Source organism: Triticum aestivum, chromosome 2D, assembly GCF_018294505.1.
Source record: "Triticum aestivum cultivar Chinese Spring chromosome 2D, IWGSC CS RefSeq v2.1, whole genome shotgun sequence".
NCBI lineage: Eukaryota > Viridiplantae > Streptophyta > Magnoliopsida > Poales > Poaceae > Triticum > Triticum aestivum.
This window is the reverse complement of record NC_057799.1, coordinates 571,079,680-571,150,608: the sequence shown is the minus strand read 5'-3', so window position 1 is coordinate 571,150,608 and position 70,929 is coordinate 571,079,680. Positions and strand designations below refer to the sequence as shown.

At 49.1% G+C, this 70,929-nt stretch overlaps 3 protein-coding genes, 1 long non-coding RNA gene and 1 pseudogene across 5 annotated transcripts; 3 read left to right on the top strand and 2 right to left on the bottom strand.

Moving 5' to 3' along the window:
- The first annotated feature begins 31,223 nt into the window (after window positions 1-31,223).
- Window positions 31,224-35,331, top strand: LOC123054582 (LRR receptor-like serine/threonine-protein kinase FLS2). The gene is made up of 2 exons (XM_044478383.1): window positions 31,224-34,623; window positions 34,709-35,331. The coding sequence occupies exons 1-2, from the start codon at window positions 31,335-31,337 to the stop codon at window positions 35,053-35,055; spliced, it is 3,636 nt and encodes a 1,211-aa protein (XP_044334318.1). The 5' UTR covers window positions 31,224-31,334; the 3' UTR covers window positions 35,056-35,331.
- Window positions 35,332-35,991: 660 nt separating this feature from the next.
- LOC123055940 (uncharacterized) lies at window positions 35,992-36,941 on the top strand (annotated as a pseudogene).
- A 2,366-nt stretch (window positions 36,942-39,307) lies between these two features.
- LOC123050051 (uncharacterized) lies at window positions 39,308-42,049 on the top strand. Its single transcript, XR_006423698.1, has 2 exons — window positions 39,308-39,561; window positions 40,512-42,049. It is a non-coding gene; the product is annotated as an uncharacterized lncRNA (long non-coding RNA).
- Window positions 42,050-54,293: 12,244 nt separating this feature from the next.
- Window positions 54,294-55,592, bottom strand: LOC123055939 (transcription factor PIF1-like). Its single transcript, XM_044479741.1, has 5 exons — window positions 55,389-55,592; window positions 55,186-55,298; window positions 55,011-55,076; window positions 54,835-54,900; window positions 54,294-54,551 (listed from the first exon to the last, which is right to left on the bottom strand). Exons 2-5 carry the CDS (start codon window positions 55,267-55,269, stop codon window positions 54,294-54,296), a joined length of 474 nt encoding a protein of 157 aa, XP_044335676.1. The 5' UTR covers window positions 55,270-55,298; window positions 55,389-55,592.
- A 13,010-nt stretch (window positions 55,593-68,602) lies between these two features.
- On the bottom strand, window positions 68,603-70,399 carry LOC123050050 (transcription factor PIF1). Of its 2 annotated transcripts, none has more exons than XM_044472895.1 (6): window positions 70,157-70,399; window positions 69,954-70,066; window positions 69,773-69,844; window positions 69,603-69,668; window positions 69,062-69,319; window positions 68,603-68,887 (listed from the first exon to the last, which is right to left on the bottom strand). In XM_044472895.1, exons 2-6 carry the CDS (start codon window positions 70,035-70,037, stop codon window positions 68,801-68,803), a joined length of 567 nt encoding a protein of 188 aa, XP_044328830.1. In that variant the 5' UTR covers window positions 70,038-70,066; window positions 70,157-70,399; the 3' UTR covers window positions 68,603-68,800. The 2 variants fall into 2 exon arrangements, with proteins under 2 accessions (XP_044328830.1, XP_044328831.1); XM_044472896.1 differs by having other exon boundaries at window positions 69,779-69,844; window positions 70,157-70,398.
- Between the last annotated feature and the right edge of the window lie 530 nt (window positions 70,400-70,929).

The window sequence follows — 70,929 nt, the reverse complement described above, 5'->3', positions numbered from 1 at the left end:
TATAGTAGATATGATCAACATAGTGATGTTCACCATTGAAAACTACTCCATCTCACGTGATGATCGGACATGGTTTAGTTGATTTGGATCACGTGATCACTTAGATGATTAGAGGGATATCTGTCTAAGTGGGAGTTCTTAAGTAATATGATTAATTGAACTTTAATTTATCATGAACTTAGTCCTGGTAGTATTAGCATATCTATGTTGTAGATCTATAGCTCGCGATGTAGCTCCCTGTTTATTTTTATATGTTCCTAGAGAAATATAAGTTGAAAGATGATAGTAGCGATGATGCGGACTTGGTCCGTGATCTGAGGATTTTCCTCATTGCTTCACAGAAGAATTATGTCTTGATGCACCACTAGGTGACAGACCTATTGCAGGAGCAGATGCAGACGTTATGAATGTTTTTGACAAAAGCTCGGTATGATGACTACTTGATAGTTTAGTGCACCATGCTTTACGGCTTAGAACCGGGACTTCAAAAATGTTTTGAACGCCACGGAGCATATAATATGTTCCATGAGTTGAAACTGGTATTTCATACTCATGCCCGTGTCAAGAGGTATGAGACCTCTGACAGTACTTTACCTACAAGATGGAGGAGACCAGCTCAACCAGTGAGCATGTGCTCAGATTGTCTGGGTACTACAATTGCTTGAATCAAGTGGGAATTAATCTTCCAGATAAGATAGTAATTAACAAAGTTCTCTAGTCACTATCACCAAGTTACTAGAACTTCGTGATGAACTATAATATGCAAGGGATGACGAAAATGATTCCCGAGTTCTTCGTGATACTAAAATCGGCGAAGCTAGAAATCAAGAAAAGCATCAAGTGTTGATGGTTGACAAGACCACTAGTTTCAAGTAAAGGGCAAAGGAAAAGAAAGGGAACTTCAAGAATAATGGCAAGCAAGTTGCCACTCCCATGAAGAAACCCAAAGCTAGACCCAAGCCTGAAACTGAGTGCTTCTACTACAAAGGGTAATGGTCGCTGGAAGTGGAACTACCCTAGATACTTGGTGGATAAGAAGGATGACAAAGTGAACAAAGCTATATTTGATATACATGTTATTGATGTGTACTTTACTAGTGTTCATAGCAACCCCTCGGTATTTGATACTGGTTCAGTTGCTAAGAGTAGTAACTCGAAACGGGAGTTGCAGAATGAACAGGGACTAGTTAAGGGTGAAGTGACGATGTGTGTTGGAAGTGGTTCCAAGATTGATATGATCATCATCGTACACTCCCTATACTTTCGGGATTAGTGTTGAACCTAAACAAATGTTATTTGGTGTTTGCGTTGAGCATGAATATGATTTGATCATGTTTATTGCAATTTGGTTATTCATTTAAGTTAGAGAATAATTGCTGTTCTGTATACATGAATAAAACCTTCTATGGCCATACACCCAATGAAAATAGTTAGTTGGATCTCGATCGTAGTGATACACATATTCATAATATTGAAGCCAAAAGATGCAAAGTTAATAATGATAGTGCAACTTATTTGTGGCACTGCCATTTAGGTCATATTGGTGTAAAGCGCATGAAGAAACTCCATGCTGATGGGCTTTCAGAATCACTTGATTATGAATCACTTGATGCTTGCGAACCATGCCTCATGGGCAAGATGACTAAGACTTCGTTCTCCGGAACAATGGAGCAAGCAACAGATTTGTTGGAAAATAATACATACTGATGTATGCGGTCCGATGAGTGTTGATGCTCGCGGCGGGTATCATTATTTTCTGACCTTCACAAATGATTTGAGCAGATATGGGTATATCTACTTGATGAAACATATGTCTGGAACATTTGAAAAGTTCAAAACATTTCAGAGTGAAGTGGAAAATCATCGTAACAAGAAAATAAAGTTTCTATGATCTGATCATGGAGGAGAATATTTGAATTACGAGTTTGGTCTTCATTTGAAACAATGCGGAATAGTTTCGCAACTCACGCCACCTAGAACACCACAGCGTAATGGTGTGTCCGAACGTCGTAACCGCACTTTATTAGATATGGTGCGATCTTTGATGTCTCTTACCGATTTACCACTATAGTTTTGGGGTTATGCATTAGAGACAGCTGCATTCACGTTAAATAGGGCACCATCTAAATCCATTGAGACGACGCCATATGAACTGTGGTTTGGCAAGAAACCAAAGTTGTCGTTTCTTAAAGTTTGGGGCTGCGATGCTTATGTGAAAAAGCTTCAACCCGATAAGCTCGAACCCAAATTGGAGAAATGTGTCTTCATAGGATACCCAAAAGAAACTGTTGGGTACACATTCTATCACAGATCCAAAGGCAAGACATTTGTTGCTAAGGATGGATCCTTTCTAGAGAAGGAGTTTCTCTCGAATGAAGTGAGTAGGAGAAAAGTAGAACTTGATGAGGTAATTGTACATTCTCCCGAATTGAAAAGTAGTTCATCACAGAAATCAGTTCCAAGTGATGCCTACACCAATTAGTGAGGAAGTTAATGATGATGATCATGAAACTCCAGATCAAGTTACTACCGAACCTCGTAGGTCAACCAGAGTACGTTCCGCACCAGAGTGGTACGGTAATCCTGTTCTGGAAGTCATGTTATTAGACCATGACGAACCTACGAACTATGAGGAAGCGATGATGAGCCCAGATTCCGCGAAATGGCTTGAGGCCATGAAATCTGAGATGGGATCCATGTATGAGAACAAAGTATGGACTTTGGTTGACTTGCCCGATGATCGGCAAAGCAATAGAGAATAAATGGATCTTCAAGAGGAAGACGGACGCTGATAGTAGTGTTACTATCTACAAAGCTCGAATTGTCGCAAAACTGTTTTCGACAAGTTCAAGGTGTTGACTACGATGAGATTTTCTCACTCGTAGCGATGCTTAAGTCTATCCGAATCATGTTAGCAATTGCCGCATTTTATGAAATCTGATGAAATCTGGCAAATGGGTAACAAAACCGCATTCTTTAATGGATTTATTAAAGAAGAGTTGTATACGATGCAACCAGAAGGTTTTGTCAAATCCTAAAGGTGCTAACAAAATGTGCAAGCTCCAGCGATCCATCTATGGACTGGTGCAAGCATCTCGGAGTTGGAATATACGCTTTGATAAGTTGATTAAAGCATATAGTTTTATACAGACTTGCGGTGAAGCCTGTATTTACAAGAAAGTGAGTGGGAGCACTACAGCCTTTCTGATAAGTATATGTGTGTGACATATTGTTGATCAGAAATGATGTAGAATTTTCTGGAAAGCATAAAGGAGTGTTTGAAATGAACTTTTTTCAAAGAAAGACCTCGGTGAAGCTGCTTACATATTGAGCATCAAGATATATAGAGATAGATCAAGAAGCTTGATAAGTTTTTTCAATGAGTACATACCTTGACAAGATTTTGAAGTAGTTCAAAAATGGAATAGTCAAAGAAGGAGTTCTTGCCTGTGTTGCTAGGTGTGAAGTTGAGTAAGACTCAAAGCCCGACCACAGTAAAAGATAGAGAGAGAATGAAAGTCATTCCCTATTCCTCAGCCATAGGTTCTATAAAGTATGCCATGCTATGTACCAGACCTATTGTATACCCTGCCCTGAGTTTGGCAAAGGGAGTACAATAGTGATCTAGGAGTAGATCACTGGACATTGGTCAAAATTATCCTTGGAGGACTAAGGAAATATTTCTCGGTTATGGAGGTGATAATGAGTTCGTCGTAAAGAGTTACGTCAATGCAAGCTTTGACACCGATCTAGATGACTCTGAGTCTCGGTCTGGATACATATTGAAAGTGGGAGCATTTGGCTAGAGTAGCTCCGTGCAGAGCATTGTAGACATAGAAATTTGAAAAATACATAAGGCTCTGAATGTGATAGACCCATTGACTAAGCTTCTCTCACAAGGAAAACATGATCACACCTTAGTACTCTTTGGGTGTTAATCATATAGCGATGTAAACTAGATTATTGACTCTAGTAAAACCCTTTGGGTATTAGTCACATGGTGATGTGAACTATTGGTGTTAAATCACATGGTGATGTGAACTAGATTATTGACTCTAGTGCAAGTGGGAGACTGAAGGAAATATGCCCTAGAGGCAATAATAAAGTTGTTGAGGATATAACCATTAGAGTCACCCGCCCAGGAGGAGCCGGGTTATGTTATAATGATCATCACGTGAAGCCCAGCACCAAGCTTGCAGAAGGCGGGTCAATAATGGGCTTAAGACCCGGAGGCGGCTCAAGGCCCGTAGTGATGAACCGCCGTTATGGCAAGACTTGTAGTGTAAGGCAAGAATAGCTAAGAGTCCGAGCCGGACACTGTTATAAGCCGGCCGGAACTCTGAGAGCCGCTGGGGCGTCAACCTCTCTATATAAAGGGACGACCCGACGGCGGTTCAGGACGGGAGACAACAGATCGATAGCCAGGCATAGCGATTAAGCTCCCTGGTCATCGAAACCTTAAGTAATACCACCTCAACTGGACGTAGGCTTTTACCTTCACCGTAAGGGGCCGAACCAGTATAATTCTCGTGTCCCTTGTCCCGTTTAACCCCTTTAAGCTTCCTAGCTGCGATGGCTCCACGACTAAGTCCTTGCACGAGGACATCTGCCGTGACAATTCCACGACAGTTGGCGCCCACCGTGGGGCCAGCGCACGGTGGATTTGAGTTCTTGAAGGGCAGCTTCGAAGGGCTCAAGGGATACGCTGTGGGCCGGATGACCAAGAGTCGTCGCGGCAAGCTCTACATCGACGATGCAAACTGGGGCCCCGACGCCGGCTCAATCGAGTACGGGTACCGGGTCCCCTTCGGCGGAATCCATGTCTTCATTGGCAAGATTGGTGAGCCGGGCCCTGAGCCGGACCTCTGCGCCGATCTCATCGAGACGGCTCAGCGTGCACGACCCGCCCGGACTCTGCCTGCCTTGAAGCGTGCTTTCGTGGGATGCGTCCATGGAGGACTCTCTGAAGGATCTGGATCTGGCGATGAGACGGCCGCTCGCTCTGACGGCGAGTCGTCCACGGATGAGACCGACTCGTTATACCAGCTTCAAGATGGCAGGCTCAGGGGTTGTTCCGATGGCGACAGTATTCCGGACCCCTTTGAGCCGCCGAGCCGGGTTGGAATCTTCATGGCCGGCGCACAACCTGTTCAAAACTCCGCCACTGGGGCAGGAGGCCCTGTGCACTCGCCGGCTCAGGTGCTGATGGATCTCACAGACAAGATGACGGCCCTGTTAACTGCTACGGTCGCCCCAGCGGATCAAGGCTCAACATGATGCGGAGATGGCACAGTTAAAGCTGGATCATAGCAAGAGCCAAGGAAGACCTGGCAGCGGAAGGGATCAGGATGGCTGCGGAACGGGCGGCTCTCGACGCCCAGACTCAGCTGATTCAGGCGCAGTCTTTCCGGCTCACGATGGATCAGAACGCGTCCAATGAGATCATGAGAAGGAGGCATCAAAAGGGTCAATCTCGACTCCCTCCGGTTTACGATCCTCGAAACCTCTTCAACACACCTGGTGCAGGGCCCAGTAACCCGCCAGAGATCACGGCGCTCGGGGCTGGAACGCCAATTCAGCCCCAAGTGATGGGACCTCCCCGGGTGAGCACTACCCCGCCTCAGTACGTGTCGATACCGTCGGGTCATTATGCCAACCCATTGGAAAACATGGTCGCTGCGACGGCGCGACTGGCGGCTCTCCCAATCGAGGGCGACTCTCCAACGGCGGTCGAAACCCGCCAGGTCAGAGAACTCCTTCAGACGGCTCTGGCGCAACAGGAGGCATATTCTTATAGCCGGGACAAGATTCATTCAACCCCTCGTCTAGGCCGGAGCCCGAGTTATAGCAGACACATGGTCTCAGCGACCGGCTCAAGCAATGTCCGACGCCGTGACTTGCCTCCTGGCCACGGCCCGGCTCATAATGGAGCCTTTCATGCGGTAGACCAAGACAGAGCATGGCAAGAGGCAGAGCAGGCGCCTCAGTTGACGGCTTACCAGCCACCCCCGGCTTATCCGACGGCTTCTATCGATGCGGGTATACCTACGAGGACTGGAGGTGTTCCTTGTCTGGTGCCGGCTCTCCGTAATGAACGTTTGCCCAAGGATTTCAAAGGGCCTAGGAAGGTGCCTAATTACACGGCTGATTTACAACCCGGAGCTTGGATCGAGAGTTAAGAGATGGCTATGGAGTTGCTGGAGGTTAGTGAAGCGGCAATGGCCAAGTACTTCACCATGATGTTAGATGGGACTGCCCGCACTTGGTTGAAAGGACTGTCGCCTAACTCTATCGGGTCTTGGGCTGAGCTAAAAGCCCGGTTCATCCAAAACTTCAAAGATACATGTAGGCAATCTATGTCAATTGTGGATTTGACTAACTGCAAGCAGCAGGAGGGCGAGTCTACAACCCATTGGGTTCGCCGGGTCAAAGAGATAATACATTCATCTGATAAGATGGATGCCAGCTCTGCAGTCTTAATGTTGGAGCAGAACTGTCGTTTTGCGCCCCTGAAGATGAAGCTCGGGCGGCTCAAGCGCGATTGCAATGATATGGGTACGCTGATGGCGGCTCTGGTCAAGTACGCCGACTCTGATAGTACCAAGGATCCCGCGTCGGATGATGAAAGGACAGGGAAGGGAAAACGGAATGGCAATGGCAAGGGCCCCCAGCATAACCCGGCGAACCAGGGAGGTAACAAGCGTAAGGCTGATGGCAGTATGGAGTTTGTGGCCAACGCCAATTCACAGGGTAACAACCACCGACGTAAGGGGAGACCACCTCCCCGAGCCGGCGGGTCAGGCCCGACGCTTGAGCAGTTGTTGAATGAGCCTTGTCCAAGGCATGGCTCTAGGGAAAAGCCGGCCACTCATCTATGGAAGGACTGCGCAATCATGAAGGCCTTTAAAAATTCCAATGCTTTCAATGGCAACAATGGCCCGGGCGGCGGCTCAGGCGCCGGCGGCTTTCATGGCCCGGGCGGCGGTTCAAATTCCAATTCTCAGAATGTTCAAGGGGGCTTTAATCAGCAGTCCGGCCAGGGTCATCAGCAGCAGCAGCAGGGGGGATACCAGACCAATCCAAAGCAGCTCAATGGCGGGCAGTATCATGTGTTTACTACCAGTCTGTGCAAGCGAGAGCAGAAGCAACATAAAAGGGTTGTGCATGCTATTGAGCCGGCGGTTCCACGCTATTTAAGATGGTCTGAGCAGCCTATTGTGTGGAGTAGGGAAGATCATCCTCCCCGGGTTGATAATCCGGGTCACCTGGCCTTGGTGGTGGCTCCTCAGGTTGGGGGGTATAAATTCACTAAGGTGCTCATGGACGGAGGCAGCAGCATCAACATCCTCTATTATGAGACCTTCCGTCGTATGGGTTTAACTGATAAAAACCTCAGCCAGTCCAATACTGATTTCCATGGCGTGCTGCCCGGCAAGTCGGCATATCCAGTCGGTAAGATCGAGCTGGAAGTGGCCTTTGGAGATGAGTACAACTACAGGGCGGAAAAACTAACCTTTGAGGTGGTTAAGATAAGAAGTCCGTACCATGCTTTATTTGGGCGGCCGGCTTACGCCAAGTTCATGGCACGGCCGTGTTACGTGTATTTGCAGCTCAAGATGCCGGGTCACAATGGGACCATTACGGTTCATGGCAGCCGGAAGATAGCCTTGGAGTGTGAGGAAGGTGATGCGGCTTACGCTGAATCTGTTTATGCAACAGAGGAGTTGAAGTTTTACAAGGACAATGTTGACCCGGCAGATATGACGTCTTTGAAAATGCCAACCACGGAGCATGAGCCGGTAATGAAATTTAAGTCAGCTGATGAGACTAAACTTGTTGACTTTGTTCCAGGTGACTCATCTCAGCAGTTCAGCATCAGTGCCAATCTGGATCCGAAATAGGAAGGCGCGCTCATCGAGTTCATCCGTGAGAACAGGGACATCTTTGCATGGAAACCTTCTGACATGCCGGGTGTACCTAGAGAACTCGCTGAGCACACTCTCAATATTGATCCGAAATTTAAGCCGGTCAGGCAATTCCTCCGGCGGTTTAATGAGGAGAGGCGGAAAGCCATTGGTGAGGAGGTAGCCCGGCTCTTGGCGGCCGGGTTTATTGTTGAAGTTTTTCATCCAGAATGGTTAGCTAACCCGGTGCTCGTGCTCAAGAAGAACGGCACCTGGCGGATGTGTGTGGACTACACGGATTTAAACAAAGCTTGTCCGGCTGATCCTTTTGCTCTCCCCCGTATTGATCAAATTATTGATGCTACGGCGGGTTGTGAGCGCTTAAGCTTTTTGGATGCTTATTCTGGATACCATCAGATTAAAATGGCAGTTAAGGACCAGGAGAAGACGGCGTTCATCACTCCCTTTGGAGCCTTCTGTTATGTGTCTATGCCTTTTGGGCTCAAGAGTGCACATGCGACTTACCAGCGTTGCGTGCAGAATTGTCTTCATAACCAGATTGGGCGCAATGTTCATGCCTATGTGGATGATATCGTGGTTAAATCCAGGGAGAAGGAGACCTTGATAGATGATCTGAGAGAGACCTTTGATAATCTCCGGGTCTACAAGATGATGCTTAACCCGGCCAAGTGTGTTTTTGGTGTTCCTGCAGGCAAGCTCTTGGGTTTTCTGGTTTCTCACAGAGGCATTGAAGCTAACCCGGAAAAGATCAAGGCAATCACCTCTCTGGCTAAGCCGGCGTGCATAAACGATGTCCAGCGTCTGGCGGGTCGCATCGCTGCTTTGAGCCGGTTTATAAGCCGGTTGGGCGAAAAGGCCATGCCACTGTACCAGATGATGAAGAAAACAGATGACTTTATCTGGAATGATGCTGCTAATACTACTTTTGAGGATTTGAAAAGACAGCTAGCTGAGCCACCAGTCCTTGCTGCTCCCGTTGACAAGGAGCCTTTATTGCTGTATGTAGCCGCTAACACACGAGCCGTCAGTGTGGCTGTGGTGGTGGAGCGTAAGGAAGCGGGTAAGGAGTATCCGGTTCAGCGGCCGGTTTACTACGTCAGCGAAGTACTCATTGAGTCCAAACATCGGTATCCACATTGGCAGAAGCTTGTTTATGGGTGTATTCATGGCAAGCCGGAAGCTTAAGCATTATTTCCAGGGTCACCCTATCACTGTGGTTAGTTCTGCTCCCTTAGGAGATATCATCCAAAACAGAGAAGCCACAGGAAGAGTTGCTAAGTGGGCTATCGAACTTGGGCCTCATGGTCTAAAATACGTGCCGCGCACTGCTATCAAATCTCAAGCATTGGTGGATTTCATCAACGATTGGACAGAGCTGCAGGTGCCTGAAGAGAAACCGGATAATACATACTGGACTATTCACTTCGACGGGTCCAGGCAATTGGAGGGCTCGGGGGCTGGAGTTGTATTAGCTTCCCCTCGAGGTGACAAGTTTTGCTATGTGCTACGGTTGATGTTTCCCTGTACTAACAATGCAGCTGAGTACGAGGCCTTGCTCCATGGTCTTCGGATGGCTAAGGAGATGAGCTTAAGCCGGGTAAGGTGCTTTGGCGACTCAGATTTAGTGGCCCAACAAGTGTCAGGCAAGTGGGATTCCAAGGACCCCCTCATGGCGGCTTATCGCCGCGAAGTTGATGCCATTGCTGGACATTTTCAGGGTTACCAAGTAGAGCACATCGATCGCAGGAAGAACGAGGCGGCTGATGCATTAAGCCGGCTGGGCTCTCAGCGAAAGCCGGTGCCGCCTAATACTTTCTTGGACATTTTGCATAACCCTTCTGTTAAGTTGCCTACAGAGGAAGACTTGGCTGTTCCTGACCCGGAAGCGCAGTTGGTGGCGGCTCTCCACATTATCCCAGATTGGACAGTACCATACTTGGCTTACATGACCCGGGGAGAATTGCCTGAAGATGAAACTTTGGCCAGACAAATAACCCGGCGGTCTAAGTCAATGATAATTATCAATGGCGAGCTGCATCGTCGCAGTGTCACTGGAACTTTCCAGCGTTGTGTTTCCCCTGAGGAAGGTCAAGAAATTTTACGTGAGATCCACGAGGGGGATTGTGGCCATCATGCCGGCTCAAAATCCCTTGTGGCCAAGGCTTTTCGTCATGGTTTTTATTGGCTGACGGCTCATGCTGATGCAGAGGACTTGGTCAGTAAATGTGACGGTTGTCAGAGGTTCTCGCGACGGGCTCATGTGCCGGCTCAAGAGTTGAGGATGATTCCAATCACTTGGCCATTTGCGGTCTGGGGGCTTGATATGGTTGGGCCTTTTAAAAGGTCCAAGGATAAGAAGACCCACCTCTTGGTGGCGGTCGACAAGTTCACAAAGTGGGTTGAGGCAGAGCCAGTTAGTAAGTGTGACGCAGCCACAGCGGTTCAGTTCATGAAAAGGGTGATATTTCGCTTTGGTTTTCCACACAGCATTATAACTGACAATGGTACCAATCTGTCTAAAGGCGCCATGGAGGAGTTTTGTCAACGAGAGCATATTCGGCTTGATGTTTCATCAGTGGCTCACCCTCAATCCAATGGTCAAGCTGAGAGAGCCAATCAGGAAATCTTGAAGGGCATCAAGCCCCGGCTTTTGGTCCCTTTGCAACGGACGCCGGGTTGTTGGGTGGAGGAGTTACCCTCCGTGTTATGGAGCATCAATACTACTCCTAACAGGTCTACGGGTTACACGCCTTTCTTCATGGTTTATGGAGCGGAGGCGGTCCTCCCTAGCGACATCCGTCATGACTCGCCTCGAGTGGCGGCTTATGTTGAGGCGGATAATGAGCAGGCGCGTCAAGATGCTCTTGACTTGTTGGACGAACAGCGTGATGTGGCAGCAGCTCGCTCGGCGATTTACCAACAAGACCTGCGCCGCTATCACAGCCGCCGGGTTAAGTCCAGGGTCTTCCAGGAAGGTGATCTGGTGCTCCGGCTCATCCAAGATCAAACAGATGCACACAAGTTATCCCCGCCTTGGGAAGGGCCCTTTGTGGTCAGCAAGAACTTGCACAACGGGTCATACTACCTTATCGATGTTCGGGAGCACAAAGATTCACGTAAGTCGGAGGAAGAGACCCGTCGGCCGTGGAACATAGCTCAGCTTCGGCCTTATTACACTTGAGCCACCGGCTCTCATAATGTACATATTTCTATAGCCATGTATATATTATGATAAATAATAAAGCAGGACCTCTGTCCTTTTTCCTCCAAAGGTAAATGTGTTATTGTTATTTCCATTACAACATTACATGGTCACTTGGAGGTTGATCCGGCTTATGATCGTATTCGAATCTAGCCGTTAACAATATGATCACTTGGGGGCTTCCTGTTCAAACATAGGTCGTATTCGAACCAAAGAGAACATAGCTGTCGATACCCACTTGATTGGCAAATTGCCGAGCTCATTGGGGAGTTTTTCTTGATCATATTTGAATCATAGCTCAACCCCCTTTGGGAACCGACGTGGATCGTATTCGAATCAGCGTCGTTAAACAACTCTCAAGGTCATTTGGGGGCTTCCTGTTCAAACATGGGTCGTATTCGAACCTAAGAGAACATAGCTGTCGGTACCCTCTTGATCGGCAACGCCAAAGCCACTGGGGGCTATATGATCGCATTCGAATCTTAGCTTAACCCCTTTGGGACGGTTCTCTGGTCGTATTTGAACCAGAAGCCCCTATGTTTTGATCTTTTGGTTTGCAACAAGTTCTTTTGATCATATCAACAGTGTGCAAGGGCGGTTCTTACTCCGCCGGCTTAACTTTGATTAACAATGGTGATAGCACACAATAAGCATTATCGATGCTGGTGAACCGGAGTTGAGTTCTCAACCTCATTATTTGGGTTACATAAACCGGAAGTGTACTTGAAGGTTTGCAGGTATGCTATTATGGTTACCTCAAGGATATAATTGAGAGCCGGTCTTTTACGACTTTGGTTCATATTCCGGGTTATGTGTAAAATATATGACTCTCCATGCGGTAAACCGCCTAGAGACTTGTGATTTGTTTTTCTATGCAGGACAATTAAGGAAAGTAAATGATCAAACATAACCCGGAGGAATATAAAAGAGCAGCTTCAACAGAGTTAAGCGCTGCACACGTGCACGATGGCACGACAAAATTAAGTGTTTGTCCTACTCTATTACAGGACTCCCCGAGTCCAAAAGGTGAGGCATTGTTTTTAAGGCGTAACCATGAGCCGCCTAAGAAGTCAAGGTGCTTGTTGGGTTGAAGCTCCCGGCTCATCCCTCTCCGCTCCTCCGGCTGTTTCCATGACCTGGAAGGTTGATGATTTCCAGTCAATGCCACTCAAAGCTTCAAATTGAGCCTCATCATCAATTAACCCGGCCGGGTCAACTTCTGGGGCGAAGGTATGCTTACGAGTCGGAGGGATCAGGCTGACTGCTTCATAGCGTGGAGTTGGGATCCTCTGATTCTCCGCGTCATACCCCGGCTGATACTTGGTAAGGTCTGTGTCATTCCCAATCAAGGTGGCCACCGGGCGCACGCTCTTCACACAGGCGGCGAAGTCTTTCTGGTCAAAGGGGGTGCCGTCTTCCTTCAGGCTGGGGTATCCAAGAGCGATGTCGGCCGGGTCTAGCTCCGGTAGAAATGCCTTGGCCCGGCTCAGAGCAGCTATAGCTCCGGCTCTTGCAGAAGCCCGTCTCAGCTCTTGGAAGCGTTGAGGAAGTACGACAAGCCGCCTGAGTACGTCTGCCAGGTGAGTGGGAACCTCATTGGACAGAGCCACAACGGCTAAAGCACGTTGTGACCCGGTGTAGAGTTGCTCCACCAAGGTGTAAACAGCCTTCAGCTTGGTCAGCATGTTCTGATTGAGATTGGAGCTTCTGGGACCTGTATAACAAAGTCAGGTGAGCTGATGGCAATGGTGGGGCTTATGAGACATGAATGATGTAAACTTATTTAAAGCTTACAGAGTAACTTAGCGAAGATTGCGGAGACCATCTGCGATACATGGCGTTTTAAGCCGGAGAGTTCGGCGGTTCTCTCAGTAAGAGCAGCCTCCGCTTGTTCGGCCCGGCTGAGCAAGGCATTCTTCTCATCGGCCCAGGATTTTCTTTCTGCTTCAAATTTTTTTCTTCAGTTTTTCTTGAGCAGAGACACTGAACTCAAATTTGGCATTGGCCTTCTGGGTCTCATTTTCCTGAGTCTTCAAGCGGGTCTTCAGATCAGAGATTTCCGATTCAAGTTTCTTGCAGGCAGCCAGTACAAGTTCCGAGTTACAGTTTGAGTGATTATCATGCAACATTAAAGTCCCAAGCACTTTGCAAGCAAAGACACTTGGCATTTGGGGGCTAATGTAGGCTGAGAAGCTTTATTTACAGTGCCGGTTCATGAAAATAAGTCCCAAGCACTTTGCAGGCAAAGGTACTTGGCACTTGGGGGCTAATGTGTCAAGTTGCTCAACTACTTGGTTAAAGTAAGGAAAGAATCAGGTGAACTATGCTGTTTAAGCCGGCCCTTGAGTGTTACCAGGTAAGCCGGTATTAAGTCTACAACATATTCTATCATAAGTAATAGACTTGGGGGCTAGCATGGTAAGGATGACTATGGAGTAAGCAAGAGAGTTGTACCTCAGATTTTTGCTGTATCTGCTTCACCATGTCAATTTCCAGGTCCGGGCTATTGTGCACTTGACCAATATAACCAGCGACAATATCTCCAATGCTCAGATTGGCATAGTTAGTAATGTCCAGCCTGGCTCTGCGGCGTTCCAGAAGTTCCTCCTTAGCAGAGCACTTAGCCAGCACGGTGGGTCTTCCCGGTTCAACAAATTCGGTCCGGGTAATCACCACATCCGGGTCATCGGCCGGTTGAGCTGGGCTGGGGATCTCCGGGTTGTCAGAACCCTCCATGGCTTGTTCTTCAGTTGGAGCAGTGGTTTCTGGAGCTGGTGCAGACGGCGGCTCAGAGGCAGAGGCGTTGGGTTCAGTCAAGACCGGCTCTTCGACCGGGTTACTTTTCTTTGCTCTCTTGCTGAGCTTTGCTTGTGCACTGAAAGTCAAAAGGTTAGTGCAAAAACATGAGTAAGATAAGCGCAACATAAGCTGATCATCATTACCCGGGTGCGGTCTTGAAAGCCGGCAAGTTAGATTGCATGGAGTCCCCGGAGGAAGGTGAAGTTTCCTGATAGTTTGAATCAGAAGAATTGAGTGGTTGACGAGTGATGCCCGCCAAAGGATGAAAAGGATATAAGTTGGAGATAACCTCGGTCCGGCGCTTCCTTGATGCTTCAGGTAAGCCAAAGGAGAGGTCTGCATCCTTGTTGGTCCGGGTTTGCCTCCGGCTCTCATGAATCTGTCGCTTCAAAAGAAATTGAGGATCTTGATAAAAGGATGTGAAAATCTTACTTTCCGGGTTACTCTTCGGACTTTCAGCCTTGGCAAGGGCTCCGAGTCGGAGGAAAGTATAGTTACCTCTTCAATCACCGGGTTACTCGCTCCGGTATCATCCTGCTGATAATCAGTGTCAATAAGGTGGTTAAAAACAGACAAAAAAACAAAAGAAGAGCCTAAAGAATCAAGGGCTACCTCTGACTCGGAGGTGTCATCCAGCTGAAGCAGGTCTGAGGCGCTAGGCTTACTCCCCTTCTTGCGGGGAGCGGCTCTCCTGGCGGCTTTTTTAACCTTCTTGGCTTTTTTAGCAGCCTCATGGTCATACCTGACCTTCCAGAACTTATCATTAGCCTGAAAAATACAACAAAGGTTTCTTGAAGTTAAGACGAAAATTGTTAAAATGGAAAGTAAGGTGCTCAGATCAGTAGCGTACCGCCGGAGCCGGGTTAGCCTTGCAGAAGGGACTTAAGCCTGTCCTCCCGCAATCTGCTAAGCTCTCGTTTAGAAGGGACTTGGTCATGTCATCAACGACGTCCTCAGGTAAGTCGTTGGGGCTGTGCCGAAGAGGATCATCCTTCCGGCCCGTGTAATCACACATTAAGCCGGGGCGGCGGCTTAGAGGAATCACCCGCCAAGCGATCCAGACCCGGATCAGATCAATGCCGTTAAGGCCGTTTCCCAGAAGAGCTTTGATCTTGTTGACGGCGGGGCTAAGTGGTTGACACTCAGCTTGAGATAATTTGTCTGGCAGGGGGTGATTTGACTCCAGACGCAGGGCGCGAAAGCCGGGCAGAGGGTTCTCGTTAGTCGGAGAGGTGTCCTGGCAGTAGAACCATGTCTGGTTCCAATCTTTTGGGTGGCTTGGCGGCTCAGCATAAGGAAAAAGACAATCTCTCCATCGTTGGATTGAAATTCCGCCAAGTTCCAAGCTAGGCCCGTTGGCACACTCGTTCTGGCGGTTCAGATAAAATAGTTCCCTAAAGAGCAGTAGGCTGGGCTCTTCTCCAAGGTACACCTCACAGTACACTTGGAAGTTACAAATGTTCGACACGGAATTGGGTCCAATGTCTTGAGGTCGCAGATCGAAAAAGTGCAGAACATCTCTGAAGAATTTTGAGCCGGGAGGTGCAAAACCCCGGCTCATGTGATCAGCAAATATAACAACCTCTCCGTCTCTTGGTTGAGGTCTTTCTTCGGATGGGTCAGGGGCACGATAGGACATGACCTCCTTCTTAGGCAGGTAACCCGTTTTCACGAAGTCATCTAAGGTATTATCAGTAATGTTGGATCTCACCCAGTTGCACGTAATGGGCGCCTTGGGAACCTTGGGCGGCATTGTGAAAGACGGAAGCCTATGACAAAAGAAAATTTCCGGTTCAAATTTAAGCCGGAGGAAGATTTCAGTTCAGTATTCAAGATGGCGGCTTATGAAGGGGTCTAATGATATATGACTAATTGTGTCAGGTTATTTAAGCCGCCGTGGGTATTATAAGCAATTTAAGTTATTTAACTTTATTATGAGTAAGCCGGAAATTTCACAAAGCATGGCTTCTTTAAGCCGGCGATATGAGCCGCCATGGCTAACAGATGCAGTTTTTGTCTAAGTGTTGCATAAACAAGTTTCATAGATTGCAGGGATTATTTTGGATCAAACGGTCGTCCAAAAGGAAAAAAAATTCTAGACCTAAAAACTGATACAGAGAAGTTCATAAGCTCTAAATGAGGTCTTTTTGCGGACAAAAGGGATCTACTAGCATAAAAATGAGTGAGAAACTACTACCGCAAGGAGTCTGTACCGTTTTTGGATCAAAAGGAACCTCGGTGGCAGAACTGTGAAGAAATCGCGATGAACTACGAAGAACACAGAGAACTCGCGAGCCCTAATGCGGATCTAAGGTACGGGACTGCGAGGACTTACTGGTGCTGATGAGCAGCAGAAGGTGCGCCGCAGTTTTCTGGTCAACACAGGTCGATGCAGCGGCCTTGGTCGGTGAAGACGAGGTGCGCGGCGGCGGCGGCGGAGCTCGGGCTCTGGAGCGTCAGAGGAGGAAGATGATGGAGGAGAAGAGTGACGAAGGCTTATGGGCCGGGCCTACTTATAAGGGACGGCTAGTAAATGGGCGCGAGAAACGAGGAGGCTGAAGACGTGATTATCTTGCCGCAGAAACGCCTTGATTTTCGGGATGGTCATTAAAGATAAGATCCGTTGGGATATGACAGAATAAAAAATGAATTTAATGGAAGATGACGTCATGGCAGGTTATAACCTTTGCACAAGCGGAAGCCGGAAGATTTTGAAGATTGATGTGAACCGGTTCAAATCAATCTGGGGCCTAATGTTGAGGATATAACCATTAGAGTCACCCGCCCAGGAGGAGCCGGGTTATGTTATAATGATCATCACATGAAGCCCAACACCAAGCTTGCGGAAGGCGGGTCAATAATGGGCTTAAGACCCGGAGGCGGCTCAAGGCCCGTAGTGATGAACCGCCGTTATGGCAAGACTTGTAGTGTAAGGCAAGAATAGCTAAGAGTCCGAGCCGGACACTGTTATAAGCCGGCCGGAACTCTGAGAGCCGCCGGGGCGTCAACCTCTCTATATAAAGGGACGACCCGGCGGCGGTTCAGGACGGGAGACAACAGATCGATAGCCAGGCATAGCGATTAAGCTCCCTGATCATCGAAACCTTAAGTAATACCACCTCAACTGGACGTAGGCTTTTACCTTCACCGTAAGGGGCCGAACCAGTATAATTCTCGTGTCCCTTGTCCCGTTTAACCCCTTTAAGCTTCCTAGCTGCAATGGCTCCACGACTAAGTCCTTGCATGAGGACATCTGCCGTGACAATTCCACGACAAAAGTTGTTATTTATATTTCCTTATATCATGATAAATGTTTATTATTCATGCTGGAATTGTATTAACCGGAAACTTAGTACATGTGTGAATACATAGACAAACAGAGTGTCACTAGTATACCTCTACTTGACTAGCTCGTTAATCAAGGATGGTTAAGTTTTCTAACCATAGACATGAGTTGTCATTTGATGAACGGGATCACATCATTAGAGAATGATGTGATTGACTTGACCCATTCCGTTAGCTTAGCACTTAATCATTTAGTATATTGCTATTGCTTTCTTCATGACTTATACATGTTCCTATGACTATGAGATTATGCAACTCCCGAATACCAGAGGAACACTTTGTGTGCTATCAAACGTCACAACATCACTGGGTGATTATAAAGATGCTCTACAGGTGTCTCCGATGGTGTTTGTTGAGTTGGCATAGATCGAGATTAGGATTTGTCACTCCGATTGTCGGAGAGGTATCTCTGGGCCCTCTCGGTAATGCACATCACTATAAGCCTTGCAAGCAATGTGACTAATGAGTTAGTCACGGGATGATGCATTATGGAACGAGTAAAGAGACTTTCCAGTAACGAGATTGAACTAGGTATTGAGATACCGACGATCGAATCTCGGGCAAGTAACATACCGATGACAAAGGGAACAACGTATATTGTTATGCGGTTTGACCGATAAAGATCTACGTAGAGTATGTGGGAGCCAATATGAGCATCCAGGTTCCGCTATTGGTTATTGACCGGAGACGTGTCTCGGTCATGTCTACATAGTTCTCGAACCCGTAGGGTCCGCACGCTTAACGTTCGATGACGATCGGTATTATGAGTTTATGTATTTTGATGTACCGAAGGTAGTTCGGAGTCCCGGATATGATCACGGACATGACGAGGAGTCTCAAAATGGTCGAGACATAAATATTGATATATTGGACAGCTATATTCGGACACCGGTAGTGTTCCGAGTGATTTCGGAGATAACCGGAGTGCCGAAGGGTTACCGGAACCCCCCCCCCCCCCGGGGAACTAGTGGGCCTAGATGGGCCTTAGTGGAGAGAGAGAGGGGGGCGGCCAGGGCAGGCCGCACGTCCCCTCCCCCTTGAGTCCGAATTGGACTAGGAGGGGGGGTGGCGCCCCTCCTTTCCTTCCCCTCTCCCACTCCTTCCTTCCCCCTCCTAGTAGGACTAGGAAAGGAGGAATCCTACTCCTACTAGGAGGAGGATTCCTCCCCTCCTTGGCGCGCCCAAGGGCCGGCCGGCCTCCCCCTTGCTCCTTTATATACGGGGGCAAGGGGCACCCTAGAACACAGAACAGACATTGTTTTAGCCGTGTGCGGTGCCCCCCTCCACCATAATCCACCTCGGTCATATCGTTGCAGTGCTTAGGCAAAGCCCTGCGCCGGTAACTTCATCGACACCATCACCACGCCGTCGTGCTGACGGAACTCTCCCTCAACCTCAGCTGGATCAAGAGTTCGAGGGACGTCACCAAGCTGAACGTGTGCAGATCGTGGAGGTGCCGTACTTTGGGTACTAGGATCGGTTGGATCGCAAATACGTTCGACTACATCAACCGCGTCACTAGACGCTTCCGCTTATGGTCTACGAGGGTACGTGGATAACACTCTCCCGCTCGTTGCTATGCATCACATAGATCTTGCGTGTGCGTAGGAATTTTTTTGAAATTACTGCGTTCCCCAACACCATGCACAAGGGCTTCGTACTCGGCGACGTTGTAGGAGGCGGTGAAGTAGATCTGGAACGTGTATCGGAGCCGGTCTCCCTTCGGGGAGGACAGTACAATGCCAGCCCCCAGGCCGAGTCGCATCTTCGAGCCGTCGAAGTGCATGCGCCAGTGCATTGAGTCCGGCGGTGGCGGCAGGTACTGGTTCTCGGTCCAGTTGACGAGGAAGTCGGACAGAGCTTGGGACTTGATCGTAGTGCGAGGCTCGTAGAGGATGGTGTGGCCGGCTAGCTCGAGCTCCCACTTGGCGACCCGGCCAAAAGCGTCCCGGCATCCGATGATTTCGCCGAGGGGGGCCGTGCTGACCACGGTAACAACGTGCTCTTGGAAGTACTGCTTCAATTTCTTGGCGGTGAAGTACACGCCGTAACACATCTTCTGGTAGTGCGGGTAGTTCTGCTTGGAGGCGGAGAGCACCTCGCTCAGGTAGTAGACTGGGCGTTGGACGGCTTGGATCTTGCCCTTCTCTGGTCGCTCGACCACCATGACCGTGCTGACCGACCGCGAGGTTGCGGCAATATAGAGCAACAGCGGCTCCTTCTCGGCAGGCGCGGCCAGGACTGGTGCGGTGGAGAGCATGCGCTTGAGGTCCTTGAAAGCTTCGTCCACCTGGTCGTTCCATTCGAACGGCGCCGTCTTCTTCATCAGCTGATACAGGGGCAAGGCCCTCTCGCCCAGCCGGCTGAGAAATCGGCTGACCGAGGCCAAGCAGCCGGTGAACTTCTGGACATCGCGTAGCCGAGCCGGCTTGCGCATGCGCTCGATGGCCTTGATCTTCTCTGGGTTCGCCTCAATGCCGCGCTCCGAGACGAGGAAGCCGGGTAGCTTTCCGGCCGGGACACCGAAAACACACTTCTCCGGGTTGAACTTGACTTTGTATTCGCGCAAGTTGGCGAATGTTTCCTTTAGGTCGTCGAGGAGCGTGAGGTGCTGCTTGGTCTTCACCATGATGTCGTCCACATAGACGTGGATATTGCGGCCGAGTTGCGGCAGCAAGCATTTCTGCATGCAGCGCTGGAAGGTGGCGCCGGCGTTCTTCAGGCCGAACGACATGGTGATGTAGCAATACGCCCCAAAGGGCGTGATGAAGGACGTCTTCAGGGCGTCGGCCGAGTCCAGCTTTATCTGGTGATAGCCGGAGTAAGCATCCAGGAAGGACAGGAGCTCACACCCGGCGGTAGAGTCGATGACTTGGTCGATCCGCGGGAGGGCAAACGGATCCTTGGGACAGGCCTTGTTCAGGCTCGTGTAGTCGATACACATGCGCCAGATCTTGTTCTTCTTCAGGACGAGGACTGGGTTGGCCAGCCACTCGGGGTGAAACACTTCCATGATGAAGCCGCCCGCCAAAAGCTTGGCGACCTCTTCACCAATGGTTCTTCTCTTCTCTTCAGAAAAACGTCGCAGGGGTTGACGGACAGGCTTGGCGTCCTTGCGGACGTGGAGTTTGTGCTCGGCGTACTTCCTCGGGATACCCGGCATGTCCTTCGGGGTCCATGCAAAAATATCCCGATTCTCACGGAGGAAGTCGATGAGCTCGCCTTCCTATTTGCTGTCGAGGCGGGTGCCCACGACAACATACTTGCTGCAGCTGGGGTCTTCCAGGTTCAGGTTCACTTTCTTGGTCTCCTTGGAGGGCTTGAAGGAGGCCTCGTCAGCCGGCTCCTCGGCCGGGATCGGCGCGGCTGACGTCTCGTTGGCCAGGGCGACGATCCGGTCGAGCTGGCGCCGCTCCTCGGCTATGACCAGTGACTCGGCCAGCTTGGCGCCGTCTCGGGCGCACTCCAGGGACTTGCGGTAGTCGCCGGCGATGGTGATGAGGCCCTTCGGACCCGACAGCTACATCTTCAGGTAAGCGTAGTGGGGGACCGCCATGAACTTGGCGAGCGCGGACCGGCCCAGCAGCGCATGATACGCGCTGGACAGGTCCACCACCTCGAACCAGATCGGCTCGCGTCGGAAGTGGTTGTCGTCGCCGAATAGGACGTCGAGTCAGATCCGGCCGATTGGGGAGCAGGAGAGGCCGGGAATGATGCCGCGGAAGATCGTCCGGGTTGGCTCCAGTTCTTTGGCCTCGAGGCCGAGCTTGGTCATGGTGTCGCGGTAGAGGATGTTGATGCTGCTGCTGCCCTCGATGAGGATGCGGGAGAACTTGCACGTGCGCCGAGGTGCGACGATGGTGGGATTGAGGACGAGGGCATAGCCACCCGGGTTCGGCATGACGGCCGGGTGGTTTTCCCGGGTCCACGTGACCGGGCGTTCCGACCAGTGCATGTACTCCGGCTTGGCAGGGATGACGGTGTTCACCTCCTGCCAAAGGAGGCACTCGCTGCGCTTATCATCGCCGAGGCTGGTGAAGACAACATAGGTCGCATTCTGGGCCGGGTAGGCGTCGTCGCGCATCGTGCCGCCAGCCGGAGGTGGCTGCCCCGCTCCCGGAGCCGGGGCCGGAGGAGGCGGGATGTCGCCCCTCATGATGCGCTTGGTGATGGCGCACTGCCGAAGCATGTGCATGGACGGCCTCGCGCCGCTATGGTGCTTGCAGGGAGCATCGAGCATCTCCTCGAAACTCATGGCGGGCTGCCACGTCGTCTTGCCGGTCTGCCGGCGCTTGGTGGCCTGGTCGGTCGCGGGTGCCTGCTCGGCGGCCGCGACGAGCGGTTATCGTAGCGCTGGGCCGGCTGGTCGGCCTTGCGCTTGTTGTTCTGCTGGTTTTGTTGCTGCCGGCTGCCTTCGTCGGCCGGCTTCGGAGGGGGAATCGGCTTTGCTTTGCCGACTTCATCCAGTGCCACCTGGATCTTCATGGCGGAGTCGGCATTGGCGTATTTGTCCGCCGTTACCATGAGCACAGCCATGGTGGCCGGCTCGGAGCGCAAGAGCTTGTGCTTGAGGAGGGTGCCATCCCAGCACCCGTTGACGAAGTACTGGAACTCTTGGACTTCATGGACGCCCTCGCAGCTGTTCCGGAGCTCGATCCAGCGTGCGAGGTACTCGCGGCTGGTTTCCGCCGGCCCCTGCACGCACATGGCGAGCTGGCTGGGGAGGCCGGGTCACCGGTAGGTCCAGGTGAAGTTGCGGACGAAAGCTTGCTCGAAGTCGACCCACGTGTTGATGCTGCCCATCGGCAGGCTATTCAACCAGGTGCGGGCCGACCCTTGGAGCATGAGCGGTGCGTAGCGCACGACGCGACGGTAGTTGCCGCCGGCGATGCCGATGGCGGTGGTGTAGTCGGTGAGCCAGTCCTCCGGCTTGACGGTGCCATTGTACTTGGGGGTGTCGCGGGGGAGCGTGCACCCTTTAGTAAAGGGCTCGTCCCGGATGCGTGGTCCGAAACACGCCGGCCCGACGGGGCCGCTCTCCTCCAGCTCCTGGGAGAGGGCGATTCGGTCGAGGCGGTGCCGGGCGTCGGTGTCGTCGATGGCGCGCGCGCCCAGCCGGGTGGCGACCGCGCCGTGCGGGGCCAGGTCGACAGAAGCCGGACGGCGACCGGGTTGATCGAGCCTGTGCCGGTCTTCCAGGGCCGGCTCGTCGCCTAAGCCGCCGGCGGTCGTCGAGGCGGGGTAGCAGCGGGTTCGGGTGCGGCCGGAGTGTGCCTCGCCGGGTGGCGAAGATGTCGTGTACTGATGATCGCCGGGTCCGTCGGCGCGGGCGGAGCCGGATCCCGCCGGCTTGGCGAGTTGGTTGAGGCGGTCCTGCTGCGCGTTGGCCGCGTCGAGGTAGTTCACCCGCTTGAGGCGGTCCTTCAGCTCATCGCCCAAGAGCTGATCCAGGCCGACTGCGGCCGCCTGGGCAATGCGCATGTTCTTCACGGGCGTCTCGTAGACGGGCGGGATGGCGCCGAAGGCGCGGTCGATCGCGCCACCCCGGGCACGCACATCGGCGACCCGGCTTGGCTCGGCCGCGGTAGGCGTGAAGCCGTAGGCGGCGTTGCGCTCCAGCTGAGCGGAGTCCAGGCGACGCTGCGTAGCGGCGAGCGTCTCGGTCAGGTCTAGCGGGCGCTGGCGGTCCTCCTCGAGCCGAGTCAGGGCCACGGCGACGTTGGAGGCGTCGATGTCGGTGCCGATGGGGACGCGAAGACTCTGCATCGTGGCGCGCAACGGGTTGGGCGAGCCGGCCCGATCCGCTGCGGCCTTGGCTTCGGCGGCCTTCCTCGCCGCGCTTGACGAGGAAGAGGCGCCGGTGTCGGTGACGAAGACCTCCACGCAGAGGTCCATCCCTCCATCGGGAGCGCTGCCGCCGAGGGAGAGAGGGGAGTCGGAAAAGTCAAGTACCTCATTGGGGTACTCGTCGGCCGCGGGTGCATCGGAGATGCGTAGCGCGACGAAGGAGGCGGCGAGCGCGTTGACGACGTTGTCCGCCAGCGTGACAGGCTCGTCGGAGTCGGAGGGGAGCCGCTTCTAGAACATGCTTCCTGCCAGGATCTCGAGCTGCCCCACGGTGGGCGCCAACTGTCGTGGTGGGCGCACGACAGATGACAAGGGATGGCTAAAGATAGGAGGAGGCTCGAGGGCACTGGTGGGCTCCAGAGGCGAGGTCGGCATGAACGAGCGTGGGACGCAAGACATACCCAGGTTCGGGGCTCTCCGGAGAGATAACACCCCTAGTTCTGCCGAGTGTGGTTGATATGCAACAGTACAGAGTTGCTCCTAGAGTTGTATCGAGGAAGAAAGGAGGCTGGCCAGGGCTTAGGCTGCTCCCTCTCCTAGTGTGACTAGTCTGGTTGATCTGGTGTTCGCTATAGTTCTCGTGTGCGAGAGTTGCTTGCTTGCCCGTATGCATGAGGGCTCGTGGAGGGTTTTATAGACCAACCCCTGGGGTACAATGGTAATGTTACAAAGCCGTGGGGCCGGGTTGCCATCGTCCGGGAAGCCGGTGCTGGGACCCGCCGGGTGTCAGGGCTCGCCGGGTTCTCCGGGCGCGGGCCCCGCGTGCCTAGGGGCACTGTTCGCCGTCTTGTCGATCGTCAGGGAGTGGCCGGGTTGAGTCGGGTACAGTGGCGCTCCGTCAAGTCGCCGCTTGCTGGCGTTAGCAGTGACGACGGGCGCACTGTTGCCACGCAGGCCCTGGTCAGCGGGTAGGTGGGGCACTGTTGCCACGCCCCGGCTGACCAGAGGCATGGGCGGGGCATTGTTGCCTCAGTCATCGGTGGATGGAGACTCGTCTCATCGTACGGTCTGGATGGAACGGGAGCTGACCCGAGGCAGGGTTGGGGAACACACCAAAGAGGAGCTGGCTTGTTTGAGAAGTCTTGGTGTGCCGGGTTCGGCCGCCTTGAGCTAGTCGTTGGGGCCGGGTTGAGGAGTACGGCCGGGTCGAGGGGCTTGGCCGGGTTGAGCGACCCGGCCAAGCACGAGCCGACTTGAGAGGCGATGCTGGTCCCGCTGTTTTTGAAAAGGATCCGGGTTTCGTTGCCTGCCCGGGGTTCATCCCCCGATAAAACCCGTTTCCGGATTCCACGCAACAAGGCGGGAACCGTGTACTGCCAACGCGGTTGCAGCTCCCGTGCTCAGCAACTTGCAGGAGCGGCACAAAGGCCAGGAGCCGTCATCGCCACCCACAGTTGAAATCATGGGGTCCTCCATACCGAACAAAGGCCACTCGTCCGTGCCTTTTCCTCGCGCACTTGGAGGCTCTGCAGCTAGCATGAGCAGGTGCTGGCCTCCATGGCTCCATGACGGGTGTTTTTCTACGACTTTGACCTGTTCTTAGGCTACGCAACTTGGTATGGATTGGTCAAGAGGACACTCCAGTGTCACTCTCTCCCGATGAATCATTCCAAGCTTATCCCCAAGTGGGTGTTGTACTCATGGTTTCTGTTAAGAAGAACACACCACTATCACTTTTAGCCCATGTGTTTTCTCGGTCTTTTTTTTTTGGCGAATTGTGTTTTCTCGCTTTCACACACACATTTCAGCTTCTACTTTCAAGCTTTTAAATTAAACAGTCCGTTTACAATCATTCACTTTTGATAGACGCGGTCGTGGAGCTTCTGAGATTTGCATGCACGGTTGCAGTCTTCATGAACATTTTCGGTGTCTTACATAAAAGGAAAAAAAAAACTCAGTTGGTATACTAGAAAATTTCGGTGAAATATAGTGCCGTTCGGGAACATTTTCTGAATAATTCATACGGATTGCAGTCATGGAGTCAAAGAGCTCGCTTGGAAAAATCTGCCAAAAATCATTTCAAATTCAAAAGGACAGAGATAAATACTGTTTTGTGGAAGCTAGCTGACATTCCCCATTTCTCCTCGGCAAGTTGGCACGGAAGCAAAGGGCCACACATGATTCCGACTCTTTGCCATGGCTTTTAGCTTAACATGCATTGATCCGAATTCTGCATGGTCCAACGGATGATACATATAGGCTTGTATTTTTGCGAAGACCCCGTACTGCATGCAGACGTGGAATGCACTCGCCCTGGTCTGCCGACTGGCGGCTCCAAACCTACGCGTGTTGTGACAAACCGGCACGCCGCATTCTGAACCAACTTGCCCTGACATTCTGATTCCTGCTGTCCATGCGCACACGTTTTCTTTTGAAACTGCAGTGGAAGAGATTCAGAAGAAACCTGGCTTACACGAAATTTCAACCAGCCAGCAAAAAAAAAGAGAAGAAGATCTGAAGCAACACCCTAACAATCTTATCACGAACAGACAAAATACTTCCTCAGATCCATATTACTTGTTTTACATTTATCGAGATACAAATGTATCTAACGCTGGAAGCTCACTGAAAAGAGTGTCAATTTGTATTCTCCACGAAATCTGGCACACTGGTCAGCATAATATGGCCTGGTGCGAAACCATCATCCATTTTCTGTTACCTAGACCATGTTTGGCAAGGCCCCCCTCCCTTACCCCAATCTTGTTCTCCCCCTTGAATCCAAAATTCCACCAGATTTCAGGTCAAGCTGGTCTCTTTCGTTGCCATTGACAAATGGCTTCGCCGCAGGTTTACTATACAGTCATACACACCGACGTCGACGCCATGCTCCGATGTTGCTTTTTTCTTCTTCCTTCTTGCTTTCACACGGCCAACGATGATTTCTAGGCAGTAGATGATGTCAGAACTAGTTAGGGCCTACGGGATTACTTGCAAAAGCAATTTGATGCGAGAAAGTAGTCACGGAAGTCGTCCTCCACGGGTCACGGTTTAGGTAATTCTTTGTCTTAATGAGTTCTTCTGCTTTTCGTTCTTTTTGTGGCTCAATGGCGTGATATGAGATGCAACGATTCGTCGGTGTTGAGTAACGTGATTGTATTAGGAAACATAGGTTAGACTAGGAAATATTCTGGCTTGCCTTGTACTCCAAGTAGATCATGTACTCCTATATATATGCCCATGAGGCTCAAGCAATACAACGAAATATTCCACCAAACCTCACTCTCCCTTCTAACATGGTATCTATCGCAAGTCGATCCTAAGCCTTAGCCGCCGCCGCTTCCGCGCCTGCGCGCCGCCCCCGGGGCGGTCGGCCTCCATGACCGCCGCCGGGGGCCGCCCCGCCCGTACCTAGGGTTCGTCCGCCGGCCGTGTTGGCCGGCTGCCCTAGAGAGTCTTTTTTCTCGATCCTTTGATCCGGGTTTTCTGACCCGCCGGCCGTGCTGGCCGGCTGCCCACCGCCGCCGTCGACCCTGAGCGCCTCTACTCCGACCCTGGCGCGACCAGCAGGCCTCTCCTCCGACCCGGCGGCCACGCGCGCCGAGACGGCCCGTCGGGGCCAGCCACCGTCCGCGCGTCGGTCCGCCCGTCGCCCTGCGCCGGCCGTCACCGCCCTGCTTCGACCGGGACACCTGCATCGCCCCGATCCGGCGGCCTCGCGCCATGCGACGGCCAATCATAGCCGTCGCTCGCGCGCCGGCCCGCCCATCGATCCACATCACCTGCCTCCGCCGCGTCTGCACGGCGGCCCGGTACCTCGCCGGCCTCGTCCTCGGCTTCGTCGGGACGGCTGCGTCAGGCTCATTGGCTGCCTCAACTCGGGCGCCGCTGCTCCGTTGGTCACTCGGGCCTCGCTGCCCGGGCGCCGGCGTTGCTTTGGCAGCCCGGGTGCCGGTGCTGACAAGCTCGTCCGCACGACGTCCCATGCCGTCCGTCGTCGCCAGCTTCATCTCGGACTCCGCCGCCACCACGTCTCCACCGAGCGGCGTCCCCGACCTCGCGCGCGATCGGCTTGATCATCCGCTCGCCGCCGCGATCCGCCTCATCTACGCCGCGCGACCGACCTGGCCCGTCGGTTACGCGCGCCTCCGCAGGTACCGTGAAGATCGTCCCCGAGTTCAGCGCGCCTCTCCACCGATCGAGCATCGGGCTGCCGCTGCGTCGCCCCGTCGGGCTGCAGCGCCGCCGCCCCGTGGTTCTCCTCGCGGCTGCATCGACTCGTGCGTCGCCCCTTCGGGCCGTAGTGTCGCGATACGCGGTCCCCGCCGCCGCCCCGAGGCCATCCCCGCGGTTGCACCGACTCGCGAACCGCTGTTGCGTCGCCCCTTCGGGCCGCAGCGTCGCGGCCCGCGGTCCCGGCCGCCGCCCCGAGGTCTTCCCGCCGTCGCCCCGACCCGCCTACCGCCGCTGCGTCGCCCTTTGGGCCGTAGCGCCGCTGCGTCGCCCTTTGGGCCGTAGCGCCGCTGCGTCGCCCTTTGGGCCGTAGCGCCGCGGCCCGCGGTCCACTTCGCCGTCACCGCGCGTCGACCTCCCGTGGTATGCACCCCGCCGTCTCCCTTGACGCGGAAACGCCACCGTCCGCGCCGGTCTTCGTCACGCTGTCAGGGTCTTCGCCTACTTCGAGCACCGCCGCCGCACTCCTAACCTAGCCGCCGCCGCCCGTCCACCCCACTTCGTCTTCGTCCAACACCAGCTCATCGCCAGCGTCGCCGTCATCTACCCCGACCGCTTCATCTACTCCGACAACCGTGGGCGACATTGGCCCCGCGCCGATTGGCGCCGCAACCGTCGTCGAGTCCTTCTCTGCTGGCCTCTCCGACCTCTTCGACATGGCGTACAGCTCGTGCAGGTCCCAGTTTACGCATGCCCGGTGCTGGCAACACCGCCGCGTGCATTCGTCCACGACGTGTCCCCGGGCCTGGCAAGCCTGGTGCGGCGCTTCGTCAACTTCGTCTTCGACCGTCTACGCATGCCCGGTGCTGGCAACACCGACGCGTGCCTTCGTCTACGATGTGTCCCCGGGGTTGGCAAACCCGGCGCGACGCGTCGTCAACACCATTCTCCTTCCCGGCGCATCACTTCTTCGACACCACTGCGCCCATGACTAACTCGGTGCCTCCTTGCGCCTGCGGCTCCACGGCGACTCCCTCGACACCGGCTACCCTGACTCGACATCGACCACGGCGTTCTTCGCACGGCTACCTCGACCACGGCTACACCACTCTACGCTCTCGGCTACATCGACATCGGCACAAAGGGCTACCGCCTTGCTTGAGCAATCTCGTCGGTTTCCACTCCAGCCACGACTTCCGCGATGCGTCGACCGTTACGACTGTGGGGGGGTGTCCGTCGGCTTGCCTTCGGATTCTTCTCCAATCTCACCGTCTGCATCGCTACCGTTGTGACTGCGGGGGGATGTTGAGTAACGTGATTGTATTAGGAAACATAGGTTAGACTAGGAAATATTCTGGCTTGTCTTGTACTCCAAGTAGATCATGTACTCCTATATATATGCCCACGAGGCTCAAGCAATACAACGAAATATTCCACCAAACCTCTCTCTCCCTTCTAACAGTCGGAATGGGCGACCAATGTTGCCGGCCATGTACCTGCTCCTTTTGTACATGTTTATGTGTAGGTTAGTCGAATGGTCTGTGAGTGATGTTGTGTGTACTGTACTGCTTCGTTCTTGACCGGGAATGGAAGGAAGGAGTGCGGCCATGGCCGGGACGGTGAGGGGTAGCGTGGCATGACCAGGGACGATGACAATTCGAATAAGTGTCACATTCTTTTACTGCAAAAAGGACCAAGTCCAAGAAAATAATTACAACAACACAACAAGAAAAAAGGAGGAATGTTCTATGTAAGAAAACAAAAACTTACCTAACAAAGTCTAGACCTAAACGAAGGTTGTCAATCCAAGTGAGAAGCTTAGACTTAACAGTAGGTTCAAACCTATGGGACAGGAGGGTGATATTATGTACAAATTTACACTTTCAAGAAGCAAAGGTAGTCCTCTCCCCGATCTTGCATTTCTGAGTATTCAAATGTTTCAACCAGCAAGGAAGACCACCACAAGGAAAAAAGGATGTCCAAAGTCTCTTCGGGCAACCACAATGCAATCATTGATAGAACCTCCATATGTCCAACTAATTTGCACACCCCAAGAAAAAAGGATGTCCAAAATCTCTTCAGGCAACAACAATGTAATCCTTGATAGAACCTCCATATGTCCAAATAATTTGTGGATAGTTTCAAATTCTCACACTGAAATTGCATGAGAAAAATAGATGGGTTTCGTCTTCATGGATATGACTGAGGTTGCAGTGATTCTCATCATGTGATGATCTTCAATGCCTTTGGAGAAAACTTCGCAGGAATTTCATCGAAGTCCAGCTAGAATTTGGCAGGCGGAGGTTGGCAAGGCTCAGGGTGGCTGTCAGAGGCAAGGAACGCGCCGCCCGACATTGCTCCTCATTTTTTGAGGGGTTCAACGTTTAAGGGTATCACTAGAGTTAAGTCCTTTTAAGGGTTCGGCTAAAGAAGCCTTAACGGCCACATATAGCCTCAGAGCATTTACATCCGGTCTCGTCATATGCTCCCTATATGTCCGACAGGACAGCCGATCATTGCCGGACACAAGAGAGAAGGAAAAATATGGCGAACCGGACCTCCCCGTCTGTCCCCATGCGTTTGGATTGTCCACGAGCCCTCATATCTTCCCCATCGGCAGGTCAGTCTGTCATGTAGGACGCGTCCCACCCCAAATCACTTTTTTTTTCCTTGAATACGCACAAGCATGCATATCATATATTGAAAGAGAGAGATGGGGTGGGAGAGCCCCCCCTCACAGTTTTTACAACAAACACATTAGTGTGCAAGACAAGGTGTGTTCCACACTCAACGCGAAAAGCCTACTTCTCACTCATAGACGACGGAGCTAACCCTCTAATAAGATGATCTATGTCACCCTTGATTATGCCTGCTTGTTTCCACGTCTTGGACTCACTCATGATCTTGGATCCCACCAGCTTTGCCATGGGCGACGCCCCATTGAATACAATCGTGTTCATTTGTTTCAAAGTTCCCAAAGGCCAAGGATTATATGATAGATCTCAGGTCCTTCTGATGCCCGTTCGCAGTGTTCTTGCTAGCACACCAGTCAACAATCGACTCATCTGGGGCCGGCTCCCACTCCGGCTTGCCTATCACATGACATATTGAATGCCATAATATTCTTTCGAACACACACCCAATCAAAATGTGTTGGATCGTTTCATCATCTTTGTTGCAGAAGGGGCAGGAATCTTGATGCGGCAAACCTCTTCTAGCCAACATGTTAGAACCTGGTCCAGCATCTGTTCTTCAATGCTAGCCAAGCGAAGAAACGACATTGGGGGGGGGGGGGGGGGCTCTAGATTTCCACGTAAACTCTGCCGTAGTAGCTACCTCACTTCCCGCATATTTTGTTGCATAGCATGAGCGAACCGAGAACTGCCAATTGGGTTCCCAAGACCATCTAAGAGCATCTGGTCGATCCCGCGTCAGTTGGACCTGCTGCACTAAGTCCCAAAGAGAGGAGAATTCTCCGATAGTTTGGAGGTCCATGTCAGGACTGACCTCCAAAGCCAACGTTTCATCTTGCATGGTATTCCTGTGTCAGATCATCTTTTCTCTTTTTTTATTTTTTTTCTTTCTCGTTCTTTCTCTTCATCTCCATCAATCACATACACGTGATATACATGTGACTGGACATATAAGGAAAAAAACAGTAGCATGGCTGCATGCACGGACAAAAAGAAACTCAAAACGGACACAATGAAAACGGACGAAACACACCCGCGCATGTTTGAGGGGCTAAATTTGTAAAGTCCGGCTATTGATGTCAGAATACACTCTCTACAACAGACTAGAACCTCTGTGTTGACCAAACAAAATAGAGCTTTTTACAGAAAAGAGCAATTTTTCTTCTCCGCGGACCGTGGGTGCACTGCAAAGAGCATCTAGTCTGGTCCGAAACCATCATCCATTTTCTGTTCTCTAAGCCATGTCGGCACGGCAAAACTGCCGCCGTACGGTTGGCCCCGCCGGCCACCTTCTTCTCCCCTTGAATCAAACTTCCCGCCAGATTTGGAGTCAACCTGGTCCCTTTCGTCGCCTGTTGACGCGCCGCGGGTTGACTCCACAGTCCCACACACAGACGTCGACGCCATGGCCCGATGTTGCTTAAAAGCAATCGTCAATTCATTCGATTCGATCACATATCCACACGTGATTCAAGTCTGAAAGGAGCAAATATCCCACGTGAAATGGTGGCTCGTCACACCTGGCCGCTGCCGCTCGTTCTCGCTGTCCTGGCGGCGGCACTGCTCGCGGCGGCGCCGGCCGTGGCGGACGCGTCGGCGGCCGTGCACCTCGAGGCGCTGCTGGCGTTCAAGAAGGGCGTCACCGCCGACCCGCTCGGCGCGCTGTCCGACTGGACGGCGGGGGCCGGCGACGCCGCCCGCGGTGGGGTGCCGCGGCACTGCAACTGGACCGGCGTGGCCTGCGACGGCGCGGGCCGCGTCACGTCCATCCAGCTGCTCCAGACCCAGCTCCAGGGCGCGCTCACGCCGTTCCTCGGCAACATCTCCACGCTCCAGCTCCTCGACCTCACCGAGAACGGCTTCACAGGCGCCATCCCGCCGCACCTCAGCCGCCTCGGCGAGCTCCAGCAGCTCGTCCTCACCGAGAACGGCTTCGCCGGTGGCATCCCCCCGGAGCTCGGCGACCTGGGGAGCCTGCAGCTCCTCGACCTCACCAACAACACGCTCACCGGAGTCATCCCCAGCAGCCTCTGCAACTGCTCGGCGATGTGGGCGCTCGGCCTGGGCGTCAACAACCTCACCGGCCAACTCCCCTCTTGCATCGGCGACCTCGACAAACTCCAGATATTCTCGGTCTTTATAAACAATCTCGACGGCGAGCTTCCGCCGTCATTCGTCAAGCTCACACAGATGAAGTCGCTGGACCTCAGCGCCAACAAGCTGTCCGGCTCGATCCCGCCGGAGATCGGGAACTTCTCGCATCTCTGGATTCTTCAGATGTCGGAAAACCGTTTCTCCGGCGCAATCCCGTCCGAGCTCGGCCGGTGTAAGAACCTCACCAGGCTCAACATATACAGCAACCGATTCACGGGCGCCATCCCTCGCGAGCTTGGGGAGCTCGTGAACCTGGAGCACTTGCGCCTGTACGACAACGCTCTGTCGTCCGAGATCCCGGGCTCGCTCGGGCGGTGCACGTCGCTGGTGGCGCTGGAGCTGTCCATGAATCAGCTGACCGGCTCGATCCCACCGGAGCTCGGCAAGCTCCGGTCGCTGCAGACACTGACACTCCACGCCAACCGGCTCACCGGCACGGTTCCGACGTCTCTGACGAATCTTGTCAACCTTGCATACCTGTCGCTCAACCAGAACTCCCTGTCCGGCCGGCTGCCGGAGAATATCGGGGCGCTCCGGAATCTCCAGAAGCTCGTCGTCCACACCAACTCCCTCTCCGGCCCGATTCCGGCGAGCATTGCCAACTGCACGTTGCTCTCCAACGCAAGCATGTCAAACAACGAGTTCACGGGTCACCTGCCCGCTGGGCTTGGCCGGCTAAAGGACCTCGCGTTCCTTTCAGTTGGCATCAACTCGCTGACCGGAGACATACCGGAGGATCTGTTCGACTGCGGCAGCCTCCGCACCCTGGACCTTTCGTGGAACAACTTCACCGGTGCTCTGAACCGCCGCGTCGGCCAGCTCAGCGAGCTCAGACGGCTGCATCTGCAATGGAACGCGCTGTCGGGGACGATACCGGAGGAGATCGGCAACCTGACGAACCTCATCGACCTGAAGCTCGGTTGGAATCGGTTCGCCGGCCGAGTACCGGCGAGCATCTCCAACATCTCGTCTTCCCTTCAGGTGCTGGACCTGTCGCACAACCGCCTCAACGGCGTCCTGCCCGACGAGCTCTTCGAGCTCCGGCAGCTCACCATCCTGAACCTCGCGTCCAACAGGTTCGCTGGCCCGATCCCCGCCGCGGTCTCCAACCTCCGCTCGCTCTCCCTCCTCGACCTTTCGAAGAACAGGCTGAACGGCACGTTCCCCGCCGGGCTCGGTGGCCACGAGCAGCTCCTCACGCTGGACCTGTCGCACAACCGCCTCTCCGGCGCGATCCCCGGCGCGGCGATCGCGGCCATGAGAACCGTGCAGATGTACCTCAACCTGTCCAACAACGCGTTCACGGGTCCGATACCACGGGAGGTGGGCGGGCTCACGATGGTCCAAGCCATCGACCTGTCGAACAACCGGCTCTCCGGCGGCGTCCCGGCGACGCTGGCCGGCTGCAAGAACCTGTACTCGCTCGATCTCTCGGCCAACAACCTCGTCGGCACCCTCCCGGCCGGTCTCTTCCCCCAGCTCGACCTCCTGACGAGCCTCAACGTCTCCCACAACGACCTCGACGGAGAGATCAACCCTGATATGGCCGCGCTGAAGCACATTCAGACGCTTGACCTGTCGAGCAACGCGTTCGGGGGGACCATACCGCCGGCGCTGGCGAACCTGACGAGCCTGAGGGAGCTCAACCTGTCTTCCAACCACTTCGAGGGGCCCGTGCCGGACGCCGGCGTGTTCAGGAACCTGAGCGTGTCGAGCCTGCAGGGCAATCCCGGACTCTGCGGGTGGAAGCTCCTCGCGCCGTGCCACGCCGCCGGCGCTGGGAAGCCGCGGTTCTCTAGGACAGGGCTCCTGGTACTCGTCGTGCTGCTGGTGCTGGCGTTGCTGCTGCTCTTTTCACTCGTGACGATTCTAGTTGTTGGCTGCCGGCGATACAAGAAGAAGAGGGTGAAGTCTGATGGCTCCTCCCATCTGTCGGAGGTCTTTGTCGTGCCGGAGCTGAGGAGATTCACGTACGGCGAGCTGGAGGCGGCCACCGGCTCGTTCGACCAAGGCAACGTGATCGGGAGCAGCAGCCTGAGCACGGTGTACAAGGGCGTGCTCGTCGAGCCCGACGGCAAGGCCGTCGCCGTGAAGCGGCTCAACCTGGAACAGTTCCCGGCCATGTCGGACAAGAGCTTCCTCACGGAGCTCGTGACCTTGAGCCGGCTGAGGCACAAGAACCTGGCGCGGGTGGTCGGGTACGCGTGGGAGGCCTTCAAGATGAAGGCCCTGGTCCTCGAGTACATGGACAACGGCGACCTCGACGGCGCGATACACGGCCCGGACGCGCCGCGGTGGACGGTGGCGGAGCGGCTGCGCGTGTGCGTCTCGGTGGCGCACGGGCTCGTGTACCTGCACTCCGGCTACGGCTTCCCCATCGTGCACTGCGACGTCAAGCCCTCCAATGTCCTGCTGGACGCCGACTGGGAGGCGCGCGTCAGCGACTTCGGCACGGCGCGGATGCTGGGCGTCCACCTGACGGACGCGGCGGCGCCCGACTCGGCGACGTCGTCGGCGTTCCGGGGCACCGTCGGGTACATGGCACCAGGTACAGTCCACGCGCCATTTCAGTGATGATTCTCTGAAACTTGGTCTGAACTTCTGATAACATTTTCTTGTGTCATGCGATGCAGAGTTGGCGTACATGAGGGGCGCCTCGCCGAAGGCGGACGTGTTCAGCTTCGGGATCATGGTGATGGAGCTGTTCACCAAGCGGAGGCCGACGGGGAACATCGAGGAGGACGGCGTGCCGATGACGCTGCAGCAGCTCGTCGGCAACGCACTCGCCAGGGGCCTCGAGGGTGTCGCCGGCGTGCTGGACCCCGGCATGAAGGTGGCCACCGAGGTCGACCTGTCCACGGCCGCCGACGCGCTGCGCCTGGCCTCGTCGTGCGCTGAGTTCGAGCCCGCGGACCGGCCCGATATGAACGGCGTGCTCTCGGCGCTCCTCAAGATGAGCAGAGCCTGTGGAGGAGAGTAGAGCCGAGCTGCAGCATTTGCTCCATGTAAGAGGAGATTCCATCTTTTTTTCAAAGTTTTAGAAGAAGAGGTTCAATCTTTCGAGTGGTCTGGATGGCATTTTGTTGTGCTCTTGTTCATTTTGGGTGTCACAGAAAAGCAAAGCTGTTTTTGCCAACTTAAGGGCTTTCCCTCAATTTCATTAGCTGGGCCACACGGGGAGAGGATCATGACGAATAACTGAGCCTTGTAAGCGGTAGCCGCCAAGTATATCCCTTGTTGGAGTGCTTTCACATAATGTCATCCTTAATTTGTTCGTTATAAGGTACTCCCTTCGTTTCAAAATAGATGACCCAACTTTGTACTAACTTCATCTATTTTGGAAGGGAGGGAGTAAAAGTCATGCAGAAGCATCAAAAAGTGAAGAACTCTCGGATATAGTCAACGAAGACATCAGTGGAGGAATTGAACATATAAACCCTGAAGAAGTCGTAGTCACGACGAAGGTGGCCACGTCGCCTTTAAATGCTATCAACAGTACTCGTGCCACCGCCTGGAAATTCCGTGCCCCGCCAGGGGCATTTTAGTCATTTCACGCGCAGGCATATAAAACGCAGCCTCCCCCGTGGAGAAACCCTAGCCGCTGCCTCCGCCCGCACTCGCGCCCCCACCCACCCAGCCTGCTCTCTTTCCCGATCCCCTCCCTCCTCTTCGTGCCGCCGGCGTCGCGGTGACGCAGAGTGGCCCAGATGCGGCCACCCCGTGGGCACGACCATTAGCCGTCGGCGCCAGAGCAGGGGTTCGCGGGGCGTGAGGATAGGGAGGGCAGATGCGTGAGGAGGAGGCCGTTGTTATGGTGGCGCGACGGAGGTCGTGGCCGGCCGACGCGCGGCACCAGTGGCGGCGCGTGCGCAGGAGGTCGTGGTCTTGGGCTTAGCTTCTTGTGGAGAGCTCCTCCATGGAAACATCAACCGGATCTGGCCAGCACACATCCACGGCGGCTCATGAAAACGGCGGCGCCACGGAGCAGGTATATGGATTTTTTGTCCGATCCTTCCCCCTCCGCCCTGAGATTCTTATCCTCTCTCCATTGTTGCTCTACTCTCACGCGATGGAGGAAGATGCAAACGGCGGCGGCTTTGGGATATAGCTCGCCCGGCTGCCAAGGAGGGAAAGGCGACGGGACCTGCATCCTAGGCGGCGGCGGCTGGACTCTAGGAGTTTGGCCTCATTCCCAATTAGAATTACTCCTTAAATTAAACTGTTGCCCTCACTTTCTTTCGTGATTTTTTTGGGTCTGGTGATTTGGTGATTAGTTCACTTGGATGCCATAGAAAACATGCAAGTTTCTGAAAGATCTTACTCAAATGTTGTAAACAGGGTGAACTTTGATAGGTTGTTATGGTCAGTATAGTAGGTTTGTTCCCTTGGTCTCTCGGAATCAGTACCTAGATAGAAATTGATGCACTTTAACGCTGTTGAGAGTTGAGCAAAGAACTCCTTTCTAAAAAAAAGTTTAGGAAAAGTTTGGACCCTCCTTTTTCACTGTCCGTGAGCTGCTGTAGCATGTTGTCTGTCCTGACCAAATTTGTCATGGCAAACTTTTCCAGGTGATGTGGAAGGCGTGGAGCTCACCCTCGGCCTGAAATTCAGCCGGGACAAGCGCAACGTGAAGCTGGTTGGCACGCTGCTGATGCACATGCGGTTCCTCCGGAGGAACAGGGGCAGGCGATGCTGGTCCCGCAGCTCTTCTACCGTGGTGACTCGACGTTTCCTGGGATTGGCGTGCCCGTGGTGGTGGCCACCGGCGCCATCGTCGCCAACACACTGGTCTATGTGGCGCAGCACTCGGAACTGCTCAACGCCACCAGCATCTGACTAACGAGTTACTGCAAAACATGTTCTGGTAAAAGTGGTAAGTTAAGTACCGCTTGATTACCAGCACCTTTGCTTGGAGTCCAGCTGTGCAGCTTCTCACAGCATACACACCAGCACTTCACACTTTACAGTGGCATGTAAGAACTGTAGTATAGCTGCCATGGCTGGCATTGACCCCGGTCAGTGAGCAAACAACAGCGAGCACGATGAGCATAATGAGGATGAACTTGGGAGTTATCTTTCTTTGTTGGTGGACCTTTTGGGGTGCTCCTTTCTGTTGCTGCCACTTGTTTCTTGTTGCCATTCTTCTTGGGCAAAACCATATGGTTGCAGCTGCATTTGCCATGACTTTGCTTGCTTGCATCAAGTACCATTAGTTAATAACATCATAGTTTCTCTCCCTGCATTGCATGCAGCAAGTAGAGCTGTGGAAAACCATGCAACATTTTGTTGAGTAAATAGAGAAGATCCAGAAGAAAAAAAAAATTAGTTGGTACTTTACAGAGAAGCTAGATTTAATCAGCACCCTACAGAAGAGATAGGCTGAGTTTTCTCACGTCGTTTGCAGAAAATAAACATGATTGGGAATGTGGATAAAAGTGGTACACCCTGTCTGTGCATTACTGATTATACTGGCATATACATGGGAGTTTTGGCACTGAATAATGCCGCATGTGACAAGGCTGCGTGTGCAACTATGAAAGCTTGTTTCACTGAATTGGATGTTCTTTGGTTGGAAAACCGAAGTTCGACCTTCTGATATTATCTTGGAATAACCAAAACCCCGACAAGAGAAACTTATGTTACTTTAGTCTCAGTCAGTTTAGTAGACAAGAAAGACAGAAAAATCAAAGAGCAAGATATTGTCTATATTACAGAATACATAGGTTAAATCACACTAAAAGCCAATGATTTTGTTCTTTGGTCTGAGTCAGATTGCGAGTTGTTCACTCTGAATTTTGTGGGCTTACCCATCACAAAATGCACAGCCATCAAGCAAGCTAGCACGTACTATTTAACTGAAGTAAAGGGTAGCTAAGCTATGAGTGCGTCACTCTTTGTTTTGAACAAATGCAACTACTGGTTTGTATTTGATATGACTAAGGTGCAACCAATTGAAGTTGTTTTGAAGAACCTGCACCTGAGGATATTCTCTTTTTTATAGCTTGCAGCAGTCTGTAGAGTAAAGTTTGTACATTTTGTGAATTGTTTCTTTCAGTTTCACTTAGTATAAAGTCTATACTTTATCAGGTTATTACTATGTGTAGATTTGCTTTTGCTATTGCTGATCATCTCCTTCTCTATGTGCTAAGAAGCATACTTTCAGCTTATCCCTTAGACGAGTTTTAAGTATATTTAGTTCACTTATACTAAGCATTTGTTCAGGCATTGCTCCGTGCCTTGTCGCCCCACGCGATCTGCCGTAGAGGCCCCCAGATCAACATATTTATTTTTTTGTATAACCTAAAGGATAAACCTACTTATTGATCCTTAGTGGTCCTTTTACAGTTGCGCTAAACTTACATCCTTCTGTCAACAGTTTAGTGATCTAATCATTCAGAACGAATGCTGCATGTTCCTAGATGCACTGAATTACTAAATCTGGTTTGAGTTTGCCTTTGTACTTCACTTTACTGGGGCTCTCAATGTTGTACTATAGATCAGTCATCAGAGGCTATTACGAAAAGTTTCTTGGTGTAATTGTGATGGAACTTGGTCCTGCTACCATAAATCTAATTGCACAACTCAGTGGGCAGGCTTGGTGTCTGAAACTTGACCTTCTTGCTACATTTTATGCTACATTTCGTTGGTATTGCCAAGCCATGTAATGTCTGTAGCATAGTCTTTCTTTTATAGATTTCACCACACTGGGATTTCTAGCTAGCTTAAGAGAAATGCTAATCTGCACCTACACTGCAATGTGGTGACCGTCCTTAGTTTTATTACAGTTTACAAAAACTAAGTTATGGCTTTGGTGTTACCAGTGTAGTCGGTGGAACAGAGATGAGAATTGGCAACAAAAAAACGAGGGAATAATTTTTTACAATATGGTTCACACCAGTAGTATTAACTCTGGATCCTTTGGCGTGTATTGATAAGCATTTTTTTCATCCTCATAAATATTGTTGCTTACCTGACTTGTCCTACATATGTGAGGTGGGTGAGGAAGTTCTATTCTTCTAGACAGCGTACATCTGCTAGCAACAAAATTGCAGAGTAGTGCACAAGTACATAGTGTCAACATAGAAAAATATAGAATTATTAAGTAATTATTTAACATCACAGTAAATATAATAGGGTAATATAACATCACAGCTGGCAAATGTTTATCCCAGGCTTATGTCATGTACGGAAAGATGGTGAGTTCATGTTGGATATACATCGGGCTTGCCACTTGCCCCCAACCACCGCGCTGCGATGTTGCTTGCTCGCCTGGTCGCCGCCTTGTCTCCCCCGACCTCGATACCGTCTGGGGCGGCGCCGGCACCACCACACAGCGGTGGTGCGCCAGTGGATGGGCGCGGGAGGCGGCATGGTCAAGGATCCTGAGGCGGCGAGGTTCCCTGCATCGACGCCAGTCGCAGGGAGTCGTCGCCAGGTGCTCTGACCGTGCCGCTGGAGATAATGCTGCGAGCTCAACCAGTTCACGGTGAAGACTCACATGCCGCCTATATCTTTCTCTCTCTGTCTCCTTCTGTTGCTGTTTGGAACTTGGTGGGCTGGTGGCTGCGTCGGATTAATCAGGGGATTCTGTTTAGCATAGTTTCATTATCGGAAAACCTAAGAGCGTCGTTCTTTATTGCCTGGTTAAATTAATAAGGGGATTTGAAATACCGGTTCAATTGATCTGCACATACCAATTACGTGTACTTGCAATCACGTATGGTTTTGACCATGTTGCTGCTGGGAAGCTTCCTTCTATTGAGCCAATATTCTATGCTTCTCTTACTGTCTGTTGATTTAGCTTATTGATCAGGGGATTTAATGCGGCAAGAACGCATTAATTTTGGCTAACAACAGAGAATAGGATGAAATGACATTGCTTACGGAAGAAAGAAACGAAAAAATATATTTAATTATTTATTGTTCTGGTTGGCAGCGCTGTAGGACGTACTGGCTGATGTATAGGTATATTCATTGAACTTATCGACTTTGCCATGTTCCATGTGTTTTCATTTCCTTTTGTTGTTGAAGATTGATTTTTTCAGTGCGATCTGGATTGTAGAATTGCATGCTTGAATTGGGGCTTGCGATCGGCCTTTGTGATGCACATGTAGATTGTAGGATGTACTTGATTGATCTATGAGATGTGTGGCTTGGTGGTGAAGGTTTTTCACACCTGCTCGGTTAATCACGTACTGACTATGTCGAAATGAGCATGTCCACCATGTTGATTGTTCATATATTCTCTGGCTGTGTCAGTGCTTATCTCAGTTACTTGGTTTGCTATGAATGGCTCTCGCCATTGTTGTGCTCTTGCCGGTGCGAGGGATAGTAGCAGATTTAGTGGTCGTATTTTGTTAATTTTAATAGCAGCCCTGTTTATTCTCAGATCCATGTCGTTTTGCTTCTCTTAACTAGGATTTGGATGTGGTGCAGGCCACAGACACTACCTGGAAGGAGACGTCGGGATTGTTATTGACTGGGAGGAGCAGGACGCAGCAGGAGAGGCAGTAAGCACCTTGACAATGACAGCCGTGACCCTGCTTATTTGGTTGTCCTTCGTATGTCGCCTAGGTTGGTCTGTGGGAATTGACATGCATTGTTGTCCCATTTTACTGATTTATTTGATAAATATGTGACCACATGAGTAACCTATTGTTTGTTTCAGTACCATTTTACTGATTTATTTGATAAGTATGTGACCATATGAGTAACCTATTGTTTGTTTTAGCACTACCAGACACCGCATTCCTATTTAACAGGGAATTGCTTATCTATGATTCAGGCTAGAATAATTGTTTTCTACTAACAATTGAAGTTCTACTGTATGCTTTAGATTTGTCAATGAAAATGGCCATTCCCGTTCTGATGTTCATTATGTTTATTGAAGTCCTCACCATCTTTATATTCATTACATATTCTCAATAGCTTATTTCTTAATACCTAAAATGAATACCAGGAGCTCATTCTTACCTCTCCAATTTATCCTTATTTGAGTATTAAGGGCACCTACATTTCTTTGGTTCTGTATGACTGATCAAATTAACACACACCTCAATCATAGTAAAATCTGAAAGGAGATGTAAAAGAATCAAAGAAAAGTAGAGATGCACAATATTTTTTGCTTTTGAGGGATTGTTCTTGGGTTCAGCTTTTGCTGGCATGTTGTTATTATAGAGTTACCCTATCTCTTTGAATCGTCATATGTACTCCAGACTCTTATAGATTATGCAACTAGCTAATGGTTGGAACTTTAATACTTAGCTTTATTTACAGGTAGCACAACCTCATGTTAGTTGCCATTTTATTGCTACAGATATGGTGTTGTTCTGATTGTATATGTGATGATTTTATCCATGTGTATGTATGTGGTCTTCAAAGTTGTTGAAAGATTGAAAGCGTAAGCAAGTTCGTCAAATTCCTTCGGTAAGTCATATATTCTTCTGTCTCTTTCCTATGTTTTAGAGGTATATAGTAAGAAGATATGAGGTAGAATATTTCCTTTTCAGTATATCTGAAATTATATGGGAGAGATTACTAGCTCACACATAGAGTTCGGTTATTAGGTTTCTAAATAAGTTCAGCCCTAGAGCACATATTTTTGCATCCATTGCTTATTTAATCCATTGGTATATATTTTCTCCGGTTCATATAGTATGTTTACATTTGACTTGGAATTGTCTGTACTTTTGTTCTGCTTTTGTTTCAAGGTACTTCCAAAGAAATCAATATCCATCTGTCCATGGAAAACTCGAAGAAGGCTCGATTGGCACATGAAGCTCTTAAATACTTGAGAGCCTTTTACAACAAGGTCCTACAGGACTACACCTATGATAGGTTGCAGTTGGTTGAACAAGGTCTTATAAGACTACATACATATATTACACCGGTTGTCCCAGCTCATAGTTGGTTGTCATCAGTCCGGTTGGTTGAACAAGGTCCTATAAGACTACATACATATATTGCTACAGATATGGTGTTGCCATTTTATTGCTACAAATATGGTGTTGTTTTGATTGTATACATACATATAATTCTGCAGTTTGTTCACGCCCGAATAATATTAATGTACACTCTTTCAATACATTGCTTGCTCTCGGCCTTTGCGTCATTGGCGCAACTGGTCATCTAGTTGATCTTTAAGATCCAAGCATGTCATGCACGATGGCACGCCTTAGTCCTGGGAGGGCACCACCATGCGGTGGCAGGAGATGTGTGTGTGCGCGCGCGCTGTACGTATTGTGGATCTCGAGCCAGGCTTGCACGTGTAGTGCTAGTGTGTACAAGTGAATGGCTAAAAGCCAAAAATTGTAACCGAAGAAAGCAAGTCTAAAGAAAGGAAATAAACTATGAACTCTCCTGCTCTCTCTCTCTCTTTCTCTCTCTCTCTCTCTCTCTCTCTGTGCGCGCGCGCGCGTTGTTCTTTCTTCACCTTCACATCAGGCTAGCCACCGATCTCACGCCAGCAATCACACCGGCCAGGGGACACAACACTTGGTATCAGACTCGGGTCGATTTTTCACGGGGGCCTTGTGTTTGGGCGATCTCCATTTCTCTCAGCCTTTAAATCCAGACAACGGTTATCTCGACTTTGAGCAGAGTCACCACGGCGCCAGCATAGCCCTCACCATAGATCCAATTCATCCTCAAGGCTATGATGGAAGATGTGGCCCAGTCAGAGGAGGCGATGGGCCAAATATGTGCCACTCTAGCGTTACTCCAGGGCCAAATCACGGCATCCAGTATGCAGCAGCAGCATCTCCTCGAGCAGGTTGACCTGATCGCCAAACCGATGTAAGATGGCGTGCGTAAGCGAGAGAGGATTTTCTACCATGCACGGGACCTCCCGTGCATGCATCCACCGTCTTGTTTATTACTATGTGGGACCACTGACATCACCTATAAAGTTTTCTCTCTCATCTAGCATACATTCATATGTTATTCTACTCATCAAGTTTCATCCAAATAAATAGATGCATACTGTATGTTGAAATAAAAGTTTGATTTACATTTTGTTTGCATAATTGTGTTTTTTCTAACAATATCTTTCAAAACAAGACCAATATTTAATATATTTTTAGGAAATATTTTTTACAAGTAAACTACCATGCTTCAAACTTGTTTCATACAAATTTATTAATTCGATGCAAAAATTCAACAATGAGTTATTCAAACAAAACTTTTAACTTTAATAGTGTTTGACAAAGTATCTCATAGTTTTGTGTACTTTTAATAGTGTTTTAGTGTGTTCTAAAATTTGATTAGTTTTAGAACATGCTGAAACACATTCAAAAGTGGTATAGTTTTAAAGTTCTCCTCGTCATAAACACAAATATGCAAACGGATCATAAATTGTACTTTTGGTTTAAAAGATAAAATAATTTTAAACTTGGAAATAAAATAACAAAGCATGGGATGGTGAAGCATAGGCTTGCATGTGGTCAGAGGAAGATCTGACAAACTACAAAGAGCATTAATGCACAACATCGAATCTCCAAGAAAAATGAACGGCCCTCCCATGCACAGGACCTCCCGTGCATGGGAGAAATGCTTTTCTCGTGCGTAAGCATGATCCAATTGATCATCGAGTCGTTTATGTGGAAGAACACCTAGAGGCGTTGACGCGCCGACAACTAGTTCGCCCTCCGAAGGAGAAAGATGACCCTGAGCCTGATCCGATGGCTCTAGTGGGCAAGGGTACGCTCACCCCTGTCCGCCTCAATTGGCAGGGAGCGACACCAGGTGCGGGATCAGCGACCGCAACTCCGGGCATGGAATCAGGTGGTGACCACATGGATGGCAATGCGACTCTGTGGCTCCAAGCGTACAAGCAGCACCATGAGGTGGTGGCCTGACCAGATTTCATAACTGCGGTGGAGGCCAAATTCAGAGCCCCAATTTCATCCTGGTATACTCTTTCAGCAGTCATAGCTTTATCAACAATGCCATGCTCTTACATTTGAACTGCAAAGTGCAGCCTCTACCACCAGGTGCGAGCTTCAAAAACAGGGTTAGTCCAAGAAAACACTCGGCTTAGGTCAATCTAGTAAATTCAATTTATACTAAGCTTCTATACTTTTGTATTAGTTATTTTATCATTCTACAATAATGATTATAGTTTAATTATTGGGGTAGTTAATCATGTAGCATTGTTGCTAAAAATTAGTTATAATCATTTAAACATTGTTATAGACAAATATAATGCACATAAATGCAAATACACTTGTGTTGTGTTAAATGTCTTGTAGTTTGCAACAACAAAAAATAGACAATTTCATAGACAATATAGTGCACATTTAGTGTATATGTGTGTGTTTATTTATCTTTTAATATATTGTGATAGAGTTCTCTAAATTGTACGACCAAAGGAAGATCTTAATATCGGTTTCTAGTGTATGATTAGGAAAACATATGTATTGAAACTTCTAGAGCATAAGATGAAAAATTGGCATTGATTCTTACCAATTTTTTTGTGGTTAAATATGTCTTGCAATGACAATTGGCTAGTAATTAGTTGACGGTGTGTGCATGCTCTCTATACTCTGGATTGAAATAGCATCGCTTATACTAATCACTGGTGACATAAAATTACCTTGGTTTCTACTACTTAATTGTATTGACAAGATCATTTGCAATATGTTTGCTATAATCTGGTGCATGAAAGTTCCCTTGCTAGTTTCTGGAATAAAAAGTTGTGTGATGTGTCCCAAAAACATCATGTTTTTTGTCCATTTTGTTCATGTCTGCTTTTTATTCTCACATATGTCTAGCCCATTTATGACTTTTATTGCCTATATTTTTTGATTGCTGCTATCTAGTAGTTTGCTTTGTTTTACTTAATTTTTGGTTTTCAAGGTGTTTTTAATCTCCAATGAACACTTCTTCATTGCCATCAAGGTGTTTTTTTATCTCCAATGAACACTTCTTCACAGAAGAAGGAGTGAAGATCGCATCCTCAAGATGACTCACATGAAGTGACCAACGTGCAAGTTGTTTGTCCCATCAAGATTAACATCTCCTTTTGGGTCATCTCAATCCGAGATTGTATGCAAAATCTACTCTCAGATTTGTAAAGAAGGAGGACTAGAGATCAATACGAGCAACAATACAACCAAACATAGTCATACCGGTGCCCGTACTAAGCACATTGAAACACAAAAAATGGTATAAACGTCTGATGGTAGCTGGAACCACGTCGGTATTTCCCCAGAGAGGGAGGGATGATGTAGCACAGCGACGGTAGGTATTTCCATCTGTTATGAAACCAAGGTATCGAACCAGTAGGAGAACCAAGCAACACAACGTAAACAGCACCTGCACACAAACAACAACACCACACAACCCGACGAGTTAAAGGGGTTGTCAATCCCTTCCGGGGTACGGCGCCTCAAGATAGGCAAGCGGACGCGAGGTAAATTGTAGTAGATTGATAGATCGAACGCCAAATAAAATAAAGATAAAACACAGCAAGGTATTTTTGTATTTTTTGGTTTAATAGATCTAAATAAAAATGCAAAGAAAAAGTAGACCGCAAGGCAAATATATGAGAAAGAAGACCCGGGGGCCGTAGGTTTCACTAGTGGCTTCTCTCGAGAAAAATAGCAAACGGTGGGTAAAAAATTACTGTTGGGAAATTGATAGAACTTCAAATAATTATGACGATATCCAGGCAATGATCATTACATAGGCATCACATCCAAGATTACTAGACCGACTCCTGCCTGCATCTACTACTATTACTCCACACATCGACCGCTATCCAGCATGCATCTAGTGTATTAAGTTCATGGAAAAATGGAGTAATGCAATAAGAACGATGACATGATGTAGACAAGATCTATTTATCTATATGGCGGTAGATATAGATCTCGTCTTTTTATCCTTAGTAGCAACGATACGTACGTGCCGTTTCCCTTTCTGTCACTGGGATCGAGCACCGTAAGATCGAACCCACTACCGGGCACCTCTTCCCATTGCAAGATAAATAGATCAAGTTGGCCAAACAAAACCCAAATATCGGAGAAGAAATACGAGGCTATAAGAGATCATGCATATAAGAGATCAAAGAAACTCAAATAACTTTCATGGATATAAAAAGATATGACTGATCATAAACTCGAAGTTCATCAGATCTCAACAAACACACCGCAAAATAGTTACATCATATGGATCTCCAAGAGACCATTGTATTGAGAATTCAGCGAGAGAGAGAGAAAGCCATCTAGCTACAAACTACGAACCCGAAGGTCTACAAGGAACTACTCACGCATCATCGGAGAGGCACCGATGGAAGTGGTGAACCCCTCCATGATGGTGTCTAGATTGGATCTGGTGGTTCTGGACTTTGCGGCGGCCGGATGAATATTTCGTCGACGCTTTTAGGGTTTCTGGAATACCGGGGTATTTATAGAGCAAAGAGGCGGTCCGGGGGCACCCGAGGTGGGCACAACCCACCAGGGCACGCCTGGGCCTCCTGGCGCGCCCTGGTGGGTTGTCCCGTCCTCGGGACTCCCCCCAGGTGCTACCAGGGCCCAACATGTTCCTTATGGTCCATAAAAAATCTTCGTAAAGTTTCGTGGCATTTGGACTCCGTCTGATATTGATTTTCTGCGTTGTAAAAAACATGGAAAAAACAACAACTGGCACTTGGCACTATGTCAATAGGTTAGTACCAAAAATGATATAAAATGATTATAAAACATCCAAGATTGATAATAAAATAGCATGGAACAATCAAAAATTATAGATACGTTGGAGACGTATCAGCATCCCCAAGCTTAACTCCTACTCGTCCTCGAGTAGGTAAGTGATAAAAACAGAATTTTTGATGTGGAGTGCTATTCATCAAGTCATAAGATATTCTTTACTTTATGGCATGGGCATTTGGACTTTTATGTGATTCAAAGCAATAGTCTAGTTTTGACATAATAATTTAGATACTCAAGCATATCAACAAGCAACCATGTCTTTCAAAATATCAATGCTAAAACAAGTTATCCCTAGCCCATCATGCTCAAACATTGATTCATTCATGAAACACACTCGAATATTAACTACACCCAATACTTGAGCACGATCATATTGCCTCCTAGTTGGTGCTTTTTATGAGAGAAGATGGAGACTCAAATTTGAAAATAAAAATTGCATAAAGTAAAAGAAAGGCCCTTCGCAGAGGGAAGTAGGGATTTGTAGAGGTGCCAGAGCTCAAAGCGAAAGATTAGAGATAAAAACATTTTGGGAGGTGTATCCATCCCACCAACGAAAACGACTTAGAGTTACCAACACTTTCCATGCTAGATATGACATAGGCGGTTCCCAAACAGAAAATAAAGTGTATTCCTTTTTCCACCATTCTTTCACTTTCCATGGCTAGCCGTATCCACGGGTGCCCTCCATACCAACACTTTCCAAGGAATTTATTATTTGACAACATAAGGTAAATTCATTTGTTTTTGCATTTCGGGACTGGGCATCCCTAATACCTTTGCCTTACTCTCGTGCAATGACAAGTGAATAAACACTCATCTTGAGAATAACACATCTAGCATGGAAAATATTAGCCACCCGTCACCGTTCCACGAGCGAAACAAACACACAAAAGAGAAGTTTATTTTGAAAATTAGAGATGGCACATGCAAATTTGCTTAGAACGGTAAAATAATACCGCATATAGGTAGATATAGTGGACTCATGTGGCAAAACTGGTTTAAAGGATTTTGGATGCACAAGTAGTGATCATACTTAGTGCAAAATGAAGGCTAGCAAAAGATTGGGAAGCGACCAACCAAGAAACGAATAATCTCATAAGCAAGCATTAAGCATAATTCACACCAAATAATGCACCATAAGTAGGATATAATTTTTATTGCATGATTATTGACTTTTGTGCATGCATAGGGAATCACAAACCTTAACACCAATGTTCTTACTAAAGCATAATTACTCATCAAGATGACTCACATATCACATCATCATATCTCAAAACTATTACTAAGAATCAAGTTTATTTTGTCCAATAATCTTCATGACATTTTCTTTTACTTTGTCCTTCTTGGAAATCTATCACTTTGGGACTAGTTTTCATGTGTTGCTTTTCATAAGCTCAAACAAATATAAGTGAAGATCATGAACATAACAAATTTTCTTTCTCTTAAAATAATTTAAGTGAATCAAGAGAGAATTTCTTCAAAATTTTACCTACTCTCAAATAAATCTAAGTGAAGCAAGAGAGCATTTCTTCAGAAATAACAAGGCACACCGTGCTCAAAAAGAGATAAGTGAAGCACTAGAGCAAGTCCTAGCTCATATAAGATTTAAGTGAAGCATAGAGAGCAATTCTAACAAGTCATGACATAATTTTGGCTCTCTCAAATAGGTGTGTCCAGCAAGGATTGATGACTTAAAACACAAAATAAAAAAAGCAAAGACACATACCATACAAGACGCTCCAAGCAAAACACATATCATGTGACGAATAAAAATATAGCCTCGAGTAAAATACCGATAGTTGTTGGAAGAAAGCGGGTATGCCACTCGGGTGCATCCCCAAGCTTAGTTGGTTGCTCATTCTTGGATAAAACATTGGGATGCCGGGGCATCCCCAAGCTTAGGCTCTTACATCCTTCCTTCATCCATCGTAAGATAACCCAAAACTTGAAAACTTCAATCACACAAAACTCAACAAAGCCTTCGTGAGATCCGTTAGTATAAGAATAATAAATCACTACTATAAGTGTTGTATCAAACCAATTAATATTTTGTTTTTGTATTATATCTACTGTATTCCAACTTTTCTATGGCAAAAACTCATCAAAGAAAACCATAGAGCCATCAAAATAAGCACACAACACAAAGAAAACAAAATCTGTCAAAACAGAACAGTCTATAGCAATCTGACTATTTCAAATACTTCTGTAACTCAAAAACTCTGAAAAATTAGGAATACCTGAGAAATTTGTATATTGATCTATTGCAATTGGAATGGGTATTTTATCACTCTCTGGTAAAAAAAAATGGAAATTAATTTCGTGAGCGTAAAAATTTCTGTTTTTCAGCAAGATCAAACAACTATCACCCAAGAAGATCCTAAAGGCTTTACTTGGCACAAACACTAATTAAAACATAAAAAACACAATCATAAAAGTAGCATAAGTGTGCTAACACTCAACAACATAAAGCAAAAAGCAAAGATAAATTTTATTCATTGCGTTGCCTCCCAACAAGCGCTATAGTTATACGCCCTTAGCTAGGCATAAAGCAAGGATCTAAGTTTTGTCATATTTGGTTCGAGATCCATAAGATGTCGTCATGATTTATTCATAAGGTGGCTTAATTCTAGTTCTAGGAAAGTGTTCCATGCCTTTCCTCAAAGGAAATTGGAACTTAATATTGCCTTCTTTCATATCAATCACGGCACCGATAGTGTGTAAAAATGGTCTACCAAGAATAATTGGACAAGATGGATTGCAATCAATATCAAGAACAATAAAATCTATGGGCACACAATTCATATTTGCAAGAATAAGAACATCATTAATTCTTCCCATAGGGTTTTTAATAGTAGAATCCGCCAAGTGCAAATTCAAGGAACATTCTTCAAGATTAGTAAGACCAAGCACATCACATAAAGATTTCAGAATTGTAGAAACACTAGCACCCAAGTCACACAAAGCAAAACACTCATAATTTTTAATCTTGACTTTGATAGTAGGTTCCCACTCATCATGCAATTTTCCAGGAATTGAAACTTCCAATTCCAAATTTTCTTCCAAAGCTTTCATCATAGCATCAACAATATGTTTAGTAAAAGCTTTATTTTGTTCATAAGCATGGGGTGAATTTATCATGGATTGCAACAAAGAAATACAATCAATCAAAGATCAACTATCATAATTAAAGTCTTTGTAATCCAAAAGAGTGGGCACATCACTAGTTAAAGTTTTGACCTCTCCAAACCCACTTTCATCAATTTTCTCAACAAGATTTTCACCCTCCGAAATATTGGGACACCTTCTACCTAAAGTTGAATCTTCTCCAGTCCCTTTTTCATCATTCTTAACTTTACTAAACAAGGAATCAATAGAAGAAACACTAATCATTTTAAGATCTTCATCATCTTTGCAAGAATAATCACTGGAAAAAGCTTTCTCTAACAATTCTCTTTTAGCTCTAAGCATAGCAGTTCTTTTCTTACTTTCATCCATAGAAACATAAAGAGCTTTAATTGATTCATCTGCTTTAGGCACAAAAATTTTCATCTTGATATTTTCCACATCATGAGCAATTCTATCAACACTTCTAGACAAATCATCAATCTTATTCAACTTTTCTTCTATGGAAGTGTTGAAAACTTTTTGTGTGTTGATAAATTCTTTAATATTATTCTCAAGATCAGAGGTGTTCTTATTATTATTATAAGATTGATTTCCATAGGAATTACCATAATTATTAGAGGAATTACTAGGAAAAGGCCTAGGATTAAAATTACCTCTATAAGCATTGTTGTTGAAATTATTTCTAGAGATAAAATTCACGTCAATGGCATCACTATTTTGCTCAATCAAGGCAGACAAATGCATATCATTAAAATATATAGGAGCACTTTCACTAGCAACCAATTTCATAAGAGCATCAACTTTATCACTCAAAGAAGAAATTTCTTCAACCGAATTAAATTTTTTACTAGTAGGAGCTCTTTCGGTATGCCATTGTGAATAATTTGCCATGATATTATCAACCAATTTGGTGGCTTCACCCAAAGTAATTTCCATAAAAGTACCACCCGCGGCGGAATCTAAAAGATTACGAGAAACAAAATTCAACCCCGCATAAAATTTTTGTATGATCATCCAAAGATTTAACCCATGAGTTGGGCAATTCCTTAGCATCATTTTCATCCTTTCCCAAGATTGTGCAACATGCTCATGTTCAAGTTGCTTGAAATTCATGATCTGGGTTCTAAGGGAAATAATTTTTGCGGGAGGAAAATACTTAGTGATAAAAGCATCTTTCCACTTGTTCCAAGAATCGATACTATTACGAGGCAAAGAAGAGAACCAAATTTTTGCAGAATCATGCAAAGAGAACGGAAATAATTTCATCTTGACCACATCATTATCCACATATTTTTTCTTTTGCATATCACATAATTCCACGAAGGTATTAAGATGGGACGCGACATTCTCATTAGGAGTACCGGAAAATTGGTCTTTCATAACAAGATTCAGCAAAGCAGTATTAATATCACAAGTCTCCGCACTAGTGGCAGGAGGAGCAAGCGGGGTGCCAATAAAATCATTATTGTTGGTATTTGAGAAATCACATAATTTGTTGTTCTCTTGAGTCATGATGACCACACAACAAGATTGCACTCAAAAACAGATCCGGCAAGAAAACGACAAACGAAAAAAGAAAGGCGAATAAAACAGCAGATTTTTGTGAAGTGGGGGAGAGGAAAACGTGAGGCAAATGATGAATAATGTAAATTGCAAGGAGATGAGATTTGTGATTAGGAACCTGGTTATGTTGAAGATCCTCCCCGGCAACGACGCCAGAAATTCTCCTTGATGGTAGCTGGAACTACGTCGGTATTTCCCCGGAGAGGGAGGGATGATGTAGCACAGTGACGGTAGGTATTTCCCTCAGTTATGAAACCAAGGTATCGAACCAGTAGGAGAACCAAGCAACACAACGTAAACAACACCTGCACACAAACAACAACACCTCGCAACCCGACGAGTTAAAGGGGATGTAAATCCCTTCCGGGGTATGGCGCATCAAGATAGGCAAGCGGGCATGAGGTAAATTGAAGTAGATTGATAGATCGAACGCGAAATAAAATAAAGATAAAACGCAGGAAGGTATTTTTGTATTTTTTGGTTTAATAGAGCTGAATAAAAATACAAAGAAAAAGTAGATCGCAAGGCAAATATATAAGAAAGAAGACCCGGGGCCGTAGGTTTCACTAGTGGCTTCTCTCGAGAAAAATAGCAAACGGTGGGTAAACAAATTATTGTTGGGCAATTGATAGAACTTCAAATAATTATGACGATATCCAGTCAATGATCATTACATAGGCATCACGTCCAAGATTAGTAGACCGACTCCTGCCTGCATCTACTACTATTACTCCACACATCGACCGCTATCCAGCATGCATCTAGTGTATTAAGTTCATGGAAAAACAGAGTAATGCAATAAGAACAATGACATGATGTAGACAAGATCCGTTTATCTATATGGCGGTAGATATAGATCTCGTCTTTCTATCCTTAGTAGAAATGATATGTACGTGTCGTTTCCCTTTCTGTCACTGGGATCGAGCACCGTAAGATCGAACCCACTACCTGGCACCTCTTCCCATTGCAAGATAAATAGATCAAGTTGGCCAAACAAAACCCAAATATCGGAGAAGAAATACGAGGCTATAAGAGATCAAAGAAACTCAAATAACTTTAATGGATATAAAAAGATATGACTGATCATAAACTCGAAGTTCATCAGATCCCAATAAACACACCGCAAAAGAGTTACATCATATGGATCTCCAAGAGACCATTGTATTGAGAATTCAGCAAGAGAGAGAGAAAGCCATCTAGCTACTAACTACGGACCCGAAGGTCTACAAGGAACTACTCACGCATCATCGGAGAGGCACCAATGGAAGTGGTGAACCCCTCTGTGATGGTGTCTAGATTGGATCTGGTGGTTCTGGACTCTGCGGCGGCTGGATGAATATTTTGTCGACACTTTTAATGTTTCTGAAATATTGGGGTATTTATAGAGCAAAGAGGCGGTCCGGGGGGCACCCGAGGTGGGCACAACCGACCAGGGCGCGCCCTGGTGGATTGTCCCGTCCTCGGGACTCCCCCAGGTGCTACCAGGGCCCAACATGTTCCTTCTGGTCCATAAAAAGTCTCCGTAAAGTTTCGTGGCATTTGGACTCCGTCTGATATTGATTTTTTGCGATGTAAAAAATATGGAAAAAAACAACAACTAGCACTTGGCACTATGTCAATAGGTTAGTACCAAAAAATGATATAAAATGACTATAAAATGATTATAAAGCATCCAAGATTGGTAATAAAACAGCATGGAACAATCAAAAATTATAGATATGTTGGAGACGTATCAACGTCCTCATCCAATCTCCATTTTTTTGTGATACTTCTTTCCATAGAAGTCATGGGAGATAAGGAAAGTCTTATTCACATTTGGGAACCCTTGGATGTGAGAGTGGATCAAGATCAATGGAGAATGAGGAAGCAATGTGGATTTATAATCCCTATAAACCCTAATCGCCACACATACATCACCCAGTCCAAGGTCATGAATTCCATATATCCATTCCTCCCACCAAGCCGCCAAGAAGCCATCTAGAATTAAGGATTAGGTTTCATGTGAATCCAGTTTAAATTTGTTGTTATTCAATTAATTGCAAGAATCCAAATCATCAAACATACCACTATGACATTATTCAACACCTCGTAGTTATTCCTATCTATTTTTAACGCATCAATTCCTTCTTCTACTCGTTGGGGTTGCTACTCTTACTTATTGAAAAGGGTGACAACCACCCCCTACAATTGTGGCTATCAAGTATCTCAAGGATCGTGTTTATGCTTTGTAATTGATGATCCCGTACTACAAGGCTAGGTGATGCAAATTATTCTGGTGATAGTGATTTTAGGAAGTTCACCGTTGGATAGCTGATAGCGATAGGGATTTTAGTTAGTCAATTGCTAGATAGCTGGTGACCTATGAAGTGGGAGTTGTGTCATGGCAACCAAAATTGCATAAATGTGTTTCAAAATAACAAAAAATGATTACATAGATGTAGTTATGCTTAAAATGAAATGTTGTGGATGAAGAACTTCCCGCAAGATCTCGGCATGAGGCAAGAGAAGTATACTCGTTATTTTGTGGACGTCGAAGTGTTATTCATCTTGCCAGTAATTAAAATTTCCACTCTCGGACCAAGCACATTGATGTGAGGTATCATTGGATTCGAGATGTTGTGAAGCCGAGCCCACGCCCATTAAGGTCATCACCTATGAAAATTTTGTACCTTGGATAGCTTTGGGTATCTTGTGGGGGTCATGTCCTTGGCCATAGTGCGTTCGACAACCTTATATTATGTTCCAACCTCTTGGGGCGGGCAAATCATGTGGCTTTTTCAAAATCCATAACGATTGCATGCTTGGTTATCTGTAGTTTTGGTCACCACATACATGGATGAACATGCGGCCTGAGGAAGTTGATCTGAGGCTGGTCGGAGGGGTGCAGGTGGTTCTGCATCTGGCTGAGGAAATCAGACTCCCGCTGCGGTGGGTTGGCGTGCGTGATCTGGAACGGCTGCGGCGGCTCCGAGGGAGGCATCTGCATCAACTGGGCAGCGGGATCCGTGGTGATGTAGTGCATGTACTGCTGCAGCTCCGGAGGCACCACATGCGCCATCCCTTTCCCCATCACTAGCATCTGTACACATGTTCATGCATGACATGACCAACCAGCATAATGTGTACTAGTAATTTCTAGTTGATCTTCATTGCATCTTGAGATTAAAATTTAACTTGGCGCATGCATGCATTTCGATCATGCAGATTTGAATTATTAATTTTGAGAGAAGATCTGAATTAATTTTGACAGGCTAGCTAGCCATGCACATGAAGCAGAAGAATAGATATAGCATATAAAAGAACATGATGCATAATAAACTCGATCATATGGTATATGATGGGGCTCCAGTTTTTAAAAATACCTGGAGTTGCAGCTGGAGCGATTTCAGGTAGTCGATCACTTCGTCTAGCATCGACACCTTGTCCGTCTAAATCAGTAAGGAGAGCACATGTCAGGGGAATTGCTCGGTCAGCAAGAGAGGAGAAATATATACTATGCTAGAAGATCCTTAAGATGGGGCATGTTCATTACGTGGACCTTGGTGCAGTTTGGAAGTAGCTCTTGCAGTGCCTTGAGCTTCTCGTTGATCTTATCCCGTCTCCTCTACAAATAACCCAAACAGAAATCAAGCTCAGGAACTCGAAATGCTAATTAGTGGCATCGGCTCCGGCGATGTGTGATCCGTCGATATGCATGCATGACAACAACCTACCCTTTCTGAAAAATTGTGGAAATCGGCAGATCTGCTTCTGCGGGTAGGGATAGACATCCTCCTCAAAGCCCTGCCGTCTTCCATCAGCGATCTTGATGAGCCTCTTCACCTTCCTGCCACCAGCTAGGTATAAAGAAACAATCGAACAAGATCTACGAACGAAGAGTAGCTAAGAACAAAAGCTTTCAGCCAGCCATGCATACCGTTCTTCTTGGTATCTGAGGTCTCCTTGCTGGCCTGGGCTCCCTCTGGCCTTCACACCCCCTTATGAACCGATGCTAGCTAGCTAATATCTAGCAGTGCCAAACTGGTCCAGCCCTAGGCAGGCTAGAGAGGATGGAGACTCAGGGACCCTTTCATGGTCAGGCGACCTGGTTGATGGTCTCTTCGACCCTGCACCAACCTTTGGTCCAGGCCGGCATGGTATTTATGGTCTTGTGGCATCTGATTTTATAAGCTTTTGCGTCATGGCAACGACTGATCGAGTGGCTAGTGGCGAGTGAGCACTGTGCGTGTCGACATCTCCTCATCTTTTTCCACCGGCCGTGTGGAATTTCTGGTCACTTGGTCCGTCGGTATGGAGTAATCGTCAGCTGCATCGGGGTCTCTGATGGGATGTTTGCAATTTTGTAGGGCGCCCATGTGGTCAATCATTTCATCTACGGCCTTGCTAGGGCATGGCTCAAACTGGGCTTGCAATACAAGGGTTCGTCAGCATGAATTCTTTAGAGCACTCGCCAGCTTGTGCAAAATACCCGGAGAGATATGGGTGTCATTTCTTCTCTAGGTATTAGATAGTAGCAATGTCGTATGGGTTTATGTGTAGCATGCATGGTTCGCCAAAGAAAAGTATATATGCAGGAGTTTGCGGAGCGGAAGGGGTTTAAGGGGCAATAACAAATGATGAGATATCGAATGAAATTATGACATGTAATGTAACTGATCAATGCCTTATGAAACTAGGTAATGTGATTGATCAATGGCTGGTACTAGAAGATGGGTTCGAGCGAACCAAAAGTACACGGACTAAAAAAGAAGAGGATAAATAAAAAAAGCACGAAAACAAACTAGAGTAGGAAATGCAACATCAAGTGCACACATCATGAAACACTACCGAGGCAGCAAAACACAACATCCACCATAGACAATCTGTAGCAATGTCGGGCGGGGGAGCACCCCGGAAGCATCAAACTACCGAGACAACACATATTATAACAAATGACACACACTTGCTCAATTGTCAAGAGGAATAACTGTAAGCACTCACACACCATAGACTATCCGGCGCCGAGGTTCTTCACTTTGTCGAGACAACGGATGTACACTAACCATGTTGGCTAATGGTGCCGTCACTTTGAGCCGCACCGCCAACACCCTCCAAGGGCCTTGGGAAACCAAGACAAGACTGAGAACATGAACCCTGGCAGCAGGCTCAGCGATAATTCAAAGGTCGGAAGAGATATATCTTCCACTATCTAGCAACATTGTGGTTGCGACAGAAAGTGTGAAGAAGAAAACAACTACCACAACATGGTACAAGCATTTGCAAAGATATGAATCTGCTACATGTAGTTCACAGGGATAAGAAATTAAGTGTGCCAAGTGATAGTTGTAGCAATGAACCAAACATATAACTAAAAACCATACATAGCTAAGATTTGCTGACTAGTACACAAAACCCAAGGTGGGCCTAACTTGGCTATCCGAGACATATTTCCCACCGTCGTGCTTAGAGATCATGGATTGGTACCCCTTTTCCATGGCAGGTCATCGTCTGCCTCAGACTAACAACCTTTCTGTGGTCAGTTTGCTTAGCCAACCCATCTTAGGTACGGTTAATGGCTCGTGGTGTAAGCACTACAACAATGATTATTGTCATGGTGGTGATAAAAGTGTCAAATTTGGTTATGCTATGATCATTTTTATATCATGTTTCGAGCTGAAGCCCTTGATCATGGATCTATAAAAAATGCTTGAGAAGATCGGGTCCTTATGGACAAGGAGCCTCCCGGCTAAGACACCTTAAACCGTCCAACCATTCCTATTCCTTTCGCCTTCATGTTTCGAGTACCAAGTCACCCAAACATTGCCAACTCCTCTTCGTAGCATAAACCTGGGAGAGAAGAAGTAGTATCTCTGTTCCTTTCCACGGTAAGAATCTACACGAGATGACAATAAGAATTCAGGACAATGCAGCAAGTGGATACACTGCCACTACATATCATAAGTACGTTATGATTGAGAACTTGCGCAATATTCATGATGATCCATAAGTTGATCTGCCTGCTGCTGGCTTAATATTTGCATCATTGATTTACTGGAATGAAAAAACACATGCAAGAACCAACCACTGGTTTGATGGTTAGAAAGGTGATGGCATCCCCGGTCCATCAGGGAAACACTTTGATGTCTCATTAACGTGGATTATTCTTCAAGTGGAAAGCAACGTTTCCACACGTGCCTGCGCGTCTGCATTGTAGTTTGGTGTTTCAACAAAAATGGGTTATATGACACCACTTTTTCTTCAAAAAGAGAAAAACACCTCAGGCCTATGGATCGCCTGATGCACACATAAATCGGCTCGAAATCATACGTTTAGAAACTTTTTTCAAATATATGAACCTAATGATATGTTTTTGAGTTTTGACGGTATATAACACCTTTTTGTTAGTCAAATTGAGGACCAAGAAACTTGCGCGGACCTGCAAACCCGACCGTAGGGAGTATATATATGTACATGTGGCGATAGCAATGAGTTTGTGGATGTCTCCTCCTCCTCTCCTCCCCTGCGGCCCCTCGGCCGCTCCCAGCTCCACCCAGCCCACACCTCCGGCCATCGCGGCCGCCGTCCACTCTCCAGCACCATCGTCCGCACCAGTTGCCCCGGCCTCCTTCCACGATCCCATTCCATGGCATGTCTTCCCCACCTCCCGAGCCTTGCGCATGGCTCTTGGAGTTGGGGACGCCATGGGTGACGACTTCCAAGCGCAGGTCTGGCGCTGCCTCTCCAAGCACATCAACCCGCGCCACCACGAGCCACCATGCTTCCTCTCCATGCAAGTTCGCCACTCCTCACTCGACCTCGATGAGGAGCTCGTTGCCGTCCTCATGCAAGCCTGTCTGGGTGGCAACGCTCCTGCCTTCCAGGTGACTCGCCTCCAAGACAACCTCTTCCGAATCTCTGTCTCCGACGTGCGCATCGTTCGCGCTCTCCTCGCCGAGCCCGTGCTCGTCGCCACCACCCACTCGATCCAGTTTCTGCCTTTTCCTCCGCCCCAACAAACTCATGACCCACCCGCCAACATCCAAACAACCTTGGACATCGGCGACCGCTTTGGCCATGCGGATGCCTTCCTGCGCTCTCAACTTGGGTTCGTTCCCTCGCTCGGCATCGATTTCTCTCGCAACATCTTCGATCTGTTCTCCACCAAGGTCTTCTCTTCGCCACAAGACTCCTCCTCACCCACTAGGATAATCTTCTTCGTCCACAAAGCTAACTTCATGGTTGACGAACCGCTCATCGCCGTGTTACTCTCATTCCGTTTTGGTGGATCTCCGCGAAGCATTTCCATCACACGCCTATCCCACGCGGCGTTCACAGCGTCGGTATCGTCTTACCACGTTGCGTCACTCATGGCCGCCTGCTCGCCGATCGCTGCTCCTCGCATGTTCGCCACGGTCACGGTCGCGCCGCTTGCGATGCCGGCCCCGCCCCCATCTCCGGTGGCCTCGCCGCTCCTGCTTGCGGGTGTGCCACCTCAACCTGCTGCCGCTCCGTCACCAGCCTCTCCTCCGTGCATGGCCTCCATGCATGTGGGGCCTGCAACCGCCAACGGTCGTCCGCCTCTTGGGGCTCCTGTGACCTCCCCAACACTCAGCCTCTCGCGTTCACATGCAAAGGTACGACCGTTCCATCCTGGGATCTCGTTTAATAAGCTGATTTTTTCTAAGTACCACTGCCTTGTCACCACGCCCACTACATGCCTCACACATAAACCAGCCACCCCTATATGGGTTGTCTTCCACTCTGGCTCGGTTTGCGCTAATGAAACACTGATTAATAATGCCTTAGACCACCAGTTCTCCTTTAAATGTGTCTTCCACGCAACCACGCTTGCTCCGAACCTGTTCTTAGTGCATGTGTTATCAGTCTTGGTCAGAAGAGAGGTTCTCCGTTGCGCGCCACTAGAGTTTTCAAATTTCAAAATCCTGCTCTTTGACTCTTTTGACCATGCATCACAAACAGTGCGATCAGTACCATTGCCAACTGTGTTCGAACCGGACTCATTTGACCCGTCTCACAACGTCCAGCCTACCCACTCCACGTCCTTGCTTGGACCGCACCCGTCAACTAGAATAAACACACAAAATCTATCCCCTCTCAACCCGGGGATTCATCTCACTGTTCTAGGCGAGGATTCTACTGCATCGTCCCCGGTTGACCAAAATCCACTCGATGGCCTGGGACACGTGGACCTCTAGGCCAGCTTGGCCTCTCCCGTCACGTCTCCCTGAAACCTTTCCAACGAAAGAAAACAAAAACTGGGTGCAGACTGCGCCGTCCCCTCCCCCTCCCCTCCCAGCCTACCCAGTTCTTTAAACCCTAAAACGCTAGACCATCCGCCCCCACGCCCTCTATCCACCACTGACTGCCTTGACCCGCTGCCGTCGCCGCAGCCGCCCCCCGGTCGGCTCCCGGGGCTGCTCGATCTTGCCACCTCCTGCGCTGACCCAAAAGCATACCCCACTATCGCTGATTTGCGGGACCCATCCTCCCTCACCTGCTCGCCCTCACCGCTCGCACCAACCAACGCTTGCATGAACACGCATGTGCCCATCATCACGTCTACTCCACCTCCTGCCTCCCCTACCTCCGTCAGCCTACATACCGCCCCGTCCCCTCAGCTTCGTCCCGAGACCGCCATGGACCAGTGCCACGCTCCTGCCACTCCTGCCACCCCTGCGTGCTCTTCGGTCTCCATGCCGCTGCAGACCCCGCGCTCCTACCGGGAGGTTTTGCTCGGCTCCCCAGCTCCGGCCGCTGCAATCGACCCCCCCATCCTCTGGCCTCTCCGGCCTATAAATCAGCCCCTCCCCGGGCGGCCAGCCCCAAACACATCCACCACAGATATAGCCGAAAGCAAAAACCAAGATGCTTCCGGTGTCTCGCCAGTGACCACACCATCTCCGACTGCCGTGATCCCGTCCGCTGCTCTCGCTGCTGGTGCTCCGGTCACCGGAGTTTCAGGTGCAAAGTCGTCCGCTTCCTTCCTTTCTTCCCCCCTATGCCCCCCTCTCCGCGTATTAACCCTGCGTTTGTGCGTCCGCCATGCAGCTCAATGGCGCACACGACGGGCACCCACACCGCCTCCGGCTCGTCGGCTGGATCCAGGCTCTCGGACGGCGCTCCCATCTGGTTCGGCTCCCACCGCGTCCTCACCAACGACCTCCCTCCTTTCCACCTCCCTCTCATCTTCGGTCCTCGAGCCTCCAACGCCTCTCCTCCGGCGCCGTCCTTCGCCCCGCCACCTCCCCCCTCCCCACCTACCACAGCTTCGTCTGCTGCTAGCCGTTCTCCTCCGGCACCCCACATCCCACTACTTGTCCCGCCAAGCTGCCTCGTCCGCCAGGTCGATAACCTATCCTACGTGCACCTCGCCACCCCCATGCTCAACCCCTTCCGCTTCATCCGCCAGGCTATCGCTCTCCACCGCAACAACCCTATGTTCGGGCTCACCTCCTCTGGTCGTGGCGCTGCGCGTCTCTCCTTTGCAAACGCTGAAGAGCGTTTCGCCGTCACGGGCCATGGCCCTATCCACCACGAGGGCAACACCCTCTTCTTCGAGCGTCCAGAGCACGCAGACAACAGATCCCTGGCCATCTTCATTCACATGGCCGAGATCGAAGCCTTTGACTATCCCGATGAGCTCTGGCACCCTGAGGGGGCAGATTACTTCTTCTCACACCTGGGAGACTTCGTGTCAGCAGATCAGCACTGCTTCCAGGGTGACCACTCAAGTGTCCGTGCTCTTGTCATGGTGGCCCGCGACTTCGTCCTTCCCCCTTGTCTCATGGTGCGCCTTCCTGACAATGATGTAGTTGTCGTCAAGCTTGAGAGCCGTACTCTCTTCCGCCATGGCTCGGGCGCCTCCCCTTTCTCCTCCGATGACGAGGACAACTCTTCCCTTTCCTCCCAGATATCCAACCCACGCCTGTCCCCAGCCACCACGCACCAGATCCGATCCATCGCTGCAGCCATGTCTCCTTTCGCATGCACACCCGAATCTCCCTCGGGCCCTCCACCAACACCTGCAACTACGCTCCCTCTGGACGGCATCCCTATCCTTGCTGTCATGGCCGATGGCATGTCTGTGGCCATGCTGGTGCATGCCCCATGGTCTCCTCCCGCATGCACTCCCACTCCCGCTCGCAAGCTTGTCCGATCGACTGCTCCCCGTCCTATGCTCGCATTACCAGCTCCACCCTCTCCAGCTCCCTTACCACCGCCACTGTCCCCTCCCCACTCTCCTCCGGTGCTCCATGAGCCACCTCTGCCTGTCGTCGTAGCCGATCCGGCTCCCGATCTGCCTCCTGAACCCACGCATGAGTGTCTGGTCAGGCGCATCAGCAGGCGCACCAAGATGGCCGCTGACTCTGGTGTTAAGGCCAGACGCAGCGCTCGATTGGCCGAAATCGAGCCCCCAAACTACTCCTCCATGACTGCCAAGGCCATGCGCTCCAAGGCGAAAAAACTCGACCTCTCAACTGCTTCCAAGGATCTCTCGGACGCCCTTGTCCACGCTCGTCTCTGCGATATGGATGGACTCATCGACGACTCGGCCCGCAGTCCTGCCTCGCCAGAGGATCTCACGGCCATTGCTACTGCCTGCGGTGCTCCGCCGGAGGTGGCGGCTGATATCGCTTCGGGCTCCGGTGTTTTGGGCTCGCCATGATTACATCTCCCGTATGCCACTGCCACTCTACTGGCAGCCCTTGTTGGGCATGTATCCGGTGCGTCGCACCCTACCGTAGTTGCTATGTTAGGTTAGAGTTAGCTATGTTAGTGCTCACGCGTGGTTCTGTCAACTTGTCCCGCTACCTCCTGTACCTGGATGCTCGCTTGCTGGGTTGCTTATCCTATGTATGGTGCTTGCTAAAGTTTCCATTATGAAAAATGAATCCTACTCTATAGTGTCTTGGAACGTTCGAGGTCTTGGTGACAATGATAAATGTGCTAATGTGTTCTCTGAGATTAATCAACTACGCCCATCGATCGCTCTTTTTCAAGAAACTAAACTTCTCAAACCAGACACCATTAAAATACGCTCGATCCTACCACGCTTCCTAGACTCAAACAACCATCTAGACGCTATCGGTTCTGCGGGTGGCATTCTCTCTGCCACTAACTCACGCTGTTTCACACTTCTCAGCTGTGACCATAGGCGTTTTAGCTCCACCCTCACCCTCTCTTGCCTTGCCTCGCAACACGCCGTCTATATCACCAACGTCTACGCTCCTTCGCAAAGGGATCTAAAAAGAGATTTCCTGGATGAGCTTAAACAAACTGAACCACCACCACAATCCCCCTGGCTCCTCATCGGTGACTTCAATCTGATTCGCTTCCCCAATGAAAAGAACAATAATAACTTTCGCTGATCTGAAGCAGATGCCTTCAATGATACCATTGATCAACTTGCTCTCATTGAGCTCCCTCTTCTTGATCGCCAATTCACGTGGTCAAACAAGAGGCCATCCCCTACGCTTGTAAGGCTAGATAGGGTTCTTATTAACCTCGCCTGGGATGCGCTCTTTCCCAACACCCACCTAACCTCTCTCACTCGTTTTGCCTCCGATCACGTTCCGCTACTGGTTACGGTGTCCACATCTATTCCCTCCTCCTGCCTTTTTCACTTTGAACGTTACTGGACCTCCCTCCAGGCCTGCAAAACCATAGTGCAAACCACTTGGCTGCCCATTGATCAAAACCACAATGGGCCGATACTGGACCCCGCGACTTCTCTGGCTCAAAATCTGAAAAAAAAACACGGTCAGCCCTCAAATCTTGGGCCAAAACTCTTAGGCCCATCTACCAACGGGAGGCAAATTGCAAACTTGCAATTCTAGCCCTTGACCTTAACGAGGAACTTGCCCCCCTCTCCCTTCTGGAAATAAAGCTTAGGCTCACAATTTCAAATCTGTTACAAGCTGCTATTAAACAGAAATTTTCCTTCTAGAAACAGAGGGGTAAGATCAGAGGGGCCGTCGACGGCGATGAAAACACCAAGTTCTTCCACACCTCTGCCACACAACGATCTCGCTCAAATAAAATCCCGTTGCTCATCCACAATGACTCTGAAATCTTCCTGCACGAACACAAAGCAGCAATCCTAAAAAATTACTTCCAAAAACTCATCGGTACCACAAAAAATGCAACCTGGAACTTCAACTTACTACAGCTATATCCGGCAACTCTTCCCCAGCTACGTGATCTTGCTAATCCGTTCTCCCAGGAGGAAATTCATCAAGCCTTTCTCTCCATGAACACAAACGCTAGCCCTAGACCAGACAGATTTGGCCCTATTTTCTTTAGAAAATATTGGCACAAAATCAAACACTCCATCCTCACGTTCTTTGCTGCTTTCCATGATCAAACAGCTTCCCTCGATCGATTTAACCGAGCATACATGGTCCTCATTCCAAAAACAATAGCCCCAACCTCCCCGATGCATTTAGACCAATCTCTCTGCAAAACTGTACCCCAAAAGCGGTGGCCAAAGTTCTTACAAACAGGGTCAAACCACTCATCCCTCTACTCATTCACTACGACCAAACAGGATTTCTTCATGGCCGCAACATTGCAGAAAATTTTATGTACGCTGCTGATATTCTCAGCGCTTGCCACACAAGAAAGGCCCCCACCATAGTCATCAAGCTGGACTTCAGAAAAGCTTTTGACTCCATTTCTTGGTCCTCTCTAACATCGATCCTACAAGCGAGAGGTTTCCCTCCTATCTTCTGTGCATGGGTCCAAAACATTCTCCACACTGGCAAAACGGCTATTCTCCTCAACAGCACTCCGGGATCCTGGATCCAATGTAGAGCTGGCCTTCGACAAGGTGATCCCTTTTCGCCGTATTTATTCATCATCGTCGCAGATGTCCTTCAAAGACTGATCGCACAGGCTTTCAGGCAAAACGAACTATGCCACCCCCTCCGTTCGAATGAACCACCCGTAACCCTACAGTACGCCGATGACACACTTATTATTGCTGCTGCCAGCGTCGCAGCAACCACTATTCTCAAAAACACTCTGCATGATTTCGCCCTAGCAACTGGCCTAGTCATCAACTTCCAAAAAACCTCGCTTCTCACCATTGCCACAGATGACCTCACCCAAAACAACATCGCTGCAACTATTGGATGCAATCTCTCCTCCTTCCCGTTAATCTACCTAGGCCTCCCTCTCTCCCCTCTCAAACTACCACTCTCAGCTTTCGACCCTATACTAGATAGCTTTCGAAAACTCCTTTTCGGATGGGTTGCGCGTCTGCTCTCTCGTGGAGCAAGACTAACCTTGCGCACTGCTGTCCTCGATTCCTTAACTATTTACTTCATGTCCGTTTTTCGCCTACCGAAGTCTATCCTAGTTAAGCTAGACGCCATCCGGAGAGCTTTTTTCTGGTCCAACGAAGAAACTTGCACGAGTGCAAAGTGTCTGGTCGCGTGGAAAAACGTTTGCAGGCCTAAAGAACTGGGTGGTCTAGGCATTAAAAATCTTGAAATTCAGAACTGCGGCCTACTTATGAAATTTTCCTTCAAAATTTTGCAACACCCAAACATCCCCTGGAACCAGTGGTATCATCAACAATACCCAATTGGGATTGCAACTAAAAACCCCAGGCCTTCTTTCCTTTGGAAGATTATAAACAAAAACCTGCCTCTCCTAATTGAGCACTCCTTCGTGATTACCTACAACGGCCTCTCCACTTTCTTTTGGCTAGATAAATGGCTTCTTGACTCACCTCTAAAAAAAGCTTTCCCCAACCTATACTCCCACTCCATAGATGACAAGGTTCTAGTGGCTACAGTTTGGCAAACCAGCTTATTATCGAACCTGCGGAACCGTCTTACTAATGCTGCTGCTCGAGAGTTGGACTGTCTGTTGTTGTTGTTGCAGGATTTCCAGACGAGCGGTCCCTCACGCATGGGCTTGCTTTCTCTGCCAAGCACGCTTACTCTTCCATTGTTGCTGATGACTCCTTCGATCCCCACCATGATTTTGTTTGGGCCTCTAAGGTTCCGATCAAAGTCAAGATTTTCGCTTGGCTTCTCCTCCGCGATCGGCTAAATACGAAGGCCAACATGTTTCACAAAAATGTGGCTCAATCCGCGGTGTGCCCTCGATGTCAAGACCCATATGAGGATGCTCTTCACCTCATCTCCACCTGCTCCTATGCTACACAAGTTTGGTCCAGCATGGGCCTGTCTGCTCCGACATCTCTCACTGCTCTTCACCAACACCCACCGATTCAGGGCCTCAACCCCAACATCTGGCCATCGGTGGCCCTCACCATAACTTGGAAGCTCTGGGACTCAAGAAATGCTCTCGTGTTCAGGAACGAGGACCACTCTCACAGATTAACGCTAAGAAATATTGTAGCAGACTTCTCTCTCTGGGTTTTCCGGTTAAAAAAAAATGAGGACAGGGCTTCGGCTAGACAGTGGCTAAATTTTCTCTCCTCTGCAATTCCCTCCAGCTGAACTTGTAACAATAACTTGCCTGTATTCCCCTGAACCCTTTGAGTGGTAATATATTCAGGTGGGGAAGCTCTCCCCCCGGTGACCGTTCAAAAAAAAAAATGTACATGTACATGATTAATTGCTCAATAATATCTGGCCTGGATTCTCTATTGGCTGCTCATGTGCATCGAAATTAGGATTCAGTGTGACATGGAATGTGATGTGACTAGCAAATTATTTTTTGAAACAGATTGGCTAGCAAATTGTAAGCAGCAAGTGATGGAGGAGGAAGCTAACCAGCAGCCCATGCATGATCGAGCCGAGCGTGTTGTTTATGGAACCAGCCCTCGGAATCAGAGCCAGAAGCCCATGCATCTTCTTCCCCGCAGAACACGGGCAGCGCAGCGCGGCTGGGTGCGTCATAGCATAGAAGGGAGTAAAATACCGCAATCGCATGATCGAATCTTCAAACGACCGGCCATGACCGGATGGATGGATCGATGGACGAGGCGCCGTCCAAGGAGCGCCCATGCCGGCCGGCCTGGCTGGCGGGCATGGAAGCCGCAGCGAGCGCGCGAGCGAGCTAGGGAACAAAGGCGCCAGTCACCTCCATTCTGCTGCTTTGCTTTCGTAGGCCGCCCAGGCCCAGATCGTTCGATGCAGCGAGAATCAGGTCGAGACTCGAGGCCTATGGGAGTAGGACGTGTAGCTAGCATGGGGTAGCATCTAGGTAGCTGCACAGGCTGCACACAGTCGCGGCGCATGTGTGGTATGGTTGCACAGTGCTGCTGCGTACGTGTGCGTGCCGGCATGCATGTTCCGTGAGCCCACCTCGTTCGCCAGGCTTCTGGGCGCGGCGCGTGGGCGGCATCCATCCAGACATCGCACGCGTGCAGGGCGTACAGGGCAGGTCCATGGCGTGAACTGTGTGCAGGGCCAGGGCGCGCGTGGCCTGCAGAGTCCATCGCGTCGGGTCCCCTGAAAAAGCTTGATGAATGAATGAAACAAAAAACCGTAGCTAGGCTGGTAAAGCACGTACCTTACGTACCTCCATCGACGTGCGACGTGGTGTCGATCGGGAGTTTTGTCCTCCGATTCGTGGATGCTCGACCGGCCTGAAGCTCCAATATCGCCCCGCAAACGTCCGGATGACGTGCGAAGCACTAGTAGAAAACAGGGCTTTGGTCACAGGGCAGTATTCACATTAGTCCCGGTTCAGTCACGCATTAGTCCCGGTTCGTGCGGCTAAGGCAGTAGTCCCGGTTCACCTGTGCCCTATAGTCCCGGTTGGTGCCACGAACCGGGACTAAAGGGTACGATGCCATTAGTCCCGGTTGGTGGCACCAACTGGTACTAATGGGCTTTGAGGCATTAGTACCGGTTCATGGCACGAACCGGTACTAAAGGTCCCATTTTCAAACTCTACACCCCCCGACCGCCTTTTCAGTTTTAGAAAAAAGAAAAGAAAATGATGAAAATGTCAAAAAAAATAAAAAATAATAAGTTTCCCATGTGATATGTGGTCTAGTTGTTGCGAAAATTAACAAATATGAATTTTGACTTTATTTGCAAAATCTCTCTGGAATTTGTAAAATGGGCATAACTTTTGCATACGAACTCGGATGAAGAAGTTTTTCATATGAAAAATCATGTCCTTGGCCATAGTGCGTTCGACAACCTTATATTATGTTCCAACCTCTTGGGGCGGGCAAATCATGTGGCTTTTTCAAAATCCATAACGATTGCATGCTTGGTTATCTGTAGTTTTGGTCACCACATACATGGATGAACAATACGAAGGGCTGATCTAGTAACGTTGACTCTGAAGATAATTGATGGAGCTCTTTTGGTTTTATCGAGGATATTCGTTGTGAATGTTCATTTCAATTATTACTATCTAGTGTACTTTCATCAATGAATTAATAAAGCAAGATCGACACTCTAGAAAAAAAAATGCATGCACTTCTAGCTCAGATCGACCGGTTTTGTTGGCCAACCGAGAAATTGCAATGCTAAGCTGCCAAGAAGCAAATCCGTTTTCTTTACTGAAGTTGCATATTTAAGTTTTCAAAGAAAAAAATGTGCAACTAGAACCGACTTACTTTTTTTTCTTTTGAAGCTACGGCCAATAAATAGCAGGAGCATACAACATTAGTGCTGACATATTTGGGCCTGGAACAGTACACTGGTATCAATCTTGCCCATGCTACCTGACGGCATGGGCCTGGAGTGGTGCCAAAGGTTCTGCTTACATGACCCTCAACTTTAGCGCTGCAACATACCTGTACCCGCAGGCTTGCAGAAGAATGGAAGCTGAAAGATTCGGTGAAATTGTGGGGTCAATCCTTGGATGCATACAAAAGTATGCTATCTAGTATCTAGTCCATGAACGCAAAGCACACGAATGCACATGCTGGCTTTGAATTGTGACTCTACAGTCTCAGATGTAGATGCATGTGTGATGTGTCTTTTGAATTCCCGGCAAAAGCATGTTAGGTTGCAGAGAAGCATGTCTCCTGATAACTCTCATCTCCTTGCTGAAGATTAATTGGATCAAAAAATGCAACGATTGCATGCTATCCCTGCCTGTGATAGCCATGTTTGCTCATAGAGGTTATAACACATAAAAAAGCTCTGTTAATTAGCCCAATCATGCACGCAGGCAAGATGCCGGAGATGAGGAAAGCTCGGAGCAAGCAAGATCACACAGCCTCTTTTATTTGATGAAATTAAACACATCTAGCAAGTTAACTACGTACATCACATTCATCACTCCCCTTGGGTACTTCTCATAGACGAGAAACAATCTCTCAGACTAGCTAGCAAACTGCTTACAATTGATCTCTTCATCAGTGGCTCACGCAGACGATGCTCATCACTCCATAAAGTTGTAGGAGGAATTCCTCTCCGGGATCCAGCCGCCGTTGTGCCCACTGCTGCTGCCTACAACTCCCCTCTGTTCCTGCATGAATGCATTACGGATCAATGGATAATAATTCCTCTCATCAGCCAGTCATGCATTATGACTATGAGTAGTAATGCCATTCAACTTTCCGATTACTGTACTTAACAATTGACATAAGCATGAATCAATCAGCATAAAACATGTATATTCAGGGAGCACATATACACATACCGGGGTGTAGAGCTGCAGTTTAGGCGGCCTGAGGAAGTTGATCTGAGGCTGGTCGGAGGGGTGCAGGTGGTTCTGCATCTGGCTGAGGAAATCCGACTCCCGCTGCGGTGGGTTGGCGTGCGTGATCTGGAACGGCTGCGGCGGCTCCGAGGGAGGCATCTGCATCAACTGGGCAGCGGGATCCGTGGTGATGTAGTGCATGTACTGCTGCAGCTCCGGAGGCACCACAGGCGCCATCCCTTTCCCCATCACTAGCATCTGTACACATGTTCATGCATGACATGACCAACCAGCATAATACGTACTAGTAATTTCTAGTTGATCTTCATTGCATCTTGAGATTAAAATTTAACTTGGCGCATGCATGCATTTCGATCATGCAGATTTGAATTATTAATTTTGAGAGAAGATCTGAATTAATTTTGACAGGCTAGCTAGCCATGCACATGAAGCAGAAGAATAGATATAGCATATAAAAAAACATGATGCATAATAAACTCGATCATATGGTATATGATGGGGCTCCAGTTTTTAAAAATACCTGGAGTTGCAGCTGGAGCGATTTCAGGTAGTCGATCGCTTCGTCTAGCATCGACACCTTGTCCGTCTAAATCAGTAAGGAGAGCACATGTCAGGGGAATTGCTCGGTCAGCAAGAGAGGAGAAATATATACTATGCTAGAAGATCCTTAAGATGGGGCATGTTCATTACGTGGACCTTGGTGCAGTTTGGAAGTAGCTCTTGCAGTGCCTTGAGCTTCTCGTTGATCTTATCCCGTCTCCTCTACAAATAACCCAAACAGAAATCAAGCTCAGGAACTCGAAATGCTAATTAGTGGCATCGGCTCCGGCGATGTGTGATCCGTCGATATGCATGCATGACAACAACCTACCCTTTCTGAAAAATTGTGGAAATCGGCAGATCTGCTTCTGCGGGTAGGGATAGACATCCTCCTCAAAGCCCTGCCGTCTTCCATCAGCGATCTTGATGAGCTTCTTCACCTTCCTGCCACCAGCTAGGTATAAAGAAACAATCGAACAAGATCTACGAACGAAGAGTAGCTAAGAACAAAAGCTTTCAGCCAGCCATGCATACCGTTCTTCTTGGTATCTGAGGTCTCCTTGCTGGCCTGGGCTCCCTCTGGCCTTCACACCCCCTTATGAACCGATGCTAGCTAGCTAATATCTAGCAGTGCCAAACTGGTCCAGCCCTAGGCAGGCTAGAGAGGATGGAGACTCAGAGACCCTTTCATGGTCAGGCGACCTGGTTGATGGTCTCTTCGACCCTGCACCAACCTTTGGTCCAGGCCGGCATGGTATTTATGGTCTTGTGGCATCTGATTTTATAAGCTTTTGCGTCATGGCAACGACTGATCGAGTGGCTAGTGGCGAGTGAGCACTGTGCGTGTCGACATCTCCTCATCTTTTTCCACCGGCCGTGTGGAATTTCTGGTCACTTGGTCCGTCGGTATGGAGTAATCGTTAGGTGCATCGGGGTCTCTGATGGGATGTTTGCAATTTTGTAGGGAGCCCATGTGGTCAATCATTTCATCTACGGCCTTGCTAGGGCATGGCTCAAATGGGCTTGCAATACAAGGGTTCGTCAGCATGAATTCTTTAGAGCACTCGCCAGCTTGTGCAAAATACCCGGAGAGATATGGGTGTCATTTCTTCTCTAGGTATTAGGTAGTAGCAATGTCGTATGGGTTTATGTGTAGCATGCATGGTTCGCCAAAGAAAAGTATATATGCAGGAGTTTGCGGAGCCGAAGGGGTTTAAGGGGCAATAACAAATGATGAGATATCTAATGAAATTATGACATGTAATGTAACTGATCAATGCCTTATGAAACTAGGTGATTGATCAATG

Bases quoted from the DNA above. Each gene is read 5' to 3' on its own strand.
- LOC123054582 (XM_044478383.1), top strand. From the start codon at position 31,335: ATGTTGCTTAAAAGCAATCGTCAATTCATTCGATTCGATCACATATCC. The intron at 34,624-34,708 runs GTACAGTCCACG...CATGCGATGCAG, and splicing joins CGTCGGGTACATGGCACCAG to AGTTGGCGTACATGAGGGGC.
- LOC123055939 (XM_044479741.1), bottom strand. From the start codon at position 55,269: ATGGAAGACGGCAGGGCTTTGAGGAGGATGTCTATCCCTACCCGCAGA. The intron at 55,077-55,185 runs GTAGGTTGTTGT...GGTTATTTGTAG, and splicing joins TCCACAATTTTTCAGAAAGG to AGGAGACGGGATAAGATCAA. The intron at 54,901-55,010 runs GTCCACGTAATG...TTACTGATTTAG, and splicing joins TACTTCCAAACTGCACCAAG to ACGGACAAGGTGTCGATGCT.
- LOC123050050 (XM_044472895.1), bottom strand. From the start codon at position 70,037: ATGGAAGACGGCAGGGCTTTGAGGAGGATGTCTATCCCTACCCGCAGA. The intron at 69,845-69,953 runs GTAGGTTGTTGT...GGTTATTTGTAG, and splicing joins TCCACAATTTTTCAGAAAGG to AGGAGACGGGATAAGATCAA. The intron at 69,669-69,772 runs GTAATGAACATG...TTACTGATTTAG, and splicing joins CAAACTGCACCAAGGTCCAC to ACGGACAAGGTGTCGATGCT.